The sequence below is a fragment of the Triticum urartu genome, chromosome 6A, assembly GCF_056163025.1.
Source record: "Triticum urartu cultivar PI428250 chromosome 6A, HENAU_Tu73, whole genome shotgun sequence".
Lineage (NCBI taxonomy): Eukaryota > Viridiplantae > Streptophyta > Magnoliopsida > Poales > Poaceae > Triticum > Triticum urartu.
The window spans coordinates 582,189,138-582,250,809 of NC_141878.1; the positions used below are offsets into that span (position 1 = coordinate 582,189,138).

The window sequence follows — 61,672 nt, forward strand, 5'->3', positions numbered from 1 at the left end:
AGAGTGACAGAAGCTTCAGCCTAGCATAGAAATTGATGCATACGGGATTGGAGGGGGGCCAATATACCTTAATGCTATGGTTGGGTTTTACCTTAATGAACATTAGTAGCTGCGGATGCTTGCTAATAGTTCCAATCATAAGCGCATAGAATTCCAAGTCAGGGATGACATGCTAGCAGAGGCCTCTCCCACATAATACTTGCTACCGGTCTAGTAAAGTAGTCAATTGCTTAGGGGCAATTTCGCAACTCCTACCACCACTTTTCCACACCCGCTATATTTACTTTATTGTTTCTTTATCTAACCAGCCCCTACTTTTTATTTACGTACTCTTTATTATCTTGCAAACCTATCCAACAAATCCCACAAAGTACTTCTAGTTTCATACTTGTTCTAGGTAAAGCGAACGTCAAGCGTGCGTAGAGTTGTATCGGTGGTCGATAGAACTTGAGGGAATATTTGTTTTACCTTTAGCTCCTCGTTGGATTCGACACTCTTACTTATCGAAAACTGTTGCGATCCCCTATACTTGTGGGTTATCAGCACAATGTGGTTGATGTAGTCATACGTCTTCACGATCCGACCGATCAAGTACCGAACACACGGCACCTCCGAGTTCAGCACATGTTCAGCCCGATGACGTTCCTCAAACTCCGATCCAGCCGAGTGTTGAGGGAGAGTTTCGTCAGCACGACGGCATGGTGACGATGATGATGTTCTACCGACGCAAGGCTTCGCCTAAGCACCGCTACAGTATTATCGAGGTGGACTATGGTGGAGGGGGGCACCACACACGGCTAAAAGATCAAACGATCAATTGTTGTCTCTAGGGTGCCCCGGCCCCTGTATATAAAGGAGCAAGGGGGGAGGTGCGGCCGGCCAGGAGGGGCGTGCTACGTCTTGAGCTTGCGTTGGTTTTCCCCGAAGAGGAAGGGATGATGCAGCAGAGTAGCGTAAGTATTTCCCTCAGTTTTTGAGAACCAAGGTATCAATCCAGTAGGAGGCCACGCTCAAGTCCCTCGTACCCGCACAAAATAATACCTACTCGCAACCAACGCGATTAGGGGTTGTCAATCCTTTACGGTCACTTACGAGAGTGAGATCTGATAGATATAATATTTTTGGTATAAAGATGCAAAGTAAAAAGTAAGAGCAAAGTAAAAAAGCAAAGCAAGATTAAAGTGATGGAGATTGATATGATGAGAATCGACCCGGGGGCCATAGGTTTCACTAGTGGCTTCTCTCAAGAGCATAAATATTCTACGGTGGGTGAACAAATTACTGTTGAGCAATTGACGGAATTGAGCATAGTTATGAGAATATCTAGGCATGATCATGTATATAGGCATCACGTCCGTGACAAGTAGATCGAAACGATTCTGCATCTACTACTATTACTCCACTCATCGACCGCTATCTAGCATGCATCTAGAGTATTAAGTTAAAAACAGAGTAACGCCTTAAGCAAGATGACATGATGTAGAGAGATAAATTCATGCAATATGAAATAAACCCCATCTTGTTATCCTCGATGGCAAGGATACAATACGTGCCTTGCTGCCCCTTCTGTCACTGGGTAAGGACACTGCAAGATCGAACCCAAAGCTAAGCACTTCTCCCATGGCAAGAACTACCAATCTAGTAGGCCAAACCAAACTGATAATTCGAAGAGACTTGCAAAGATAATTCTCTGGATTCTTTTATGTATGATTGGTTATCTTTGCAAGTCTCTTCGAATTATCAGTTTGGTTTGGCCTACTAGATTGGTTTTTCTTGCCATGGGAGAAGTGCTTAGCTTTGGGTTCGATGTTGCGGTGTCCTTTCCCAGTGACAGAAGGGGCAGCAAGGCACGTATTGTATTGTTGGCATCGAGGATAACAAGATGGGGTTTTTATCATATTGCATGAAACTATCCCTCTACATCATGTCATCTTGCTTAAGGCGTTACTCTGTTTTTAACTTAATACTCTAGATGCATGCTGGATAGCGGTCGATGAGTGGAGTAATAGTAGTTGATGCGGGCAGGAGTCGGTCTACTTGTCTCGGACGTGATGCCTATATACATGATCATACCTAGATATTCTCATAACTATGCTCAATTCCGTCAATTGCTCAACAGTAATTTGTTCACCCACCGTAGAATACTTATGCTCTTGAGAGAAGCCACTAGTGAAACCTATGGCCCCCGGGCCTCTTTCTCATCATATCAATCTCCATCACTTTATTATTGCTTTGCTTTTTTACTTTGTCTTTTACTTTTCACTTTGCATCTCTATACCAAAAATACCAAAAATATTATTTATCATCTCTATCAAATATTATTTATCATCTCTATCATCTCTACCAAAAATACCCCTAAGCGCGTTGTTTGCGTTGAGCTATTGTTTTTGTGTAGGTAAGAGGGACTCGCGCGTAGCCTCCTACTGGATTGATACCTTGGTTCTCAAAAACTGTGGGAAATACTTACGCTACTTTGCTGCATCATCCTCTCCTCTTCGGGGAAATCCAACGCAGTGCTCACGAGGTAGCAAGAAGAATTTCTGGCGCCGTTGCTGGGGAGTCTGCGCAAAAGTCAACATACCAAGTACCCATCACAATCCCTATCTCCCGCATTACATTATTTGCCATTTGCCTCTCGTTTTCCTCTCCCCCACTTCACCCTTGCCGTTTTATTCGCCCTCTCTGTCTCTCTATCCTCCCTCTCTTTCTCTATTTGCCTCTTTTTGCCCGTTTGCCTTTTGTTTGCTCGTGTGTTGGATTGCTTGTTTGTCGCGATGGCTCAAGATAATACTAAATTGTGTGACTTCACCAATACCAACAACAATGATTTCCTTAGCACTCCGATTGCTCCTCTTACCGATGCTGAATCTTGTGAAATTAATACTGCTTTGCTGAATCTTGTCATGAAAGATCCGTTCTCCGGCCTTCCTAGTGAAGATGCCGCTACCCATCTAAATAGCTTCGTTAATTTGTGTGACATGCAAAATAAGAAAGATGTGGATAATGATATTGTTAAATTGAAGCTATTTCCTTTTTCGCTTAGAGATCGTGCTAAAGCTTGGTTTTCGTCTTTGCCTAAAAATAGTATTGATTCATGGAACAAGTGCAAAGATGCTTTTATCTCTAAGTATTTTCCTCCTGCTAAGATCATCTCTCTTAGAAACGATATTATGAATTTTAAGCAACTTGATCATGAACATGTTGCACAAGCTTGGGAGAGACTGAAATTAATGATACGTACTTGCCCTACTCATGGTTTAAATTTGTGGATGATTATACAAAAAATTTATGCCAGATTGAATTTTTCTTCTAGAAATCTTTTAGATTCGGCCGCGGGAGGCACTTTTATGGAAATCACTTTAGGAAAAGCTACTAAACTCCTAGATAATATTATGGTTAATTATTCTCAATGGAATACTGAAAGATCTACTAAAAAGGTGCATGCGATAGAAGAAATTAATGTTTTGAATGGAAAGATGGATGAACTTATGAAATTATTTGCTAATAAGAGTGTTTCTTCTGATCCTAATGATGTGCCCTTGTCTACTTTGATTGAGAATAATAATGAACCTATGGATGTGAATTTTGTTGGTAGGAACAATTTTGGTAACAACTCGTATAGAGGAAATTTCAACCCTAGGCCTTATCCTAGTAATCCCTCTAATAATTATGGTAATTCCTACAAAAATTCTTTTGGAAATTATAATAAGATGCCCTCTGATTTTTAATTTAATATTAAAGAATTTATTACTTCGCAAAAGAATTTTAATGCTTTGATTGAAGAAACATTGCTTAAGATTGATGATTTGGCTAGGAACGTTGATAGAATTGCTCTTGATATTGATTCTTTGAAACTTAGATCTATTCCACCTAAGCATGATATCAATGAGTCTCTCAAAGCCATGATAATTTCCATTGACGAGTGCAAGGAAAGAACCGCTAGGACGCGTGCTATGAAAGATGCCTTTATTAAAGCGTGTTCTTCTAGTTCCTATGAAAATAAAGATGAAGATCTAAAAGTTATTGATGTGTCCCCTATTGAATATTTGTTTTGCAATATGAATCTTGATAATGATGGGACTGAATATGATCCACCTTCACCTAGAAGGCGTTCTAAAAATTCGGAGTATTTAGATCTTGATGGTGAAATTGATAAAAGTGGGATTAAAAGAAATAAAACCCTAGATGATGCTAGACCCACTATATTGGATTTCAAGGAATTTAATTATGAAAATTGCTCTTTTATTGTTTGTATTTCCTTGTTGCAATCCGTGCTAAATTCTCCTCATGCTTATAGTCAAAATAAAGCCTTTACCGAACATATTGTTGATGCCTTGATGCAATCTTATGAAAAAAAATTGAGTTGAAAGTTTCTATCCCTAGAAAACTTTATGATGAGTGGGAACCTACTATTAAAATTAAAATTAAAGATTATGAGTTTTATGCTTTGTGTGATTTGGGTGCTAGTGTCTCTACTATTCCCAAAACTTTGTGTGATTTGCTAGATTTCTGTAATTTTGATGATTGCTCTCTAAACTTGCATCTTGCGGATTGCACTATTAAGAAACATATGGGAAGAATTAATGATGTTCTTATTGTTGCAAATAGGAATTATGTGCCCGTAGATTTTATCGTTCTTGATATAGATTGCAATCCTTCTTTCCCTATTATTCTCGGTAGACCTTTCCTTAGAACGGTTGGTGCAATTATTGATGTGAAGGAAGGGAATATTAGATTCCAATTTCCATTAAAAAAGGGCATGGAACACTTCCCTAGAAAGAAAATAAAATTACCATACGAATCTATCATGAGAGCCACTTATGGATTGCCTACCAAAGATGGCAATACCTAGATCTATTCTTGCTTATTATGCCTAGCTAGGGGCGTTAAACGATATCGCTTGTTGGGAGGCAACCCAATTTTATTTTTATTCCTTGCTTTTTGCTCCTGTTTAGTAATTAATAAATTATTTAGCCTCTGTTTTGGTTGTGTTTTTTGTGCTTAATTAGTGTTTGTGCCAAGTAGAACCGTTGGGAAGACTTGGGGAAAATCTTGTTGAACTTGCTGTAAAAAACAGAAACTTTAGCGCTCACGAGAACTGCTGTCATTTTTATTTTGAGAGTGATATTTAGTTAATTCTTTTTGAAAATGATTAATAGATAAATTCCTCACGTCCAGCAATTTATTTTAGAATTTTTGGGGTTCCAGATCTTGCGCTAGCTACAGATTACTACAGACTGTTCTGTTTTTGACAGATTCTGTTTTTCGTGTGTTGTTTGCTTATTTTGATGAATCTATGGCTAATAAAATAGTTAATGAACCATATAGAAGTTGGAATACAGTAGGTATACCACCCATATAAATAAAGAATGAGTTCATTACAGTACCTTGAAGTGGTCTTTTGTTTTCTTTCGCTAACGGAGCTCATGAGATTTTCTACTTTAAGTTTTGTGTTGTGAAGTTTTAAAGTTTTGGGTAAAGATTTGATGGATTATGGAACAAGGAGTGGCAAGATCCCAAGATTTGGGATGCCCATGGAACCCCCAAGATAATCTAAGGACACCTAAAAGCCAAAGCTTGGTGATGCCCCGGAAGGCATCCCCTCTTTCGTCTACTTCTATTGGTAACTTTACTTGGAGCTATATTTTTATTCACCACATGATATGTGTTTTGCTTGGAGCGTCTTTTATGATTTGAGTCTTTGCTTTTTAGTCTACCACAATAATCCTTGCTGTACACACCTTTTGAGAGAGCCATACATAATTTGGAATTTGATAGAATACTCTATGTGCTTCACTTATATCTTTTGAGTTATATAATTTTGCTCTAGTGCTTCACTTATATCTTTTAGAGCATGGTGGTGGATTTGTTTTATAGAAACTATTGATCTCTCATGCTTCACTTAGATTATTTTGAGAGTCTTAATAGCATGGTAATTTGCTTAATAATAATATGCTTGGTATTCAAGATTTGTAAAACTTTCTTTTGAGTGCGTTGAATACTAAGAAAAAAATTGATGCTTGATAATTGTTTTGAGATATGAGGATGGTGATATTAGAGTCATGCTAGTTGAGTAGTTGTGAATTTGAAAAATGCTTGTGTTAAAGTTTGTGATTCCCGTAGCATGCACGTATGGTGAACCGTTATGTGATGAAGTCGGAGCATGATTTATTTATTGATTGTCTTCCTTATGAGTGGCGGTCGGGGACGAGCGATGGTCTTTTCCTACCAATATACCCCCCTAGGAGCATGCGTAATACTTTGCTTTGATAACTTCTAGATTTTTGCAATAAGTATATGAGTTCTTTATGACTAATGTTGAGTCCATGGATTATACACACTTTCCTTCCTTCCACCATTGCTAGCCTCTCTAATACCGCGCACTTTCGCCGGTATCATACACCCACCAAATACCTTCCTCAAAACAGCCACCATACCAGCCATTCTGATATATATTGCCATGCAACTTTCCACCGTCCCGTTCATTATGACACGCTCCATCATTGTCATATTGCTAGCATGATCATGTAGTTGACATCGTATTTGTGGCAAAGCCACCGTTCATAATTCTTTCATACATGTCACTCTTGATTCATTGCATATCCCGGTACACCACCGGAGGCATTCATATAGAGTCATATTTTGTTCTAAGTATTGAGTTGTAATTGTTGAGTTGTAAGAAAAATAAAAAGTGTGATGATCATCATTTTTAGAGCATTGTCCCAAGTGAGGAAAGGATGATGGAGACTATGATTCCTCCACAAGTCGGATGAGACTCCGGACGAAAAAAAGAAGAAAAAGAGGCCATAAAAAAAGAGAAGGCCCAAAAAATGAGAGAAAAAGAGAGAAGGGACATTGTTACTATCCTTTTACCACACTTGTGCTTCAAAGTAGCACCATGATCTTCATGATAGAGAGTCTCTCATTCTGTCACTTTCATATACTAGTGGGAATTTTTCATTATAGAACTTGGCTTGTATATTCCAATGATGGACTTCCTCAAAATGCCCTAGGTCTTCGTGAGCAAGCGAGTTGGATGCACACCCACTTAGTTTCTTTTGTTGAGCTTTCATATACTTATAGATCTAGTGCATCTGTTCCATGGCAATCCCTACTCACTCACATTGATATCTATTGATAGGAATCTCCATAGCTCGTTGATACGCCTAGTTGATGTGAGACTATCTTCCCCTCTTTTTGTCTTCTCCACAACCACCATTCTATTCCACATATAGTGATATATCCATGGCTCACGCTCATGTATTGCGTGAAGATCGAAAAAGTTTTGAAAATGTCAAACGTATGAAACAATTGCTTGGCTTGTCATCGGGGTTGTGCATGATTTAAATACTTTGTGTGGTGAAGATAGAGCATAGCCAAACTATATGATTTTGTAGGGATAGCTTTCTTTGGCCATGTTATTTTGAGAAGACATAATTGATTTGTTAGTATGCTTGAAGTATTATTATTTTTATGTCAACATGAACTTCTGTCTTGAATATTTTGAATCTGAATATTCATATCACAATTAAGAAGATTTACATTGAAACTATGCCAAGTAGCACTCCACATCAAAAATTCTGTTTTTATCATTTACCTACTCGAGGACGAGCATGAATTAAGCTTGGGGATGCTTGATATGTCTCCAACGTATCTATAATTTTTTATTGCTCCATGCTATATTATCTACTGTTTTGGACATTATTGGGCTTTATTATCCACTTTTATATTATTTTTGGACTAACCTATTAACCGGAGGCCCAGCCCAGAATTGCTGTTTTTTGCCTGTTTTAGGGTTTTGAAGAAAAGGAATATCAAACGGAGTCCAAACGGAATGAAACCTTCGGGAACGTGATTTTCTCACTGAATACAACTCAGGAGACTTGGACCCTACATCAAGCCAATTAACAGGAGGCCACGAGGTAGGGGGCGCGCCTGCCCCCCCCCAGGCGCGCCCTCCATCCTCGTGGGCCCCCTGTTGCTCCACCGACGTACTTCTTCCTCCTATATATATCCACGTACCCCCAAACATCAGATACGGAGCCAAAAACCTAATTCCACCGCCACAACTTTCTGTATCCACGAGATCACATCTTGGGGCCTGTTCCGGAGCTCTGCCGGAGGGGGCATCGATCACGGAGGGCTTCTACATCATCATCCAAGCCCCTCCGATGAAGTGTGAGTAGTTTACTTCAGACCTACGGGTCCATAGTTAGTAGCTAGATGGCTTCTTCTCTCTTTTTGGATCTCAATACAATGTTCTCCCCCTCTCTCATGGAGATCTATTTGATGTAATCTTGTTTTTGCGGTGTGTTTGTTGAGACCGATGAATTGTGGGTTTATGATCTAGTCTATCTATGAATAATATTTGAATCTTCTCTGAATTCTTTTATGTATGATTGGTTATCTTTGCAAGTCTCTTCGAATTATCAGTTTGGTTTGGACTACTAGATTGGTTTTTCTTGCTATGAGAGAAGTGCTTGGGTTCGATCTTGCGGTGTCCTTTCCCAGTGACAGAAGGGGCAGCAAGGCACGTATTGTATTGTTGCCATCGAGGATAACAAGATGGGGTTTTTATCATATTGCATGAAATTATCCCTCTACATCATGTCATCTTGCTTAAGGTGTTACTCTGTTTTTAACTTAATACTCTAGATGCATGCTGGATAGTGGTCGATGAGTGGAGTAATAGTAGTAGATGCAGGCAGGAGTCGGTCTACTTGTCTCGGACGTGATGCCTATATACATGATCATACCTAGATATTCTCATAACTATGCTCAACTCTGTCAATTGCTCAACAGTAATTTGTTCACCCACCGTAGAACTTATGCTCTTGAGAGAAGCCACTAGTGAAACCTATGGCCCCGGGGTCTCTTTCTCATCATATCAATCTCCATCACTTTATTATTGCTTTGCTTTTTTACTTTGGCTTTTACTTTTCACTTTGCATCTCTATACCAAAAATACCAAAAATATTATTTATCATCTCTATCAGATCTCACTTTCGTAAGTGACCGTGAAGGGATTGACAACCCCTAAGCACATTGGTTGCATTGAGCTATTGTTTTTGTGTAGGTATGAGGGACTCGCGCGTAGCCTCCTACTGAATTGATACCTTGGTTCTCAAAAACTGAGGGAAATACTTATGCTACTTTGTTGCATCATCGTCTCCTCTTCGGGGAAATCCAATATATCGATCTTTATGTCTCGACCATTTCGAGACTCCTCGTCATGTCCATGATCACATCCGGGACTCCGAACAACCTTCGGTACATCAAAATACATAAACTCATAATGAAACTGTCATCGTAACGTTAAGCGTGCGGACCCTACGGTTCGAGAACAATGTAGACATGACCGAGACACGTCTCCGGTCAATAACCAATAGCGGAACCTGGATGCTCATATTGGTTCCTACATATTCTATGAAGATCTTTATCGGTCAGACCGCATAACAACATACGTTGTTCCCTTTGTCATCGGTATGTTACTTGCCCGAGATTCGATCGTCGGTATTTCAATACCTAGTTCAATCTCATTACCGACAAGTCTCTTTACTCGTTCCGTAATACATCATCTCACAACTAACTCATTAGTTGCAATGCTTGCAAGGCTTATGTGATGTGCATTACCGAGAGGGCCCAGAGATACCTCTCCGACAATCGGAGTGACAAATCCTAATCTCGAAATACGCCAACCCAACATGTACCTTTGGAGACACCTGTAGAGCTCCTTTATAATCACCCAGTTACGTTGTGACGTTTGGTAGCACAAAAAGTGTTCCTCCGGTAAATGGGAGTTGCATAATCTCATAGTCATAGGAACATGTATAAGTCATTAAGAAAGCAATAGCAACATACTAAACGATCGAGTGCTAAGCTAACGGAATGGGTCAAGTCAATCACATCATTCTCCTAATGATGTGATCCCGTTAATCAAATGACAACTCATGTCAATGGCTAGGAAACATAACCATCTTTGATCAACGAGCTAGTCAAGTAGAGGCATACTAGTGACACTCTGTTTGTCTATGTATTCACACAAGTATTATGTTTCTGGTTAATACAATTCTAGCATGAATAATAAACATTTATCATGATATAAGGAAATAAATAATAACTTTATTGTTGCCTCTAGGGCATATTTCCTTCAAAAATATCAAATCCAAAATTTTGAAGCTAGTTTAAAAATATTATCATGTTTATATGCTAAAGTTATGGTCCAATAGGAATATGCTATCCTTAACAAGATTTGACTTTTTTGTTTAACTAGTTGTTGATCAAGAGTGGCACACCTGACACGTTGAGCATGGTCCAATTGTTGCATCATAAGAGTGGTGCATGAGATGCGTTTCGCAACAAGGCGGTCCTTGGTAGAGGCAGGGAGAGAAAACCAGCAAGATCTAAATTGTCGAGAGATAGTTTTTTCAACCATATCTCGTGCATGGATCCATCTCATGTGGTTGCTTTGAGATTGGTATTACTTTTCGGTTGTTGTCAAAATTAATCTTGTTTCATAATGTTTTGTTCGGGTTCCTCGCAAAAAAATTTGTTTTGTTCGGGTTTTTCTTTCCTGGTTTTAAAGTGTATCGTCATATTTCATTGTGTACCGGTGAAAAACAATGCATTTGTGTCAGATCGGAGTTGCTGATTCACAATGTAATATTATGTTACACTTTGAAACAAGTGGGGAGGGGGGAGGGGCGAATCTAATGTAACATTTAAAATCAAGACAAAATTTAACAAAAAGAAGTTGAATCGTAAAGCAACCACGAATGGTGGATTCATGCACGTATGATAAGACTATCATTTCTGTGTTAAAAAAGGGAAACGTTTCAGAACGGCGCGCCGGCCGAACGATTCGGCCGGTCGCTCGCCCACGCGGACGCCACGCAGCACAAGGGCCCGCACACAATCGTCTTTCCCCTATCCTCTCCTCCACACACATCTCATCCGCGCACGCTTTGTCTCTGGATTTCTCTTCCCCATCTCCATCTCCGCGGACTTCTCTGTCTTTCTCCTTGTCCTGCCTCCGGCGAGCGTCGTGGCTTCTCTGGCGAGAATAATACGGCACAGCGGGGACAAAGGAGGTAGCACGCTGGGGAGCTGAAATCGGTGGATGGAAAAGCTACATCCGGCTACGCGTGAGCTGCAATTTCTCTCCCCTGTCTCTATCTCCGCGGACCTCTCTGCCTCTCTCCTCGTCCTGCCTTCGGCGAGGGCCGCGGCTTCTCCGACGAGGACAACACGGGAGGACGGGGGCAAAGGAGGAAGCACGCCGGGAAGCTGAAAACGGTGGACAGAAAAGCTACAACCGTCCACCAATAAAGCTACAACCATCCACCAAAAAGCTACAACCGACCACACCAGATGCTGGAGCCGGCCAGGGTTGGAGCTACAACCAGCAACTTTTGTACAACCGACCACACCAGATGCTGGAACCGGACATCTTTTTTGCTACAATCGGTGTGAGCAACGATGGTGGCAGCTATTTTTGCTGGAACGGGCATCTAGATTTGCTGGAACCAGTGATCAATTTTGCTACATCCGTGATGGGTGGGGGCGCGAAGGCGAGCTGCGACCGGCGGCCACAGGAAAAAGCTACAGCAGTATTCTAGAGCTACAATGGCGATGCACGGGAGCTGCAACTGTGGTTTTGTTTTGCTACTACGGGCGACCAATTTGCTGCATCGGTGACAGCGAGACGACATGGCCGCCGGCATGGCGTGCCGCAACCAGGCAAGGGGAGCTGCAAACCATGGCCACAAAGCTGGAACCGCAGCCTAGCGGAGTTGCAACGGCGGTCCAGTGGAGCTGCAAGGCGACCCCCCTGCGGCTGGGATGTTGCAGCCGTTGTCCGGCGAGCTGGAACCGCGGTGCAGTGGAGCTGCAAAGGGAGGGGGCGACCTCTTGATTTTTGGGATGATGCACCCGTGGACCGGCGGAGCGAGATCGGTGCTGGAACCAGTCCGATGGAGCGCCGGCGACGCTACTTCCCAGAGTTGCGGTGGTCACCACCGGTAGTGCGGGAACTTTCCATCAAGGATGCTGGAAACGCCCGGCGAAAAAGCTGCAACCAGTCGAGGGTGACAGGAGCGCGGCGCCACGGGCGCAAGGGCAAGCGCGGAGTCATGGCTAGTCAGCAAGGGGAGGAAGCGGGAGACCTGGGGGAGCTGTCGAGAAGAAGAAGACGAGCGTACGAGAAGACGAGGGGAGGAATCATGCGGTGTAGATGCGCGCATCGTGCGGCTAGGGGCTGACCGGCCGAACGATTCGGCCGGCGCACCGGCGCGTGTGCCTATTGTTGCCCTGAAAAAAGACTATCATTTCTCAGATTGTCGATCCAATGGGCCTGGAAATTTTGAAACGCCACCAAATAGACGAACGTGAAACGGGCACTCCGAGAAGGAAAAATAAATAGAAATCCACTCAAAAAAAGAGAAAGAAATAGGAATGGAAATTTTTAAATGGTAATAACGCTATCACAGCACACGTTCCAAATTTGATCGCGCCAGAAATATGCGAAATTTAAACGCCGTAGCTGTAGCCAACCCTTGCCCGCGACGGATCCACCCTAAACTTGGACGTGTCTCCCTTAAATCTCGCGTCCTCCTCTCCGCAACCCACACCGACCAACCAGCCTCGCTCCGCTCGTTGCCATTGTTTCTCCCATGATAGTCTGGGCGTCCTGATATATCTCCTGCCCGATGTCGGCGATAGTGGGGCACGACGACGGCTCGCCGCCGTCCCCGCTCCACCTGCTGGAGGTCACGGTCATCTCCGCGCAGGACCTGCACCGGCGCCACCGGCTCAGCCACCGGGTGCGCGCGTACGCCGTGGCGTGGATCGACGGCACGCGGAAGCTGCGCACGGAGGTCGACCTCGCCGGCGGGGCCGACCCGACGTGGAACGACCGGTTCCTCTTCCGCGTGGACGCCGGGTTCCTCAAGTCGGAGACCGCCGCCGTCGTCGTCGAGGTGCGCGCGACCCGGAGGTTTGGCTCTGATGTTGTCCTTGGACGCACGGGGATCGTGGTGAGCACCTTCGTGCGCGTGCACTCGTCCAGGCTCACTGCTGCTCCTGCGGTGGCGGTGGCGCCCACCGGCCGGCAGGTGGCGGCGCTGCAGCTCAGGCGCCCGCGGTCGCTCCGGCCGCAGGGCGTGCTCAACGTGGCGGTGACGCTGCTGGGCGCCGCCCAGGCGCGCGCCGTGGCGCCCATCTACCACATGCCGGGGTCGCCGGACGCGTTCGCCATGAAGGACCTCGTGGCGATGAGGCCGGCGCCGTTCCTGTCCGAGATCACGGAGGAGGGCGCGGCCGAGGAGAGGGGTCTGGAGTACTACGCGCGCCGCCAGCGGCCGTTGGTTGAGCACTCCGGGCCGCTGGACCCGAGGGGCGCCGCCATCGAGCAGAGCAAGCTGGCCATGAAGCTGGAGAAGTGGAGGGTGGATCTGTCCCCGGACCACGGGGATCATGACGGTCGCGGCGGCGGCAAGTCAGGGAGGTGGCTGCGCCGGACCTCCTGCTTCGGCCGCCAGGAGAGCTGGGAAAGGTAACCGGTGATCAATCAATCAAAGCGGCCGGGTGGCATAGCTGGCAGGATGTGGGTAGTACAAGAGAGGTCGATTGCTTGCCAAATAAGTTCTTTTTTGCTCGCTATGAACAGTTTAATTTGTTGTTTTATTCTTATCACATCGTGTAGCACAAATAGCAAGAGGAAGAAATTTATTTTAGACCCTCGAATTACTTCAAATTAACTTTCGACCACAAAGAAAGTAAACCACCCACATCCCTTCTCCGAATCGGAATCGATTGATGCATGCCAACATAGTTCAGGGAAAGACATGATCGTTGTAGGTAGGCTCCAACTTATAGAAGCTAATATGTTTATTTAATTGATATTGGTTCTCTAATAATTAGAAAGGTACACTAGATTATAGTCCTTCCACCCGTTTCGGTCATCTCCCTTCAGCCTCCCACATAATATGTCCCTTTTCCTCTCTCCTTCGTTAGCCTTACATATTAGATGAGAATTTAGTAGGTTCTGGCGCCGAAACTTCACAATCCTGAAACAAGAACCGCAACAACTTCCTAGCCCTCTCAGAGCTCAGGCACATCCGGCCGTCCATTCCGGTAGCTTGTGCCCATTATGGTGGTGAGTTCTCTAACTCATAGGGGTGATTTGGTACCATCCATTGCCATCATCTCTACCCATTCCATCTTTTCCATTAAAAATTCATGACTTGTGTTCTTATGCTCCATTAACATTCATTTGAGGTTCTTGTTGAGAATGCCAATAACATGGTTCTTTTAGCTATGTTTGTTGGTGCCTCCTTTCTTTTATTTTTTGCAAATTTGTCCATTATAGGGCCTTACTCATGATGGACGAACTCCTTCACGTTTTAAATATGATGTGGATGTGATATGACTCTGCCCCACCATATCAATGCAAATCCCTAAGTTCTCCCACGATGAACCTGCCAACACCTATTTTCCTTAGACCTCTCCACTTGACATTACCAAGGATAGTTTGCTACCAAATGCATGGACCCTTTCTTGCTTAGGTGTATAGGAGTAAGCATGATAGAGGTGGCAAGTAGATGCACAATCAAGCGTCCAGAACTACCAGACTTGGCACAATGCTTCTCAAGCGCCAAGCACATTTGATACTATCGAACAAAGCCTCAAGAACAACAAGACCCACCCCCGAAACCATTGAGCCGGGCAGAGTGTGCTCTCGATGGCAAGCTACTTCTAGAACTTGAAAGAACCATATCCTTGACACTACCAAACACAAAACATGCCTCGGAGACTACATGCGTTGAGGACTATCGGGGTTAACCATTCGGTAGTACCAGACTTCGTTGCCTGCGTACGACCACCATGTGGCTCCACTGGATTGTAAGTTGCCTTTGGCATACTAAACGTAGGTTATGAGGATATAGACAATAAATACCCCTTCATCCCATCCTTAGGATTAGACCATGATTATCTCCTCCAAGTTTATGCGGTGCTCGCTGGGAGCAGTCTGAGGCCCTTTCCCACGAGTGGGTGACTACATCATGGGCCCATCTAAATGCTGGTTGAAACACTCTTGTGCGCACATTGCCTTATCCATCCGATCCTCTCCAATAGCTTCCTATAACCAACGACAGCGGCGGCTACACGAATAGCGAGGAGGATGGCGCACCCGTGCTTCGTTGCATCTGCCTGTTGCACGCCATCGGCCCACCACCCTCATCTAGCTAGCCCTTGATATGTCGCCGCCGCTCTGGACTTTATGTCATTCTGACTACTAGCTTCTCTCGAGGCCACCACACGCTTCTACACACTGGGCACGCATGATGTGCTTGACCTTGCTACCACTCATGGTTCTTGCTCCTTTGTTTTTCTATCGCAGAGCCCGCGTCATTGTCAACTGAATTCCCGCGGTCTATGAGTCGGCGCGTGCCCTCAATGCTTTGCTTCTACACCATGGCCCCCCTATTCTATCAATCATTGCTCGCTTTGCTCTTTGTTGTTGTCAGCAACCAGAAAGGGAAGGACTTGTGTTATATCCATCTCTTATCCCCTGCCATGGAGGATCTCCACACGATGAGGGCCTCCCAAGTGCAGCTTGTGGCACGTGAGGCCGGAGGAGGGCGATCAGTGGCTGAAGACGGAGGCAGCTTGGTCCTGCTCACTGACCATGGCGGCCCAACCCAGCCTTGCGTCACCACCAATTGCGACTTGGGTATTCAATTCAACCACATCCCTTTTCTCCCTCAATGTCAAACTCCTTCCTCTGCCGATAATCATTAACATGGGACCTTGGTACCTCACGAACTGTGGTGTCACATTCAGTGTGTTGTCCAGCTATTGTTCTCGTGATGGGTACCCCCTAGTAGATGCTTCTACGTGGACGGGAAGGGCCTCTAAACGCTCCATAGGATCAAGGGAACAACATCAACATCCACCAATTATTAGATGTTGACCTTGCACCTGTCTTTAGCCAACAATGTATTCATTTGTATGCCTGCCTCCATTCTTGGATGATTGCAGCGAGCTAGAAATTGAATATCCTTCATCTTAGTTTGGATTATTTGTTATCCGTCGAGGGAATCAGATAAAGACAAAGGTAATCGTGTGCATGTTTTATTGTCTTCTCCCTTTTGATATAATAAGGTTGTAATATGCTTGATCTTAGGAATGTGTGTCCTAGTCTCATTGTTTTAGAAATTGTGCATGCTGCTTTTGCACAAGATTTTGGTAAATTTACATTTTATAGTATTGCCTATCATCATTTTTGTGTGGTTCATTGTACATGTAGTTGACTGTAGAAGCTATTCAGGTGTGAGGTCACTGTTGATGGAATAGCACCAAACCAAACCATGTGTCTGTTATCATGTTGTGAATGCACCTGGTAATCAATTGCACATGGTGATACTTATATGTTTATTAACAATGCTTGTGCTAGTGAGACTACGTGCAGATATCTTCTTTGCTCTGTACATAGAGTGATGACTACGATAGAAGTTGAGCCTATGGTTCAAAAAATAGAGAGAAAACAAGCCCATCAGATTGGAGTTGGATGCTCAAGGCACTTAAGTGGGTACATTAGTGGGGAGTAACTTATACTAGTATGTTACTAGTCTATGTTACTACCTTTATAGTGGGTAGTAACATATATGTAGTGTCATGCACCACTTCATTTATTACTTTGTATTAGTATTTTACATTGGGAACCGCTATGTGATGGTAACATATTAGGCTGGCCATAGTGGGGGTAACATAAGTAGTATCATATACTTGGGACTCGTAACATGCTTACGTGGCAGGGGATTAAAGAAGAGAGAGAAGATCATAGTAACATAGATAGATACCATAACATAATAAATGTGATGTTACTATGTGTCTTGCATGGCAATAAATGAGACCATCTATGATACTACTTTATGATACTATGCACTATGGATATAGTATCATACACTAGTATCATATGCATGATACTAATATATGTTACTCCCCACTATGACCAGCCTTATGTTACTCTATTTGTCTCTCCATCCTCTTTAATTACTTGCAACATCACTTTTTTTGCTTATGTGGCATTCATGTTCCTGTATTACTTCCACCACTAGCCTTACGACTCCCGACCCCATCCACCCACTATAGTTCTTTTATGAAAATCCTTCATTCAGAATGTCATTTAAATTAAAAACGGGAGGATCTCCATCCCAAACATAAAAGGAACTAGAATCAAAAGCATTTCTAGCTAGTTTATACGCCACTTTATTGACTTCCCTTAGGCAATGATGAATAGAGATTGTGCCAAGGCTCTGAACCACCTCACTGTAGTTATATATAAAACATAACATTCGCAATAACCACATCAAGTATTACGTACACTACAATTGTTATGTCAACGACCTTTCACAGATGTGTGCATAGTGACGATGCCCCTTATCCTCTTACTTAAAAAGAATGAATCTTAATTTGCACATGTATATCTTTCATATCTAAATAGCTAGCCCCCACTAACATATTTCTCTCAACATACAACATGTCATCTCATCATTCAACATGCATAGAAAAAGGCTCACAAAACATGCAACTATGTATATTAAAAATCCACTTCAACATGCAAACATGCATGCATGTACAATTCCATTCTATTATGATATTTAAATCAAATTATTATATACTTTCAAAAACTATTATTTCAAATATTCATGTTCCATATAACCAAAACTTCATTGAAATATTGCAAAACATTCCTGCAACAACGTGCGGAGCACCATCTGGTTTTATAAAATATTGTACCTATATATCTGAGAAAAGTATACTTTTCGTCTCTTAATTCCCCGGTAAAATAAAATGATAGGACCATTTAGTTACGTACATCCCATGCCCAAGATCAGCGCCACGTGGGCTAGGCCACCTAAAGTCACATCCGGAGGTCGCAACCATTGGCTTGAAGTAAGTTCGATTGCATATTGAAAGAATGAAGTGAATTTGGTTTCTAACAGCGGCATTTTTCTTGTTACATATGAGCTTAGCTTTGGCGGCAATATCGATCAATCTGGCGGGTAGTAATCATCATAATCGTGCATTCTTAAAAAGTTGATCCCAATTCTTTTAACATGCAAAGTGTCCACCTCAACATCCCACTAAGCCATGCATTTAAGTCTTATGTCCCACTAAGCCAATTAAAATCAGCCACATAAGCGAGTCATGCATTTAACTTATAAATTACAATTATTTTTAATTGCATTAGTCTATGCATGTAAGCTGCCACATCTTACATTCATGTTATCATGTAACTCCGAAGTTTTTATTCTACTTTTAAACACTTTTTTTATTAATTTTTAAGCTCACTTCAACGTCCTACTAAGTCATGCATTTAAGTCTTCTCCCCCACTAAGTCATGCAAAATCAACCACATAAGCAAGTCATGCATTAACTTATAAATTACAATTGTTTTCAATTGCATTAGTCTATGCATGTAACACTGCCACGTCATACATTCATATTAGTCATTCTTCACATTTTTTTAATGACATTTTTAACTGTAATTCAAAAGTTTTTATTTTACTTTTAGACTCTTTCTTCTATTGATTTTCAAGCTTATACTTTCTTTTCATTAGATATAGTTATTTTTAGCAACTATTTACACATTTTTTAATAAAGTTACCGCAACAACGCGTGGGGCATTATCTAGTTAAAGCAATTTATGTATCGGAAATAGACAATGGGCCTCGGGTCCCATTACACCCAAAATGAAAGAAAATATTAGAAAGTTCAAAAAGAGTCAAAAATTCCTTAATCTTTTTGGAATCAAACATGATCAAGCATTACACTCGTGAAATTTTTTGTGAAGGACTAGCTTCGATCGACTCCACGGCCAAGAAAACAAATCTGAGATTACAAAAGGCATGAATAGTAACTTATGTATAGTGTCGAGTTTGTTTGTTTGTTCTCCCAGAATACCACAATAGTCATTCCTCTATGAAACTTTTCACACGGGTATTGCACTAGATCATGTTCATTGCAATAAAGTTCTAGAAATTCCTGACTCTTTTTGATTTTTCTATAACTGTTTTTCCATTTCGAGTGCATTGGTCCCATGTTCCAAAGATCCGCGTTGAGGTCTAAAAAGAAAAATATCCTCCTTAATTTGTGTACACTCTTTATATTTTCCGGAAAAAAACGATCTAGAGGAAAAGGGCATAGAAAACGCTGTCCACGTCATCAGCCGGACGTGAGCACGTCAGAGCAGAGGCATGAAACCAGCCATATTGGGCAGGGACGCGTGAAGCTTGCATGCATGCACAACTTTTCCACCTCCGTCGATGAGTGCTCTAACGGCAGCTACACTACATATACCCCGTACCGCTCGTTCCATAGCTCATCAAGCAACTCGATCGGCCACTCCACTAAGAACACATTAAAATGGACGCCCAGAACAAGGAGGTGGACGCCCTGGTCCAGAAGATCACCGGCCTCCACGCCGCCATCGCCAAGCTGCCCTCGCTCAGCCCGTGCCCCGCCGTCGACGCGCTCTTCACCGACCTCGTCACCGCGTGCGTCCCCCCGAGCCCCGTGGACGTGACCGAGCTCGGCCCGGAGGCGCAAGCGATGCGCGAGGGCCTCATCCGCCTCTGCTCCGAGGCCGAGGGGAAGCTGGAGGCGCACTACTCCGACATGCTCGCCGCCTTCGACAACCCGCTCGACCACCTCGGCGTCTTCCCCTACTACAGCAACTACATCAACCTCAGCAAGCTGGAGTACGAGCTCCTGTCGCGCTACGTGCCCGGCGGCATCGCCCCGGCCCGTGTCGCCTTCATCGGCTCCGGCCCGCTGCCGTTCAGCTCCTACGTCCTCGCCGCGCGCCACCTGCCCGACACGGTGTTCGACAACTACGACCTGTGCGGCGCGGCCAACGCCCGCGCGAGCAGGTTGTTCCGCGCGGACAGGGACGTGGGCGCCCGCATGTCGTTCCACACCGCCGACGTCGCGGACCTCACCGACGTGCTCGCTACGTATGATGTCGTCTTCCTGGCCGCGCTCGTGGGCATGGCGGCCGAGGACAAGGCCAAGGTGATCGCGCACCTTGGCGCGCACATGGCGGACGGGGCGGCCCTCGTCGTGCGCAGCGCGCACGGGGCGCGTGGGTTCCTGTACCCGATCGTCGATCCCCAGGACATCGGCCGAGGCGGGTTCGAGGTGCTCGCCGTGTGTCACCCAGACGACGACGTGGTGAACTCCGTCATCATCGCGCAAAAGACCAACGACGTGCATGAGTATGGACTTGGCAACGGGCGTGGTGGACGGTACGCGCGGGGCACGGTGCCGGTGGTCAGCCCGCCCTGCAGGTTCGGCGAGATGGTGGCGGACGTGACCCAGAAGAGAGAGGAGTTTGCCAACGCGGAACTGGCCTTCTGATCGCTGTGAGGTCATCGTCCGTACCCGGCTGCTAAATTGCTTGCAATCGTACAGTACGTGGTAATTTTCCTACTCCCGCTAGTGCTATCTATGTATGCATTTCAATTAATGTGTTGTTTGTACCCAATAATGTCGGTGTGGTGTTTACACGTGCATGTCTTGTACACTCAGTTTCCGAAAGGCAGGGTAGATCAGGATAGTGTGCAATGGAACATTATGTGTTGTTGTAGGTGTATGAGTTGGGAATAAGATGATTTTCGTTCACAAATACCCCCCCCCCCCCTCCCCGGTCCCATAATGTTAGCTCACAAAAACGCCTTACAGTGTGGGATGGAGGGAGTACGATGTAATCATTGTCTTATTCATATCCAAGTACATTTGTCCGGTTGTCAAGTTGCTCACTAAGTCTGATAGATAATGTGCGTTGCCTTTGACCTCTAAATCCATCCATGGCTCGACAAGCACTGTCAGGGGGGTCAGCTTCATGATTTCTGTTGGTGACTTTTGTCGGGGACTATGTAAATTGGAATCTTCGATGTTACAGGCGTGACCGTGATGAACCTTACCGGCATTGTTCATTTTATATACTAGTACAACACCCATATTGTGTTGTACAAATGACTATGACCCTACTTGAGATCACATCCCCTATCCTATGGGGCATACCACGTAGGATGGTCAACGCAAGTCAAGATGAGTTAACAAAAAGCAAGCCCAATCAATAATAATCCAAGAAAGCTTCCGTGGGTCCGAGCAAGCCACCCCAGTCGATGAAAGTCCAGTCAAGCCTTCATGGTCAACAAGTCCCAAAAAAGGAAGACCGCGTAAAAGAATAAGTGAAAGCAAAAAAAAAAGACCATATGAAAGAATAAGTGAAAGATCAACACAAAGGACCAAAGAAGCACAAAACCCAAGCAAGAAGGCCTTGTATGGTGGAGAGAATCTCTCCCTAAATGGGTCTCGCACAAAAGCCCTATCGATCCTACGTAGTAGCATCAATAGAGTTTATGCACATCCTCCTCTCAAGACCAAGCCCTTCCGCGAGGAGTTGATTCAAGACATCCTCAAAATAAGAATCTTCCTTGTTGAAACTTCCTCTTGTATCGTGAAAATCAACGAACCAGGTGTAGTGGATTTTGGTTTCAATCTAGAGTGTATTGATACTTGAGTTATATCTCCAAAGGCTATGTGTCACTGAATCTCATTTTTTAGTAGGCATCGTCAGTTATCTCTCCAATTCATGAATATCAGGACTGGGTGCGGTATCAGATTGTACAGTGCTATATTCTTGGTGTCTTGATGTTAGATTTCAATGGGATACGATCTAAGGTGATGCCACACATGATGGCCACAACAACAACTATGGCATCTCGTTTTAATGTTGTTCTCTTCAACTAAGTTTCATCATGCCCTTGGTGGTTTGCTGCCATGAGCCCTTGGTGGGGGGGGGGGAGGGGTCGATAAGCTATACTTATTTTCTCCTTGTGTAATTTAGGGTTTGAAAATTGGCCTTTTACGAGGCACTAGGCCCATCCGTAAACTCAGTTTTTTTTGCGGGGTATTCATAAACTTAGTTATTCCATAAGTTTGAAGTACGTGTCTGATCATCGATATGATTTACCGTATTTTATCATTTGCTCAGTGTACATATCAAACCAAATTCAGTTCAAGACATTGCCAAAAGTCTATGCAAGACACATGTTGGTGTTTTTTCATATAAACGGACACCCTGTTCTGAATCAAAACGAGTACTACCTCTATAAACTAATATATCTAAAATGTCGCATACTAGTTTACGGAGGGAATATTGCATAAGATCGATCTACAACCAAAACCAAACTCACAATAAATCTTTTGTTTTTTGCTCACCTTTTTGGAATATGCAAGTTGTAGTTTTGTTTTGAGAGAGAAAATGCAAGTTTTTTTTGAGACAAACTCGCGAAGCTTTTATTCAACTGTCACAATGTTTATAGGGACGAACAAAAGATCGCCGGGGTGGCCTAACCAAACATGGCGGCCGGTCCCCAACATTAATGCATGCTTCGCGAGGTTGTGGGCCTCAAAGTTCGAGGTCCGAAATTCATGACTAAAGGTACAAGAGAAGAAAAATGAGCTCTATCTGTTATTTCATGTACCACTGCTCCGTATGCTGCTGCCGTTCCTCCTCTGATCGCCTCCACCGCAGCCATGCAGTTCGAGGCGATGAAAACTTTATGCTCATATAGATCGTCGGCAAGGCCAGAGCTTCCCTGGTAGCTAGAACTTCAAGCATCTCCGGGTCCTCAATGTTGTTGAAGATAACTGCCGAGGCCCTCCAAAACACACCCGATGCATCGCGGCAAACGGCTCCCACAGCCCCCTTCCACCAGCACGTGGCACAGCCACATCAACATTAATTTTGACATGATCATCAGGTGGTGGCTGCCAAGTAGTAGGGCGGGCTCTTGGAGTTGTCGGTGACCTGTCAACAGGTTTCTGTATCTGCTTCAAATCAGCCAAGTAGCTGGTGACAAAACCATGAGTTGAGAATGGAGTTCTGTAAATTCCTTCATGGATTATTTTCCTCCTCGCCGCCCATATGGCCCAAAGTGTGACAATCATGGTAGTAAACTCCTCTTGAGAAAGCGATTCGCTCATCAGAAAGAGCCATCTCTTTGCTTGATCATCTCTCTGCATACACATATGTTGCACCATATCCTCATTTGATAGAGCCCACACACACCGGGCGTAGTTGCAATCAATAAGAAAATGGTGCCAGTTGTCCGCTGCTCCGCATAACGCACACACATGCGACGGTGACATGTTTCGACGATGCAGAACATCACTAGTAGGAAGTGAGTGACGAGCCAGCCTTCATGTGAAAATTTTCAGTTTTGAAGGAACTTGCAAGCCCCAAATTGATGACCATCCTTTTGATTCACCGCTGGACATCTCCTCGGCCTCATCTAGCCAATCTTCCCTTCCCGTCTTCATCTTGTGGATCAAATTGTAGGCTGATTTTACTGAGAAACGCCTCTTTGGATCGCCCGACCATGCCCAAACGTCATCCACATGTCTTGTACAGAGGGGGATCTTCAGGATTGCCTCCGCATCGGCTGAAACAAAAACTTGACGAACTACCTCCTCTCGCCAGCATACCATGGTTGGTTCGATGAGATCGCTCACCATCAGCGGAGGATCAGCCACCCTAGGCGGAAAAGGTTTCATGAGGCCACTTCTTGGGAGCCAGTTATGATGCCAAATTCTGGTCGTTGCGCCATCCCCAATGCGCCTGATGATCCCATGGTTCAAAACATTTCTTCCATCAATAATGGCTCGCCAGACCTACGATGGATGGGGGCCTAACTCCGCCTCCAATAAGGTCGTCGTTGGGTAGTAGACGGACTTAAGAATGCGAGCACTTAGGGAGTCCGGTTCTTGTAAAAGTCGCCAAGCCTGCCTTGACAGTAGGGCAACATTGAAGATCTCAAGATCATGAAAACCCAGCCCTCCTAGGTCCTTCGGCCTCGTCATGACATCCCACGAGACCCAACATGGATTCCTTCTTCCTTGTTTACTTCCCCATCAAAATTGCCGTATGATGGAGGTTACACTCTCACAAACTCGTCTAGGAAGCCGAAAGCAAGACATTGAAAAAACTGGGATCGCTTGTGCGACCGGTTTGATGAGGACTTCCTTTCCACCAACTGAAAGCATTTTTCGCATCCATCCTCTTACTTTCTCCCACACTCTGTCACGAAGGTACTTGAACGTGCCGTTCTTGGAGTGACCAACATCCGTTGGCAACCCTAAATATCTGTCACTCAAGGATTCATTGTGGACATTTAGACTTTGCATGACACCTTGTTTAAGAGAATCTGGACGACCTCTTTTTTTTAGGGTCAAGCATAGCTTGTATATTACTGGTGCCCGGGCAGATCACCCAAAGCACAAACAGCCACGTTGGATGGAACATCCGACTCCCACTCCACAGAGTGGTGTACATCACATAAGCGCCCAAGTTTGGCAAGCGCGTCAGCTACAGAGTTTACATGTCTCTTACAGAGTATTATTTCATGGTGTGAGAACCACAACTTAAGTTGAAGCTTAGTATCTTCAATGATTGCAGAGTATGCCGAGGAGTCTACTTTCCCCAAGTCCATGGCTTCCGCTAGCAATTGGCAGTCCGTTTCGAAGATCACCCGTAACATACCCATATCCGCAGCAAAAGAGACGGCTTCGGCCATAGCATGAACCTCAGCCGCAAAGGCATCAGCCACAAGTTCCTTCCTGCCAGCTCGTGCTCCCAGGATAGTACCCGCCGCATCTCTCGCCACCACACCACATCCAGCATGTGACTCGCCTGGCATGTGCGACTCCTCGATGTTGAGCTTAATCTTGTCATTCGGTGGGGGTATCCACGCAGATTTGACTGGAGCAGCCCCTGCTTGTGCATAGACCTGGTAATATTCCATAGCGCAGCTCCTCGTCCTCCACGCCACGTCCGCGGACGACTCCGGCATCTCTCCTTCCCTCACCTTATTCCGGTTGCTCCACCACAGCCACCAGAAGGTAAGGATTAGGATGCGCTTTTTCTCATCTAGCCCCCAAAGAAAGTCCAACATCACATGCACAGACGTGATACGTTCCAGCTCCATTCTTTCCTTCTCTAGCGACAGGTCCCTCCAGACTTCCTTGACTGCCTTGCATTTGACGAACAAGTGTGCCCCGTCCTCCTCCACTCTTCCACAGAATAGGCATGTTTTATCCTCAACTTGCACACCTCTTCTCACAAGGTTAGTCCGCAAGGCCAGAGACTCATGCTTTATGTGCCATGCAAACATCTGAATATTTCTCGGGCAGGGTAGCTTCCAGAGTCTCTTCCATGAATCATCATGACAGTTATCGAGATTCCCCGGTAGGCCCGTGCTACTGCCCGCATTGCCATCACGCTCGTTCTTCTCCAACTGAACATGCAATTTGTATGCACTCCTGACTGTGTGGTTTCCCTTTGCTTCGAATTGCCAGGCAATAAAATCAACAACTCCTTCGCGAAGAGGGATTTGCATAATAGAGGCTGCATCAACTGGCCAAAAGGTATCCCGGACGAGTTGTTCATCCCAACTCCCCGTTATGGGACTAATGAGGTCAGAAACAAACTCAAGCAGGCTGGGCCCCCTTGGAGTTAAAACCTTTCGTGACCAAGGCCTAGGAAGCCACGGATCAGACCATATCCGCACCTGTGTGCCCTCCCCAATACGCCAAACGTACCCCTCCTTAAACAGATCCAGCCCATGAAGGAGACTTCTCCATGAATAAGAGATTCCATCCTTAGCCACGGCATCTAGAACATGAGTGTTTGGAAAGTATCGGGCCTTTAGAATTTGAGCGCATAGGGACTCCTGGTTTTGGATCAAACGCCAGATCTGCCGAGAAAGCATAGCTAGGTTGAAGCTATGCATATCCCTGAACTCGAGTCCCCCTTGAGCTTTAGACCGTGTCAATTTTTCCCAACTGATCCAGTGAAGCGTGTTTTCCTTCTCTTGCTGGCTCCACCAATACTTCCCCATAGGCGAACTTAATTCTTGGCAGAATGACTTTGTCAGATAGAAGCACCACATAACGAAGGTTGGTATGGCCTGCGCAACTGCTTTCACTAGAGTCTCCTTCCCTACTTTCGCTATGAGCCGCTCTTGCCATCCATAAACCTTCCCCGCCATTGAACCTTTGACATAAGCGAAGGCTTTCTTCTTTGATTTACCCATATGGACCAGGAGGCCAAGATACTTTTCATTCCAATTCTCGCTCTAGATGTGTATGGTCTGTTTCACCTCTGCTAGAGAAAAATGCAAGTGGTAGTTCAAAAAGGTGGAAAGGAGAGCAGGAACCACGCCGAAGGGCCCACGTGTCAGCGGCCCGTACTAAACCACCTCCCCTTATCCCCTCTTCCACCGTCCCCTGCTGCTTGGCCCTGTGCCGCTCCACATCACCACCTCGAGCTTTTGCTTCGTACCTCCCCCTCGCAAGCGCTAAACTCGCGGCCGGGCGCCATGGCGCACTCCTGCCTCTCCGCGGCGCGCACGGCGGCGGCGCTGCGCCTCCCGTTCCAGGCCGACCACGCCGCGTCCGCGTTCCCCCGCCCGGCGCGCGCGTCGTCGTCCCGTCCGCACGCGCACCGGCTCATTGCCGCCGCGCCCGTCGTGCCGGTGCCGCGGGGGAGCAGGCGCGCGCTCGCCGTCGTCGCGTTGGCGTCGCAGGAGGAGGCCACGGCTGTCGAGGAGGCGCAGGAAGAAGAAGTAGTACAGGAAGCCCCGGGGCAGCTGGAAGAGGATGAGCCAGCAGGGGAGGTCGAGGAGCCGCAGCCGGAGGAGGCGGAGCAGGGTGCGGCCGCGGAGGCGAGCTCGGACGGCGGCGATGGAAGCACCGGCACCGGGAGCAGCGCCACCAAGCTCTACTTCGGGAACCTGCCGTACAACTGCGACAGCGCGCTGCTCGCCGGCATCGTGCAGGACCACGCCGTCCCGGAGATGGTCGAGGTACGCGCGCGCACGCACGCTGTTTGCTGAAATGGTTACCTTAATTCCACATACATGATCAGATCACTATTTTGACTAGAGCTCATCCGGCATCCTACTTAACCTGCATGATCGATCTTGATCTCAAACGCCTGCATTGCATTTTTCAGGTGCTGTACGACCGGACGACGGGGAGGAGCCGGGGCTTCGCCTTCGTGACGATGAGCACGCTCGAGGACTGCGAGCGGGTCATCAAGAACCTCGACGGCACCGTGAGCACTCTGCTCAATCTATCTACCATCACTCCGCACAGTGCTGCAATGGAATTCATGATCGATTTTACGTTTCGGTTGTTCTTTCAGCTGTACAGCGGGCGCACGATGAGGGTGAACATGGCCGACAGGCCGAAGCCGAAGGCGCCGCTGTACCCGGAGACGGAGCACAAGCTCTTCGTGGGCAACCTGTCGTGGACGGTCACCCCGGAGATGCTGACCGACGCGTTCCAGCGCTGCGGCAACGTGGTCGGCGCCCGGGTGCTCTACGACGGCGAGACCGGCCGCTCCCGCGGCTACGGCTTCGTCTGCTACTCCACCAAGGAGGAGATGGACCAGGCCATCGAGACGCTCAACGGAACGGTAAGAAACACTGCCTGACACCATCTCCCTTCATGTTTGGTACATGAGAAGCTGCAGATGTGCATGTCTTGGTACAAGCTACTGAATTGTTTCCTAATGTGGTGATGATCACTAACCTGACACTAGTACCTGCAAACCCATCAAATGCAGAATGTGGCAAGATGAACTCTGTTTTGTTAACTAACTTGGTTCTGCTTGGAAATTCATTTTTCACAGGTCCAATAAAAATAATCAGATTTCATGACATAACTGAAGTTAACTGAATAACAACGCGTCTTGCAGGAAATCGAAGGCAGGGAGATCCGGGTCAACTTGGCCCTGGGGAAGAGATACTAGAGAGCTGGATTGTTTCTTCACATTGGAGAAACTCGCATCGGGGTTTATGCAATGCTTCCTCGCAATGCAGATCACGGAGCAGCAAATAAGCCATCGATTGCTCGTGGGAGCGCATTCCAAGAGCAGTAACACATGGTTCTTGCATCGCCTGATCTGATATGCCAACATGGTGTATATTTGGTGGCTTCGTTCGTCGAGATGGAGCGGGGGAAAGCCTTACTTTTCTAAAAGAAAATTTGATATGTATTTTTTGCGAGGGAAGATTGATATGTACTTAATGATGTGAAATTGTGACTGAAAATTATTGGGGTTGCTGGTGAGCATATATTTCCATGGTTCCATGATCTTGGAACCGCATTCTTTTAGATCCGCTTGCAACTTGGTTTTATGTTTTTCTCACAAATTATTGGGCTGAGGATGATAGAGTACCTAATTAAGTGTACATATTTGTCCGAGATGGATCCGTTACCATTCTTTCTACTAGCAGTTATGCCAGATTCATGTGAACACTAAGCTGTTGTTTGGAGAATCAACTCAGACTTTTTTTTCCAATTCAACATTGTCAATGCATATTGCAACTGCAAATGTAATATACACTGCAATACTAATTTTCTGAGAGATGATATAATACATTAGAGGCAAGAGTACAAAGACACATACACAAACATCAGAGCACCATGAAGCTCGTAAGTTGTAAGTATTGTGACAGATCATTTATGACGGTGACAATTTTCTTCCACCTTTTCTTGGTTTGATGGCGACCACACCACGCGGATAGAGGCTAACAAAGTAGCAAAGTTTTCTTTTCATTGGCGTATTAAGGGGAATTTGGGGGAAAAGACAACTTCACAAAAAGGAAAGAAATAAAAGAACAAATGAAGTGAAATTAGCTCATAGCTGCTTTTATGTTTTGATTGTTTTTTGTCGTTGGTGTTGTACAATGCATGCACGACGGGGGTGAACATCAGCGACAAGTCAAAGACGATGCCGCCCCAACAGATGGGACACAAGCTCTTAGGCCTTCCACTATGTAGGCCAAAAGCGGTGCTAAATTTGTTTTTTGGGTATTTGGCACCGATGCCCTACATTGCCCAAGCGATGCCAAACAAAAATTTCTGGGCACCGGAGCACCTACTTGCTTTGATGCCAAATCCTTCCATGCAATAAAGTAAACCATGTCAGCCCATGCAACAGCCAGGAAGGGACGCTGGCAGTGGGGTGGCCAAGGCTGATTTATACTAATTTATATGAGTGGGCTTGAGTTCCAATCGATGCTAGATTCTTCGACATTGTGTGATCGGTGCTAAATTATTTTCATCTGACATCTATGTGTATGTGGCATACTTTTCAGAGTTTTGGCACCAGATACATAGTGGAAGGCCTTAGTAGCCAATCTGTCCAAGACGGTTTCCCTGGAGATGCTCACCATTGAGTTCCAATGGTGCCAAAAACATAATTGGTGTCCGAGTGCTCTGACGGTAAGACCGACCAGTCCCGTCGCTATGCCTTGTCAGCTTGTCAATGCATAATTTATGTTGTGCATACATGTATCCATAGTTGAGAAATGTAGTGCTGGAGGCCATCAAATGATCCGCCGACAGAACCCCTATGAATTAAGATGGTGTGCCATAGAATTTAAACGAATGATATCGACACGCTCAAATGAACGGTAAACCAGTCCTACATTCTTACCATATCTATTTCGTTTGCTACATGAGAAACTACATATGTGCAAGCTAGATGCAAAACTTCTAAATTTCTTTTATACTACTAACATTAACATAACAACCGTGCATATTCAAACCTTTTCTAATGCAAAAAAATGCAGCAATGGACAATTTTGGATCTATTTTCCAAGTTGAAATATACTTTCTGAACTAGTAATATCACATCTCACAGACAAAATAAGAACATAACTAAATAACACATGTTGTAGGAAATCATAGTTAGGGATATCCGGCACAACTTAGTCTTTGATAAAAAAAAGACATTAGAGATTAGTTGTTTCTTCACATAGAAAAACCTTTCAAAAGGTTTCTGCGATGCTTTTATACCATAAAAATCACAACTTAGGTGATACAATTATTCTTGTGAATTACAGACCATTAGACTAGACATTCATTTCTTGTTTGAGCACACTGCAAGAGCCACAACGGGGACGATATGTTTATTCAAAGTTATAACATGGTCAACGGATGTACCAATTGATATATGTCTAATGCTGCGGAATTAGATTCTATTGCCTCATTCTCTCTGTACGACATTGTTTTGATCTCCTTACAACTTATTTTGTTCTTGTTAAACGATGGGTTGGCTAAACATACACTATATTGAGTGGACATGATGAATCAAGACTTTACTCAATATACTCCAATCATTTCATAATTTTACAAAATTTAAACTATTATTTGTTAAATTACTAAACACAATAATGTTCACAGATTGCTTATGCCATTGTGATACTAAACTTTTAATATATCATATTACATCAAAAAGCAAATAAAACAATTCTTTTAACTACTCGCACATCATCATATGACATTTTAAAATTTTATTTATTATCCATGAGGGTCACGCCTACCGGTGTTTTGCTAGTCATATCTTTTATCAAAATGTTAAAATTTACATTTTTTTCATGGAAAACCTACAAAATTGGGTGTCAATTCCATGAGTTAGTGTGCGCACGCTTCATGGAGTAGATAGATGGCACGAACAATCAGGACATAAACATGACTAGCTTAGATCTTGATTGTGTGATATACATCATAACGAACGATCTTCCGTTCGGTGAAAACTAAAGAAAACATGTTTAACAAAACTTTATTTCCAATACGATGGTGAGTTGGTGACCATACTCACCAAGCCACGAGAGATGCACATAAGCTAAGGTCATCTTGGATGGCTAAATTTCAAAACATGAGAATATCCAAAACATGTGACTGGGCTTATGTGTGTGGATTAACGTATGGTTTAAAAATGTATGAATACTTCAAATGGTGTACTCGAATGGTACCCATGGGATAAATAAGGAACTTTAGAGGAACAAAAAGATCTGAATCGTGATAGAGCAAAATCTGTCACACTCACGAAGTGAAAATATTGTTTGAGCCCATGTATATTTGGCCATCTATATAAATTCAACCTGTGCCTTGTAATCCCAAGGGATATTATATAGTTTTTTTAATTCTAACCTTATAAAAAATCCTACAATCCAAAGGAGTCATCGAGAAGCTACAAAAGCTTTTTCTTTACTAAAAGTATTGGTAACAGAAATACAACAATAGAGATCAAAAAAAAGAAAAACAACTAAAAGATTACCAAATCAAGCCGGAGCCACTGGTGTGAGTGACATGTCTCCTCTTCGTTGGCGCGACGAGGAGCAACCAAAGCCACCATTGCCCACAACATCCAAAGTGGCACAAAGAAAGCGTGAGAATTTCCCACAAAAAGTGTTGGTAACATGAAAGAAAACAGAGATATTTTATTTTTGTCCATAAAAAAACAAAAATAAAAACAAATCAAGCGGGAGCCACTGGTGTGGTTTGAGCGTGACATGTCTCCTCGTTGGCGCGACGAGGGACAACCAAACCACCGGTGTCCACCAGACCACCACATCCTCCCAGCCCGACTACGAGAGGAGAGGCAGCCTCCTCCCTGCCACACACCACCACTCCTCACCGCACGCACGCACGCCTGAGCCGATCGAGCAGACGCGCGCGAGCCCCACACACCTCGCCGCCGGCCATGGCCATCTCCGCCACCTCCAGCCTCGCGCTCCACGCGGCCCCGTCCGCCGCCCGGCGCCGCATGCGCAGCGTCGTCGCCTCCGCAACGCGGTTCGACCGGCGCTCGGCCGTGCTCCTCCTGCTGTCGGCCGCGGGTGCCGGGTCGTCGTTGGCGGCGGTGGCGCCGTCCGCGAACGCTGCCGGCAGCATCGGGCTCTTCGGCATCCGGAAGAAGCTGGAGCGGGCGGAGGAGGCCGCGCGGGAGGTGGGCGAGGCCGCGGTGGAGGCCGTGGAGGCCGGCGGGGAGGCGGTGGCGGAGGCCGGGAAGGAGGTCGCCGGGGAGGGCATGCAGCTGGCCGCCGAGGCGGGGCTCGCCGGCGACGCGCTCGTGCAGGCCGGCGTGGTCGCCGGCGCAGAGGCGCTCGGGGTCCTCGTCGGCTTGTCCGTCGTCAACGGCATCCTCAAGCCCGAGGCCTAGAGGGTTGGTCGGCTCGGCCCGTAGTGTTTTTGCTGGCCCATCCGGTGTTTGGGTTTAGTGCTTACAGAAGGAACTGGCTATCATTATTTGTTCATGACTTTGTGGTGTGGTATATTTTAGTATGATTTTATAGAGTGATGGATGCTCATAGTTCAACAATGTTATGTAGTATGCAACAAGATCATACAATTTGCTTTGTAGGGAATTTGCGCTACATTAATGTATAAAACTTACATTGTTTCATGATGCTAAGTACCTGTTCGGCAACTGCCCAACGCCAGAAATCCTCAAATCCAGCTCCTCGATTCGCTTCCATCTTCCCGACGAAACTCGTGGTTCGAAAGAACCATTCGGCAACAGAACTCCCAGATCCACGATCGCTAGTCTTGGGCTGGTAGCTGCTTAACATGTTAAGCACTTAAGCTCGATTCTAGCATGGTAGGGAGGAAAGGTACTTGCTTCGTTCTTTTCTTCCCTGGTACGAATCGTTTTCTTTCACTTCGCGGTGGTAGCTCTCCATAAATAATGTGAATTCCTTGTTTTGCAACTCACGGGATCGCCAAAACACCAGCTCCTCATTTTTGCACTACAACCCATCTTAGATTTGTAAAGCTAACTTCACGGAGCTGACCTGTTTGGCCCAGCTTCGTCTGCTGACTTAGAGAAGCCAGGAGATGGGCAGTTGCCGAATAGGTCCTAAAAGTATGATTAGACACTCTGAAAACAGAACAACTTGTGATGGTTTGATAACAATTGTAATGAAAATGAACCAAGTGGAGCTTTTTTGAGGAAAATGTGGGATATATTAATCATATAGGTTTACAATTTACAGTGATAGTAGATGCTACATTTGCTGCATTGAGTAGGACACCATCGTTCCAAAATGACAATTAGCTAGCCCATCTTCCATCTCTTTGACAATGAGTAATCGCAACCCTTCTAGCTCAAATGCCGCCTTCTTAACATGTTGAAAAAAAGAAAACCATGACGCAATCCAGAAAGGTCTTACATATCAAGAGCTCGGTATGCCAACATATAGGTGATAATGGTAGAACAATAACATTTCTCACCCTTCGAAGGCTCTTTCAGGCGAGTGAGAAGTTCCACTTCTTCTGCATCACAACATGCATCATGAATAGTCGCAAAGATGAACATGCGTCCTATCCCACACCTCTAAAAGCAGTCCATCCGGAGATAGAAGGAACGACCTGTCCACATTTATCTTGGCGCACTCAGTTTGGGTAGTGTCCAACATACTAACTTGCCATGATTTTGTGTCCCCCACCATGTGTGATACAAGATTCACAAGGTGATAACTGGTTGATAGAACTTATTCCCGTTGGGTTCAAACGTCTAAGGCTACATTCAAAAACTTAGTTTTCCTGGAGTTTTAGGAGAATATTGTGTTTTTGAAAGCATGGTCTCAAATAATTTGATGTGTTAATGGTGCTGGCGCCCGAGGCGTGCATTCTAGTCACATCATCATGACTGACAGGATGTGGCCTTGATGGGGCTCATGACACACACATCATCTTGACCAGCAGTCAGCAGGCCCGAACTGATTTGGCTTAACCAGCTTGGACCGGAGCCTAACCCTCGTAAGTGTTTCGTGGAAAATCGACCCCCGAGAAACTAGCTTCGCTGGGAAACTTCTTCATGAGGATTGGCTATCTACACCAAAAACTCAAGATCGGATGCGGCTGTCGTTCAGATGGGCCAACTGAATTCAGGAAGCATAATAGCCGAATAAGATGGGCCGAGAAGCACTGCTTGTTTTAAAGAACTGAGCCACGCATAACAACTTTTAACAGAGCTTCATGAACTGGTTGCGACCTCAACAAGCTTACAAAATTGACGTCTACATGTTGGCCCCGTCCGAAATGCAACCAAGATCGAAGATCGGTTCAACGGCCGTTGACAGTGTTACGGTTTAGGGGTGCCTCATCTACCGAAAGACGGCCTGAGTAGGCTAGCCCAGGCTCCTTAGGTCGGTTTAGGCCCTGGGTTAACACCCCACCCCATGGGCCCCATGGAGAGAAGGATTCGAAAGGCTTGGAGTGTACGAAAAGGAAGCTGGCATCCAGGAGGACCTCCCGCAAGCCTAACCAACTAGGATCATGTAAATCCTGGAGCCCGGTATCCATATAAGATGGGGTAGGACTAGTTGATAGTGATAGAACCTTAGAGATTATTTTCAATCCCTCGATCATCATTGTACACACCTATAGACCAAAATTAATAAATACGAGCAGGAAGTAGGGTTTTATCTCCACCTTGACGGTCTGAATCGTGTAACACATCTCATGTTTCCCCTCTGGTCTAGTCGCCTAGCCGATATAACCTATCGAGGAATTTGCCAGAAAAAACTCCAACATACATGAACAAATATAATGGTTTTATAAACCGTAGTATCCCCACTACCTTTTTTGTAGTATTTGTAAAAGATGTATGGATCACTTCTTTCTAAACCTAGTAAAGAAATTATGGTTTCTTCAAGAAGTGTAGAAGCCTAACACACACAACATGGTCCTCATTTGGTAGCTACCAAAAAACCTCAACTCATCTCATAATCGAACACAGGGTGGGTAAATACTTTTTTTTTGCTTTTCTTTCAAATAGGGTGCATTGTACCTTCTTTGTATTTTAATTGTCGAGTGAGCTCCTAAAAGGAATATTGACCGTCACAATAACATTAGGTGTTCTAAAAGACCTTGTCCATCATCTATGTCTTGAATTCACAAAACTACTTTACTTGTTAAATACAGTCCGGTGTTTACCATGATAAAGACCATAACACAGTTTAATGTCACTTTGTTCAAAAATATATTTTTTAATATTTTAATATGGACTACAAACAAACTAAAATGTGTGAACCTACACATTAAAATGCACCTATATACATCTGAATCAGAAAAAAAAACAAAGTGAACCGAGGGAGTATATAGTTTTTCCGTCATTCTTCTCTCGAATATTCATGTTCAGTATACCACATATTCTCTCGTATATTTCTGACGTGGCAACTCAGAAAAACGAAAGCAGATTTGTGCCCAACTCTATTGGAAGAGAAGTGATAGCGTGGGCCCACAGCCTTGTCGGCAAAGACGTGCGTAAAACAAAACGAAAAAAAGAAGTGAGAAAAAACAATACTGTTTCAGAACCAATGGCCACCGCCGTGCTCCGCTGCCCGCTGCTCGCCTCGCCTCTCCCGGCCGGCGGCGGCGCCGCCGCCTCGTGCTCCGGCTCCTCCCGCCCCACGCGCTTCCTTCTCCGGCGGCGAAGGTGCCCGAGCCCCCTGCTCGCCGTCTCCTCCGACTCCTCCAAGCCCCTCGCCTCCTCCTCGACCGGCGGCGGCGGCGACCCCGACGAGGAGCCCGTCCTGCCCCTCCTCCAGGAACTCGCAGTAAGCCACTTATTCTCCTCTTGCTCTTTGTATCTACATTCAGTTTAAATTTTGGCGAAGCCTGTGGATTCAATGGGTTCTGAACTTCTGATTCCGTTGTTCTGGTGGTAGGATTGCTTGGTGCTCCCGCCCAAATTCCTGTCCCTGCTGCCTCGCGACCTTCGCCTCGATGTAAGCATTCACTACCCCCTTCTCAGCTCCGATCCAAGCTCCTCTGCACAGTTAATAAATGTACACTCACTGAGGATAATCCCAGTAAAGCGTCAGAATGTGGCTGGCAAAAAATTGCCTATCTTATGCTGAAGTTGAGGCTCACCATTTGTTCTTTGACTACTTTTGTTACTTAGTGGCTAAACAAATGTGGAACTTGGTTGGGTACATACCTAGCCAAGTTATTGAACAACACATACTGAAATTGCATCACTATGGCGAGTTTGAACCGCAGTTACAACTTCTAGTCTGGTTAATCCATCCAACAATTTCTGCTTGATTTTTCTTGAAGCTGAATGACGCGGCATTCGATCTCTCCAACGGGCCTGTTCTGAATGAGGTACGTACCTCAGAATTCAGTGATTCAATCTAATAAACATCAGAGCTCTATTTTGGTGCAACCGTGTCCAACTGTTGTTGTTTGTTTGCTGGGAGACAGTGCGGCCAAGAAGTCGGTGATCTGCTGCTGGACCTGGGAAAAGCATGGGAGATGGCTAACACAGAAGCATCAAATAACCTTGCCAAGCAGCTGCCGTCAATGGCGCCCTACTTGACTGCCAGCGCGAAATCAGGCACGGATCTCATCTGTATTTTGGTAGGATTTGTGTTCTACATGACATGGTTTCTTGACTGAAGGTTGTGTTGCTTGCTGTTTTCCTTACATAGCGTAGCATTTGGCAAGCGGCTGGCATCAGCTGGAAAGAAGTTTCAGACCATGGGGCAGTATGGCAATGGAGAGTTCAAGAAGGTTAGCAACTCACTGACCGTCTGTCCATCCTGTTCTTCTGAAATTGTTACACGTATATTTGTTTAGTGCTGGATTACGATTTGATTATGTGGCAAACATGAGTCCATGTCGTTACCATACAATTGGGGCCAGTAAGCGGGCTAATTCATATCCAACATTTGTGTAAGATTGGTTGCAGCAGGATAAAAACATCTGAATGTTAGTGTATTAGTGACAGGAATCCAACCTGTTGGGTAGAAGAAAACTCTTAAATTCATCATGTCACGATGCTTCAGCATGGCTTCATGCTCTATCTCATTGCTAAATTACCTTGCATCATGTTCTGGTTTGTTTTCGAAAAGGTTGAGTTCATCCACACGTATCTACAAATGTACGTAACATTCTTTTATCGTATTTCTGTAGATTTCTGAAACAATGATCAAGATCGGTAAGGTTCTATCGAAACGCCCAGTGATTCAAGCTGAAGTAGAGGCCACGAAAGAAAAACGAAAGCTAAAGGTAAATTTGCCTCTCTGCTGCACCTTGATCACCTATCCACCTTCAGGTGGACTGCGGACACGGTCTAATCTCATACCCTTATTTTTTCAGTTTGCAGGAGCTGAATTCGAATTGACAGCGCAAAATGCATACATCGGTGCTGCAGTTGGACTGGTTTTCGGGTAAATTCCAGACCCTTATGCCTGTACAGCATCTCTTTCAGTTAAGAAAACTTGTAAAGATAACTGGTTTTATTTTCTTGGTCAGCTGTTGTGCATGAATTATAGTGCTACATTTCCATAAGCAACATGCCGCATGTGCACTTTTGACCAACATCAATAATATAGTTACCAGCTTCCCAGAATATTTTACTGGATACTTCTCATGTTTGGGCTGCATGCATTTCATACTACTACATTTTTATATTGGATTTGATTTCATGTAAGTGATTCCTTATCTTATCCAATACTCCAATAGTATTATGTTAACAACAGACAAGCTGTTGGTCAACAGTATCATTCTACGGATATGATTCTAATGGCGTCCAGTTAATCAAGGATACATGCACATCATGCTTCACATATTAAACCGGTCGATACTCAAGCGTGTTCATTACATAATCTGGCCATGCACGCTCTTTCCCGGTGGCACGAATATTCAACTGAATGCTTATTTGAGATCCCATGTCTATGCCCCGCTGCAGGTTTTTCTCCTGGCAGCTGGCCCAAGGCGTGCAAAGCAGTCCAGACGACAGCCAGGTAACTGAAGGCTACATAGGTTCCATTTGAATCATGTATGCTTCACCATCCATCCTGCCACCTTCTCTGAAAGTTCTTCTTTTTCTTTCTGATGCAGCCGCTCAAGGTCCCGCTGCTGCTTCTCGGCTACACTTCGACGGCCCTGTCCGCGGCCGCGGCGGTGGGGCTCGTGGTGCTGGCCCTGCAGATGAACCCCGAGGACAAATCGGACTAACTGAACTGTCTTTTAGTTTCTCTTTTTCTTGAGCTGGAACTGCCTTTTTCAGTTCCTGAAAACCGCTGAGCTCGCGCGGCGTCTTAACCCCCCCTGGAAGACTGTAAAAACCTGCAATGCTACCTTGAGTTAACTATAAAATCTGTTTGCCCTCAGAGTGTAAAAGGCAAATGATTCGCTGCGTTCGTCGCCATATGGAGCATTTTGTACAAATGCTAAAGTGTCGTTTGTTCGTGTGAAACTGGTAGACTGGTAGTGTTGCCTTGTTGAAGTGAAGGGGGTGAAACACCCTGGGACTGTGCTGCTTGCAGCTTATGCCATCAATTGTTCTACTGCATTTTTTTGTGTGTGACTGTTATTATGGTCAGATTATGATGCATTACAAGGAAATTGGCGAGGGCGGCCGAAAACATGGCGCGTTCATAGGAGCCGAACCCTAGTCTTTTTTTTTCTTAGATAAATCAGCTGACCAGTGGGGGATTTCATCGCTCTGTAATTCCAGATTCCAATGCTCTTTGTTTGGAAAAAAGAAAGAAATGGACATGAGTTTTTCTCTGAAATTCCAAGGCTCCAGCCGGCTTTGTAATCCTGGCTCTGTTTTGTTTGGTACGAGACCTCTACTCCGTTTTTGCAGAGGATTTTCCGTTAGGATCTCAGACCGCCGATCCGCCAGCGGCCAGCCTGGCCTCGCAATAATTCTGGATATCCCAAACCCACAGCGAGCCCGCCCGGCCCGGCCCAGCCCATTTCACAAAGCTGAAAACCCCCACCACCGCTTGCCCTCCTGCTGCTCCTCTTCCAGTCCACCTCCCCCTATCCCCACCGCCTCCACAACCCCACCCCCCCTCCGCTGCCCCTCCCATCGCATTCGCATCCACCTCCGCCCCCCAAGCACAGCACAGGGGAAGAAGCGATCGGCAATGGCGTCCTCCACCCAGGGCCAGGTCATCACCTGCAAAGGTAACCCCGTCCACTCCCCTCCACTCCGCGCCGGCTGCTGTGCGTAGAGTGTGTCTTGAATTCTGGTATTGTTGTTTGGTCTGATCTGGGGTTTCGTGGTTTGCGCGCAGCGGCGGTGGCGTACGAGGCGAACAAGCCGCTGGTGGTGGAGGACGTGCAGGTGGCGCCGCCGCAGGCCGGCGAGGTCCGCATCAAGATCCTCTCCACCGCGCTCTGCCACACCGACTACTACACCTGGAGCGGCAAGGTCTCGTCCCCTCTTCCCCCCCCCCCCCCCCCCCCCCCTCCCTCGCTCTGCGCTTCCTCGAATCTAGGTTTCGCTGGCCGCAGTTTCCCGGTGACCCGTCGCCAGCGCTGGCACTGCTGGTAGTCACCGCCGCCCCCAACCCCAGCGACTTATCCAGTGCTGGTACTTGGATTTTTCCTCCCGTCAGTGTTAGTCCACTGGGTGCGCTTGTGTAGCGTCTTGACGAGTTAGACTGGGACAACTGAGGCTGTTGCTTTTTTTCCTTCTTCTAGATTATTATTATGAATTGTCGCAATGAGACCGAATAATTGGGGATTGATTGAATTATGTGTAGCATTGTACGGGTCATTCGTTCCTCAACGTGTGGGAATTGCTGTAGAGTGACATGACCTGGTGTACAGAAGAAAATGTTTGTACAAACCTGAAAGCCTACTGCATGCTGTAGAGATTTACTAGAATTTGTAGTCGTGTCATGAAAGGATTTTATTAATTTGCTATGCAGGATCCTGAGGGTCTCTTTCCTTGCATTCTCGGTCATGAGGCTGCTGGGTAAGCCTATAAATTTGTCAGATTTCATGTATCATCAAGCATAGCCAAGATAACTGTGCACTGATAAGTTTACTTCTGTCGCTGCTGATAGAATCGTTGAGAGCGTTGGCGAAGGGGTGACCGACGTGCAGCCTGGGGACCATGTCATCCCTTGCTACCAAGCGGAATGCAAGAACTGCAAGATGTGCAACAGCGGGAAGACCAACCTCTGCGGCAAAGTTCGTGGCGCCACAGGGGTAGGGGTCATGATGAGCGACCGCAAGAGCCGCTTCTCGGTGAATGGGAAGCCCATCTACCATTTCATGGGGACGTCGACGTTCAGTCAGTACACTGTTGTGCATGACGTCAGTGTTGCGAAGATCAACCCGCAGGCGCCCCTGGATAAGGTCTGCCTGCTCGGCTGTGGTGTTTCCACTGGTAGGTTCTAACCGCACTTTCCTTGTACAGATCTGATGTTTTATTCATCAGCAGTCTAGTTTAGCCGTCACACAAGATTTTTCTGTAATTTTACATGCTTTTAAACAAATTTCTGCTTTCAAACAAATTTTTAGCCGTCACACTCTTTTATTGGTAAACTTTTTTTCTGAGAGTTGATACATGATTCTTGATTCCATACTGTTGTTTACACCTATTATGTGCTGACAACAATATGTGTAGCACCTTTGACATTATCCTCTTGATAATTTCCAAAATTAGTTATTGTCTCAGTTTCTTTATATCTTACAAATTACAATCATGTAGGTCTTGGAGCAGTATGGAATACTGCAAAGGTTGAAGCAGGTTCAGTTGTTGCTGTTTTTGGGCTTGGCACAGTTGGACTTGCAGTAAGTAAAATATATCTGGATATACTTATATACCTGAGTGTGTAAACTAAGCTTTGACACCTGAACTTCCAATTTAGGTTGCTGAGGGGGCAAAATCAGCTGGTGCTTCTCGGATTATTGGCATTGACATTGATGCCAAGAAGTTTGATGTTGGTATGATTATAGTTTCTGTCCTTTCCTTCATTGTAAATTCCGCCCCCTGAAGGCTTAGAAACTACTAATAGTATCGTAATTTTCCTCTTAAGCTGCATGCTTTTTTGTTCAATTGCTGAAAGAGAGTAATTCACATTCGTGTCTCTGCTATAAGACCAAAGTTTCTTGTGCTGTGCATGCTGTTTGTGGAAGCCTTTTTAAAACTTCTGCTTGCTTTGAATAGAAACTGAAACTGTTCTTCTGCGACTAGTGTGGCGAACGGAAATCTTTAATATAGTTGTTGCTTGGGTTAAATCCCATATATAATATCTAGAATTCAGTTAATATAAACCAGAAGTTTCCTAGACTTTTTTATGCCGCACAGGGCTCCTTAACGAATAACACTGGCTTCTAGGCTCATTCAGATCTATATACCATGAGTCTACTTTTGTTCTCTCGTGGTAGTATGCTAGTATGTATTACAAATGTATCCTTGCAAACTTGATGTGCTGTACTTGTTAAATATTGATCACAATATTACTGGATCAGATTGCAAACTGGATGCTACTTGTTAATATTTAGCAATGAAGTTTCTATTTGTAATTCTATCTTCTTTACTTGCTGTTTGCAGCTAAGAACTTTGGAGTCACAGAGTTTGTGAACCCAAAAGACCATGACAAACCAATCCAGCAGGTCCTAGTTGACCTTACAGATGGTGGTGTGGATTACAGTTTTGAGTGCATCGGAAATGTTTCTATCATGAGGGCTGCACTCGAATGCTGCCACAAGGTAAGCTGGAGTTGCAGCTTATGTATATGGCATGTTCATGAACTTCGTGGACTCATCTCACATATTATTCACAACTCTTCGTAGGATACCTTACCTAGGCCAGTTTAGAGTCCTGACTTAAGCTATCATCAAATATCTGTTTCTAAATAAATGAAAGATGTTTGAGCCAAAAGGGAAAAGAGTTTAAATGTGTTGTAATATGTTATATACCTGTTTTTATATGGAAATATGTTTCTTACTGTTTCAAAATTCTCTCTTACAGATCCCTTTCATGATTTTCAGCACCCCAAAGTACAATATCTTGCCTTGACTGATTTTTGTTCTTAACTGTAGGGCTGGGGTACCTCCGTTGTCGTTGGTGTAGCTGCATCTGGCCAGGAGATTGCCACACGGCCATTCCAGCTTGTCACTGGCCGTGTCTGGAAGGGAACAGCTTTTGGTGGCTTCAAGAGTCGGAGCCAGGTTCCATGGCTCGTCGAGAAGTACATGAACAAGGTATCAATCATGCTCTCTCGGACAGAAATAATCCGCAAGCTAAGAGGAGTTTTTCCAACTGAAACAAAACCTGACCACATATCATTCACATCCACAGGAAATCAAGGTGGACGAGTACATCACCCACAACATGAACCTTACCGATATCAACAAGGCGTTCGACCTGCTGCACGAAGGCGGCTGCCTGCGGTGCGTGCTGGCCATGGAGCACTGAGGATCCTGCTATGTGTCTCGCCCTGCCTCGAAGCGGAGCGGTTTGTGTCGTGTGAAGTTGTAATGCAGATCTATCCTCCGCCCTGGGACTATAGAACTCGTTTGGCCTAGAAACTCTTGAACACGAACCGCTGCTATAATAATATGTTGTGTTGGATGGTTGCCTCTGGTTGGGGTCATTACTGCTAGTGTGTTTTACTTGTTGACTCCACAAATATGTGCTGCATGTCGGGGGTTTGGTGCGACATATGCCAAAGGATGGCTTATCATGGTGGGGGCAAGTAGAACGTCGTCGGTGCCTGGAAACAAGATGAGGTGAAGACATGCACGCCGGCGAATCTTACCCAGCTTCGAGGCTCTCCGAGAAGATAATACCCTTACTGCTGCTTTGCGGGGTCTTCGCATGATCACTATGGCCGAGTGTTTACACGTTTGCTTCTTGAGCTGTTTTTTGGAGGTAGGAGAGGGCAAGGCTAGCTCTCTCCCTTCTATATGATCTGGTCTAGAACTAATGGGTTTCAACCCTTTGCATGGGTGCCTTGGGGGTTTATATAGGCCTACCCCCAGGGGTACAATAGTAATTCGGCTGGTCACTGGCCCAGCCGTCAGTGCCTCTGGCCTTCGTCTTCTCTACCGACCGCTGGGGCCCGCCGACTGAAGGGCCCCGCCGGCTGGTCTGGTACGGAGCCGACAGGCCGCGTCCGCCGCGGACGGGTCTTGCCGGCTGCTGATTACTGTAGCCGTGCTTTTGATGACGCAGGCTTGATCATGAGGTCGTGGCAACAGCCCCGCCGCCTGGCGGGCGATCACTGTTGCCACTCCCCATCACATCTTGATTAATGGCGCGTGGGCCCCGAGGGAGGGCTCGGCCGACCTCCCTGGACCGACTCCCGACGGGTCCGACTGGTGGTTCTCCTGCCGTCCCCGAGGTCTCACTGACTGGTGGGGCCTGCTACCTCTAGGTCGTACAGACAAGCCGTCGTGGGTGCAGGATTCGGCCCTGTGATGCTGATGTCAGGGCCGGCATGGCAACAGTGCCACGCCGCACGGAGATCTTCCGGGGTACGGCGTGCTGTGGCCATGCCTGCCCTTGGTAAGGGGCGGGGGTGGGCTTCGCTGTAGCCACGCCCATGCCCCGTCCCCTTTGATAAAGTCATGGGGTTTGTTGGAGTCGCAGGCCGACTCCCCGAAGCCGGCTTCTCTGGAAGTCGGCTCTCCTTGAAGTCGTCCCTGGGACTCGGCCGTGAGTGGTCAGTCGGCCATCTTGCCGTTGACTTCTTGAAGGCGGTTCCTCGTCCTGGGATCTTGAGGGGCGCAGCCTGCCCCGATGTCTTGAAAGGTTCTGGGGCTCGGGTTGGCCTACCCGTGGCCCAGTACTCCGACAGTAGTCCCCGAAGCTGGTGAGGCGCCACAGACGATCGGCCGAGAAGCCTCAGCAGTTTCTTTTTCCGGGTGCTCAACACATGGTCTTTGATGGACTTCTGCCGGGCCGACTAGAAGGAGTCGGACTCGCTTGATTCGGACTCACTCAATTCCCACTCGCTCAGTATTTCAAACGCCGCGGCGGGATTTAAGTGGCGTGCTAGCTAAGCCTCTAGGCCGCCGCCCGTTCTAGGCCTGTCACGCGATGGCACGTGGCTGGGCCGTCCTGCCAGCCTACGCGCGCGACGGGACAGGCCCATAGGCGGGGCCCGCCACTACCGCGCCTCGGCGCCCGAGCGGATCCGCTACGGCCCCGGTGGACGGTTGGGATTCCCGTGGAGTTACTGCGCGCAGTAACTTTATCGTGGAACGTGGGGGCCGTGGGGCCGTGGGCGCAGTAAATCCCCACGTCCGCCCCTCGGCTTCGCAGCCCACGAGGCTATAAGTAGGGGGAAGAGGGGGGCATGCGCGCCCCTCCTTCCCACTACTCCTCGCTCTCTTCCTTCCTCTTCTCCTCGCTCTCCTCCTTCTTCTTCTTCTTCGCTCCGCCGCGCGCCCAAGCTCCGGCGAACGCCGCGGCGACAGCTCGTGATGAGCTCTTCCTCCGCCGCCGCGCCTCCCTCGGTGCACTCCGGCACCTGGGACGGCTCTGAAGTTCATGAAGACCACATCGAGTTCCTCCGCCGGACTCGTCGGCTCCCCGGCGAGGACCGCGTGCAGGTGCGTCTTGCGCCGAAGGGGGAGATTTCTCCCGCGTCGCAGGAGGGCGAGCGGGTTATCTTCCGCTCGCACTGCCTGCACGGGCTGGGGCTGCCGGCGAGCAGTTTCTTTCGATCCTTCCTGGAGTTCTATGGCCTCCAGCCGCACCACCTCACCCCCAACGCAGTGGTGCTGCTGTCCGCCTTCATGGCCACGTGCGAAGGCTTCCTCGGAGTCTTCCCCACCCTCGAGCTCTGGGGGGAGTTCTTTTTATCCAAGCTCGGCACCCAGGCTGCGGGCGTGCCGCCTCAGTGCGGCGCCTTCATCGTCGTGCGAAGGTCGGGGGCCGACAATCCCTTTCCCTCCATCTCGCTGATAAAGTTGGTGAAGATGTGGCAGAGATCCTACTTCTACGTCAGGAACGCCTCCGCGAGGGGGGACTGGGTCAACCTGCCGGTTTTCGAAGCCGTCCCGCCGGCTGGGCGACTGCCCAACTGGTCGTACCGGGCCAAGTCGCTGACGCCTGCGGGAGCCGGCGCCATCACGCGACTCCGAGTGCTGACGCAGTCGGAGGGTCTGACCGGTCCGGACCTGCTGGCCGTCTTCGTGGCGCGCCGAGTTCTCCCACTCCAAGGCCGCCCCCATATGATATGCCAGATGAGCGGGCACCGCGACCCGAGTCGGATGTGCACCAAGGACATGCCTCACGAAAAGGTGGCCTTCATGGTGAACTACCTCTCGGACAGTAAGCTTCTGGAGGATTGGCGGTTCGGCAAAGAGCCGTACTCCCGCGCCAACCCCCCGCCCGTGGTGAGTCGCCTTTCCTTTCTTTCTTTGGATTGTCTTCTTTCTTGTCGAGTTTTGTTTTGACAAGTTGGCTTTGGTTAGAATCCCCTCCTCCACCCGCCAGCCGGCACCTCGGGGCCGGCTCGCAAGTTCCTCGCCGACCGGGCGGAGAGCGACGTCGACGACCCCGATCTGGGGGCGGCGGGTCTGGAAGACGACGCCGAGGGAGGAGGAGGAACAGCAGGCGACTTCAGGCCTTCGGCCACTTTCGCCGACTGGCCTGACGACGATGCCGAGGGAGAAGTCGCCCCTCGCCATCGGCCAGGAGCCAGCCAGCCTGGCGCGGGCTCTTCTACCGCGCCGGACGCTCCAGGCGGCGGGAAGAAGCGCAGGGCCGTGCCGACCTTGTTCGGCAGTCGGCCGAAGAAGCCCAAGGGTTCGGCTGCGGCGACCCGGCGGGACGAGGCGGCCGCGAAGGCCATCCGCTTCCGTAAGGAAGTGAAGAAGCCGCCATTGGTCTCCGCGTAAGTATTCTGTCTTAACACTTTGTTCTTTCTTTGTGACTTTGTCTGAGTCTCTGCTTGCCCCTCTTGCTTCAGGCTCCCCTCTCTCTTGAGAGGGTCACCACCGCCTCCGTTATGGGGTCAGCGGAGACGTCCGCCACCACTCGGCGGATTGACCCCGCTGCTGACCTCCGGGAGGCGACAGAGCGGAATGCGCAGGAGAAGCGCAACGAAGAAGAGGCCCTCCGCCTGGAGAAGGCGGAGGCCTCCGCCAAGAAAAAACTGGCGGAGGCCGAAGCCGCCGCCGCGACGAAGCGGAAGGCTGAGGAAGCCGCGCGCCGCCAGTCGGCGGTGTTCGTCACCCCGCTGAACTCTGCGCCGCCGCCTCCGGAGTTCACGGGGCAGACTGGGGAGGCCGGCGGGGAGAACCCCGTCGTGGAGAAGGAAGGCGGCGACCCCTCCACGCCGGACGTGAACGTTCCGCCGCCACCTCCGCCGCTGTCTGAAGGTGCGCAAGGCAGGCAGCCAGCGGACCCTACGGTGCCGCCGACCGAAGACGAGGCCGTGGCGAGGCTACTCCTCCAAGTCGGCTCGCCAACGCGCCACCGTCTGGAGAAGGCGACTTCGACACCCCGCCCCCTGGAAGCCGGCACCGCCAGCTCGGCGATCCCAGACGCCAAAGCGACAAGCGCCGCGCCCATTGGGTGGGTGCGAGGAGGCGGCACAGGGCCGTTGAACCAGGCGCTTCTGGACGTCCAGGCGAAGCTTCGTGCCGAGGGCGACGCTCTCCAGAATTGCACCAAGGCGTACTTGCCGTCACGGGCAGTCGTCCGGGTATGTTTTTTCCTTTGGCCTTTGTTTTCTTGTTCCTCTCTGTGGGGGCGCGCCAGCGCACCCACTGGGTGTAGTCCCTGAGTTTCGGGCGGGCTGCTGAGCAGGCGGCCCGGAACTCCAATTGACGAACTCTCGGTATTGACTTTTTGTCTGAAATGCTTGTCACAGGATTATCGCAACCTCCGCGTCACTGACTTCAACCGTAACATTGAAGAGCTGGGCAAGCGGACCGCCGATTTGTCGGAGAGCTGGAGTAAGTCTTTTTCCTTCTTCGTGGAGGCGCGCTGGCGCACCCGCGGGGTGTAGTCCCCGAGATTCGGGTCTACTGCTGAGCAGTCGGGCTGGATCTCCCTGGCAACCTTCTTTACTGATGACTTGACGCCTTCTTTCGTTCTTCTTCTCAGGGGCCAACACTGCTCTTCAGCAGCAGCTGAGCGACGCCAACTCCACTTTGCGCGCCAAAGAGGAGGAGTGCAGCAAGCTCGCCATGGAGCGCGATCTGCTGGTCACTCAATTGGCATAGCAGAAGGAGCTGCTTCTGAAGACGCAGAGGGAGGCGGAGGACACGGAGACCACCCTCCTGGCCGAATTCGCGAGCGAGCGTTCCTCCTGGTCCGACAAGGAGGCGCTGCTGGCCTCCGGCTTCCACGAGATTGAAGACATCGTTGATGGTGAGTTTCTTTACTTTCTTTCTTCGGGTTGTTGATTTAAGTCGTGCCGACTCCCAGTTTTTGACTTGCTTCTTTGTTTCTTCCTGTCTTTGCAGACTTCTTTCCTGGGCAGTCGCAGGCCGCCATCTAAGCCATCGAGGCTGACCGTGAAGGTCGGAGGGCGGAGGGCGCAGAGATTGCCGCTGACGCCCCCCGAACTCTTGACGAGCACATCCTGAGCATCGAGGCTCGCCTTCGGCCGGCTTCAGCGTGTCGGTGCCCAGGCGATTGCTGCCCTGTGGCCGGATATGCAGGCTCCGCGCACCCCCAGCCTGACGGCCGACTGGCTGGAGGTCGCGGCTGGTCGTCTTGAGGCCTGGAAGGGCTCTTCGGCCCGAGCTGGAGCGCGCCGAGCCTTGGAGTTCGTCAAGGCATGGTATCCGGGGCTGGACCTAGACCGGCTGGCCATGCTTCGGTCAGGAGCCCAGCCGGAGCTGGCAGCCGCGGAAGACGCCCTCGTCAAGCGTGCTACGGCGATCGCTGAGTACACCGACACCAGCATCTTCGTCCCCGAGCGGTCTGAAGACGGCGAGGAGGTACCGCCGGAGTGGTTTGGGATGAACCCAGACTACGACGAGGACTCGGCGGAGGTGATTGGCTCCAGCGTCGAGGAAGAGGGCGAGGCGGAGGACGGAGGCGAGGCGGAGGCACCAGAAGACGGAGCAGACGGCCAGCCTCAGCTCGATCGTGCCTCCAGCAACGAGCCGCGTGCGACCGACCCGACTGCCGCCGGAGGCGATCAAACCGAGACTAGCCAGCTGGCTGCCCCGATGCCTGGCGCTGGCGCCTCCTCTGACCCTCCGAATCCGTCTGCTGCTTCCTAAGCTACCGTTGTATCTTTGTTTTGTCTGCTTCAGTAGTCTTTGAAGAACTTGTTAATTCACACAATTCCACCCGCGGGGTGTATTTTGAACCTCTGCTCGAAATTTCGGCCAAGGGCCTATGTTATGTAAATATATTTATCCGAGTTCTATCTTTTTCGTGCTCATTGCTCTTTTGGCTTTTTTCCTTTGCTGCTTTCTCTTAGTTGCCTGCCTTGTCAATCGGACAGCCGCTCTACGGACTGTCGCTGGATCAAGTGCTTGGCTACTTTGGGAAAGCAAGTACTTAGCCGTTTTCAAGAGTTTTTTGAGCAAGTTGGATAGAAGACGGCAATCCGACTATTCGAGAGTCGGTTTTGCGAAAAAGGCTAGAAGCTGTCTTGAGCTATGTTTTATGCTTTGAGTCCTTAGCCATTTTTCATGCGAATGCCCATTCTACCTTACTGCTGCCCACCGTACAGTCGCTCTGCGAGCTGCGGCTTCTGACAGGAGACGGTTTAGGCGTTTACACACTACTTGTCCGACTGCAGGAAGCATTTCATAGTGCAAGGCGGCAAGTCCCCGGGCCGACTTGTCGAGCCCGGTGCCAAACGGCATGACAAAGAGTAACATACTTGTAGGCATAATTTTTATCATACAGACAAAAAAGAGCAGTCCCCGAGCTCGTCTCGGGGGGCCCGAAGTCTTGGTACTTTAATACAAAAGGTAGCGTGGTACATACTGCATCAACTGTAAAATCTTCGGAGGAGATTTGCATTCCATGGCCGCTCTGTCTCCTTGCCGGAGTCGTCCCTCTTGCGTGCTCGGGGCTTCTGAGCGTCAATCAGGTAGTAGGAGTCGTTGCCCAGTACTTTGCTGATGATGAAAGGGCCTTCCCAAGGCGCCGACAGCTTGTGCTGGCCGGCTGTTCGCTGGATCAGCCGGAGCACAAGGTCTCCTTCTTGGAAAGATCTTGGCCTGACCTTCCTGTTGTGGTATCGGCGCAGGCTCTGCTGGTAGATGCTGGACCGGCTGAGTGCCAACAGCTGTCCCTCTTCCAGCAGATCGACGCCGTCTTGTCGTGCTTCTTCTGCTTCCTCCTCGGTGTACATGGTGACTCGTGGGGAGTCAAACTCTATGTCCGTTGGGATGACGGCTTCGGCACCGTAGATGAGGAAGAAGGGCGTGAAGCCAGTTGACTTGTTTGGAGTCATGCGCAGACTCCAGAGGACGGCTGGCAGCTCGTCGAGCCAGCAGCCAGCCGAGCGCTCCAGAGGCTCGATCAGCCGAGGCTTGATGCCGGACAGGATGAGGCCGTTTGCTCGCTCCACTTGGCCGTTTGACTACGGATGGGCGACGGACGGTAGGTCCAGTCGGATGCCCTGTGTTGCGCAGAAACGGGCCAAGGCGCCTTTGGCGAAATTTGTGCCGTTGTCGGTGATGATGCTGTGTGGTATGCCGTACCGAATTGTGATATCGGCGATGAAAGTCACGACAGTTGAACCGTTTAGCTTCTTGATTGGCTTTGCTTCTATCCACTTGGTGAACTTGTCCACTGCGACAAGTAAGTGAGTTAAACCACCTTGTGCTGTCTTGAATGGTCCCACCATGTCTAGACCCCAAACTGCGAAAGGCCAGGCAATGGGGATGGTCTTGAGTGCAGAAGCTGGCTGGTGCGGCTTGGAGCTGAACTTCTGGCAGCCTTTGCATTTTTGGACCAACTCCTTGGCCTCTTCCAAGGCAGTTGGCCAGAAGAAACTGTGTCGAAGGGCTTTGGCGACGAGTGCTCCTGAAGCCGCATGGTGGCTGCACTCGCCTTGATGGATGTCTTTGAGAATCGCTTGGCCTTGCTCTGGCTCTACGCAGCGCTGGTAGACACCAGTGACGCTGCGCCTGACCAGCTCTCTGTTGACCATGGTGTAGGCTGCCACCCGGCATTGTATTTGCCGAGCTGAGGTTTCATCAGTCGGCAGCTCTTTGTTCACCAGGAATTTGAGGATGGGCTGGGCCCATGAGGGTGCTGCTATTTCTTCGACTGCCAAAACTACGACTTGGACGAGGGCGGTTGGGCTGGGAGGCGCCGGGTTGGATTCAACAGCCGCTTGCTGGGTTGATGAAGTCCCCAGGCCGACTGGCGCGGTCCTTGGGCCAAGTTCTGGAGTCTTCAAGTCCGCCACCGCAGTCCCCGGGCCGGGTTCGACTGTGGCGGCTTTGGACTCATCTACCAAAATCCCCGTACCGACTGTCGGAGCTCTGGAGTCGGATCCGACATCTTCGGGAGGAGCCGGCACAAAAATGGAGTCTAATTCTGATGAAGGCTTGACAGAAAGATTGAGGAGGCGTTGAAGGGCGACGCCAGATGGTATTGCTTGGCGGGTAGAGCCGATTCGCGCCAAGGCATCTGCTTGGTCGTTGTCGTTTCTTGGCACATGGAGAAACTCGCACCCTTCGAAGTACCCGCTGAGTTGCTGCACGAGGAAACGGTAACTCGCCATGTTTGCATCTTTAGCGTCCCAGTTGCCAGATGATTGCTGGACCACTAAATCCGAGTCGCCATAACACAAGATCCGGCGGATGCCAAGTTCTTTGGCAAGCCGGAGCCCATGAATGAGCGGCTCGTACTCGGCGACATTGTTGGAGGCGGCAAAGTGGATTTGCAGCGTGTATTTGAGCTTATCCCCTTTGGGAGAGGTGAGGACGACGCCGGCTCCCAAGCCGGTGCGCATCTTGGGGCCATCGAAATGCATCCGCCAATGGGTGGAGTCAGGTGCTGGAGGAAGGTACTGGGTCTCGGCCCAGTCAACAAGGAAGTCAGCCAGTGCTTGTGACTTGATAGCGGTGTGGGGCTGGTAGTGGATGGTGTAAGGAGCCAGCTCTATGGCCCACTTGGCCACTCGACCAGAAGCATCTTGGCTACTGATGATCTCGGCAAGTGGGGCCGTGCAGACCACCGTGATTGGATGCTCTTGAAAGTAAGGCTTCAATTTCTTGGCAGCAAAGTGTACGCCATAGCACATCTTCTGGTAGTGGGGGTAGTTCTGCTTGGAGGTCTACAGTACCTTGCTCAGGTAATATACCGGTCTCTGGACAGGTAGCGCCTTGCCTTCCTCCTTGCGTTCCACTACAATGACCGTGCTGACTACTCGGATGGTGGCGGCGATGTACAGGAGTATAGGTTCCTTTGGAGTCAGAGCCGCCAGGACCGGTGGAGTAGTCAGCATCTTCTTCAACTGGAGAAAAGCTTCGTCCGCCTTATGGTTCCACTCGAAAAAAGTGGTCTTCTTCATGAGTTGGTATAAGGGGAGAGCTTTCTGAAGGAAATATGCCCTAGAGGCAATAATAAAGTTATTATTTATTTCCTTATATCATGATAAAAGTTTATTTATTCATGCTAGAATTGTATTAACCGGAAACATAATACATGTGTGAATACATAGACAAACAGAGTGTCACTAGTATGCCTCTACTTGATTAGCTCGTTAATCAAAGATGGTTATGTTTCCTAACCATGAACAAAGAGTTGTTATTTGATTAACGGGATCACATCATTAGTTGAATGATCTGATTGACATGACCCATTCCATTAGCTTAGCACCCGATCGTTTAGTATGTTGCTATTGCTTTCTTCATGACTTATACATGTTCCTATGACTATGAGATTATGCAACTCCCCTTTGCCAGAGGAACACTTTGTGTGCTACCAAACGTCACAACGTAACTGGGTGATTATAAAGGAGCTCTACAGGTGTCTCCAAAGGTACATGTTGGGTTGGCATATTTCGAGATTAGGATTTGTCACTCCGATTGTCGGAGAGGTGTCTCTGGGCCCTCTCGGTAATGCACATCACTTAAGCCTTGCAAGCATTGCAACTAATGAGTTAGTTGCGGGATGATGTATTACAGAACGAGTAAAGAGACTTGCCGGTAAAGAGATTGAACTAGGTATGGGATACCGACGATCGAATCTCGGGCAAGTAACATACCGATGACAAAGGGAACAACGTATGTTGTTATGCGGTCTGACCGATAAAAGATCTTCGTAGAATATTTAGGAGCCAATATGAGCATCCAGGTTCCGCTATTGGTTATTGACCGGAGACGTGTCTCGGTCATGTCTACATAGTTCTCGAACCCGTAGGGTCCACACGCTTAAGGTTACGATGACAATTATATTATGAGTTTATGCATTTTGATGTACCGAAGGTTGTTCGGAGTCCCGGATGTGATCACGGACATGACGAGGAGTCTCGAAATGGTCGAGACATAAATATTGATATATTGGAAGCCTATGTTTGGATATCGGAAGTGTTCCGGGTGAAATCAGGATTTTACCGGAGTACCGGGAGGTTACCGGAACCCCCCGGGAGGTATATGGGCCTTAGTGGGCCTTAGTGGAAGAGAGGAGAGGTGGCCAGAGATGGGCCGCGCGCCCCTTCCCCCCTTTGGTCCGAATTGGACAAGGAGAGGGGGCCGGCCCCCCTTCCTCTTCTCTCCCCCCCTCCACGAATCCTATTCCAACTAGGAAAGGGGGGAGTCCTACTCCCAAAGGGAGTAGGACTCCTCCTGGCACGCCTATCCTGGCCGGCCGGCCCCCCTCCCTTGAACCTTTATATACGGAGGCAGGGGCACCCCCTAGAGACACAAGTTGATCCACGTGATCATATTCTTAGCCGTGTGCGGTGCCCCCTTCCACCATAGTCCTCGATAATATTGTAGCGGTGCTTAGGCGAAGCCCTGCGATAGTAGTACATCAAGATCGTCACCACGCCGTCGTGCTGACGGAACTCTTCCCCGACACTTTGCTGGATCGGAGTCCGGGGATCGTCATCGAGCTGAACTTGTGCTAGAACTCGGAGGTGCCGTAGTTTCGGTGCTTGATCGGTCGGGCCGTGAAGACGTACGACTACATCAACCAAGTTAACGCTTCCGTTGTCGATCTACAAGGGTACGTAGATCACATTCTCCCCCTCTCGTTGCTATGCATCACCATGATCTTGCGTGTGCGTAGGAAAATTTTGAAATTACTACAAAACCCAACAGTGGCATCCGAGCGTAGGTTTTATATGTTGATGTTATATGCACGAGTAGAACACAAGTGAGTTGTGGGCGATATAAGTCATACTGCTTACCAGCATGTCATACTTTGGTTTGGCGGTATTGTTGGACGAAGCGGCCCGGACCGACATTACGCGTACGCTTACGCGAGACCGGTTCTCCCGACGTGCTTTGCACATAGGTGGCTTGCGGGTGACAGTTTCTCCAACTTTAGTTGAACCAAGTGTGGCTACGCCCGGTCCTTGTGAAGGTTAAAACAGCACCAACTTGACAAATTATCATTGTGGTTTTGATGCGTAGGTAAGATTGGTTCTTGCTTAAGCCCGTAGCAGCCACGTAAAACATGCAACAACAAAGTAGAGGACGTCTAACTTGTTTTTGCAGGGCATGTTGTGATGTGATATGGTCAAGACATGATGCTAAATTTTATTGTATGAGATGATCATGTTTTGTAACCGAGTTATCGGCAACTGGCAGGAGCCATATGGTTGTCACTTTATTGTATGCAATGCAATCGCGCTGTAATGCTTTACTTTATCACTAAGCGGTAGCGATAGTCGTGGAAGCATAAGATTGGCGAGACGACAACGATGCTACGATGGAGATCAAGGTGTCGCGCCGGCGACGATGGTGATCATGACGGTGCTTCGGAGATGGAGATCACAAGCACAAGATAATGATGGCCATATCATATCACTTATATTGATTGCATGTGATGTTTATCTTTTATGCATCTTATCTTGCTTTGATTGACGGTAGCATTATAAGATGATCTCTCACTAAATTATCAAGAAGTGTTCTCCCTGAGTATGCACCGTTGCAAAAGTTCTTCGTGCTGAGACACCACGTGATGATCGAGTGTGATAGGCTCTACGTTCAAATACAACGGGTGCAAAACAGTTGCACACGCGGAATACTCAGGTTACTTGACGAGCCAAGCATATACAGATATGGCCTCGGAACACGGAGACCGAAAGGTCGAGCGTGAATCATATAGTAGATATGATCAACATAGTGATGTTCACCAATGAAACTACTCTATCTCACGTGATGATCGGACATGGTTTAGTTGATTTGGATCACGTAATCACTTAGAGGATTAGAGGGATGTCTATCTAAGTGGGAGTTCCTTAAGTAATATGATTAATTAAACCTAAATTTATCATGAACTTAGTACCTGATAGTATCTTTCTTGTTTATGTATCATTGTAGATAAATGGCCCGTGCTGTTGTTCCGTTGAATTTTAATGCGTTCCTTGAGAAAGCAAAGTTGAAAGATGATGGTAGCAATTACACGGACTGGGTCCGTAACTTGAGGATTATCCTCATTGCTGCACAGAAGAATTACGTCCTGAAAGCACCGTTGGGTGCCAGGCCTGCTGCTGGAGCAACACCAGATGTTGTGAACGTCTGGCAGAGCAAAGCTGATGACTACTCGATAGTTCAATGTGCCATGCTTTACGGCTTAGAACCGGGACTTCAACGACGTTTTGAACGTCATGGAGCATATGAGATGTTCCAGGAGTTGAAGTTAATATTTCAAGCAAATGCCCGGATTGAGAGATATGAAGTCTCCAATAAGTTCTATAGCTGCAAGATGGAGGAGAACAGTTCTGTCAGTGAGCATATACTCAAAATGTCTGGGTATAATAATCACTTGATTCAAATGGGAGTTAATCTTCGAGATGATTGCGTCATTGACAGAATTCTCCAATCACTGCCACCAAGCTACAAGAGCTTCGTGATGAACTATAATATGCAAGGGATGAATAAGACTATTCCCGAGCTCTTCGCAATGCTGAAAGCTGTGGAGGTAGAAATCAAAAAGGAGCATCAAGTGTTGATGGTCAACAAGACCACTAATTTCAAGAAAAAGGGCAAAGGGAAGAAGAAAGGGAACTTCAAGAAGAACAGCAAGCAAGTTGCTGCTCAAGAGAAGAAACCCAAGTCTGGACCTAAGCCTGAAATTGAGTGCTTCTACTGCAAGCAGACTGGTCACTGGAAGCGGAACTGCCCCAAGTATTTGGCGGATAAGAAGGATGGCAAGGTGAACAAAGGTATATGTGATATACATGTTATTGATGTGTACCTTACTAATGCTCGCAGTAGCACCTGGGTATTTGATACTGGTTCTGTTGCTAATATTTGCAACTCAAAACAGGGACTACGGATTAAGCGAAGATTGGCTAAGGACGAGGTGACGATGCGCGTGGGAAACGGTTCCAAAGTCGATGTGATCGCAGTCGGCACGCTACCTCTACATCTACCTTCGGGATTAATATTAGACCTAAATAATTGTTATTTGGTGCCAGCGTTAAGCATGAACATTATATCTGGATCTTGTTTGATGCGAGACGGTTATTCATTTAAATCAGAGAATAATGGTTGTTCTATTTATATGAGTAATATCTTTTATGGTCATGCACCCTTGAAGAGTGGTCTATTCTTATTGAATCTCGACAGTAGTAACACACATATTCATAATGTTGAAGCCAAAAGATGCAGAGTTGATAATGATAGTGCAACCTATTTGTGGCACTGCCGTTTAGGTCATATCGGTGTAAAGCGCATGAAGAAACTCCATACTGATGGACTTTTGGAACCACTTGATTATGAATCACTTGGTACTTGCGAACCGTGCCTCATGGGCAAGATGACTAAAACGCCGTTCTCCGGTACTATGGAGAGAGCAACAGATTTGTTGGAAATCATACATACAGATGTATGTGGTCCGATGAATATTGAGGCTCGTGGCGGATATCGTTATTTTCTCACCTTCCCAGATGACTTAAGCAGATATGGGTATATCTACTTAATGAAACATAAGTCTGAAACGTTTGAGAAGTTCAAAGAATTTCAGAGTGAAGTTGAAAATCATCGTAACAAGAAAATAAAGTTTCTACGATCTGATCGTGGAGGAGAATATTTGAGTTACGAGTTTGGTGTACATTTGAAACAATGCGGAATAGTTTCGCAACTCACGCCACCCGGAACACCACAGCGTAATGGTGTGTCCGAACATCGTAATCGTACTTTACTAGATATGGTGCGATCTATGATGTCTCTTACTGATTTACGGTTATCGTTTTGGGGTTATGCTTTGGAGACGGCCGCATTCACGTTAAATAGAGCACCATCAAAATCCGTTGAGACGACGCCTTATGAACTATGGTTTGGCAAGAAACCAAAGTTGTCATTTCTGAAAGTTTGGGGCTGCGATGCTTATGTGAAAAAGCTTCAACCTGATAAGCTCGAACCCAAATCGGAGAAATGTGTCTTCATAGGATATCCAAAGGAGACTATTGGACACACCTTCTATCACAGATCCAAAGGCAAGACTTTTGTTGCTAAGTTCGGAAACTTTCTAGAGAAGGAGTTTCTCTCGAAAGAAGTGAGTGGGAGGAAAGTAGAACTTGACGGGGTAACTGTACCTGCTCCCTTATTGGAAAGTAGTGCATCACAGAAAACTGTTTCTGTGACACCTACACCAATTAGTGAGGAAGCTAATGATAATGATCATGAAACTTCAGAACAAGATACTACTAAACCTCGTAGATCAACCAGAGTGAGATCCGCACCAGAGTGGTACGGTAATCCTGTTCTGGAAGTCATGCTACTAGATCATGATGAACCTACAAACTATGAAGAAGCGATGGTGAGCCCAGATTCCGCAAAATGGCTTGAAGCCATGAAATCTGAGATGGGATCCATGTATGAGAACAAAGTATGGACTTTGGTTGACTTGCCCAATGATCGGCAAGCAATTGAGAATAAATGGATCTTCAAGAAGAAGACTGACGCCGACGGTAATATTACTGTCTACAAAGCTCGACTTGTCGCAAAAGGGTTTCGGCAAGTTCAAGGGATTGACTACGATGAGACCTTCTCACCCGTAGCGATGCTTAAGTCTGTCCGAATCATGTTAGCAATTGCCGCATTTTATGATTATGAAATTTGGCAGATGGATGTCAAAACTGCATTCCTGAATGGATTTCTGGAAGAAGAGTTGTATATGATGCAACCGGAAGGTTTTGTCGATCCAAAGGGAGCTAACAAAGTGTGCAAGCTCCAGCGATCCATTTATGGACTGGTGCAAGCCTCTCGGAGTTGGAATAAACGCTTTGATAGTGTGATCAAAGCATTTGGTTTTATACAGACTTTTGGAGAAGCCTGTATTTACAAGAAAGTGAGTGGGAGCTCTATAGCATTTCTGATATTATATGTGGATGACATATTACTGATTGGAAATGATATAGAATTTCTGGATAGCATAAAGGGATACTTGAATAAGAGTTTTTCAATGAAAGACCTCGGTGAAGCTGCTTACATATTAGGCATAAAGATCTATAGAGATAGATCAAGACGTTTAATTGGACTTTCACAAAGCACATACCTTGACAAGATTTTGAAGAAGTTCAAAATGGATAAAGCAAAGAAAGGGTTCTTGCCTGTGTTACAAGGTGTGAAGTTGAGTCAGACTCAATGCCCGACCACTGCAGAAGATAGAGATAAAATGAAAGATGTTCCCTATGCTTCAGCCATAGGCTCTATCATGTATGCAATGCTATGTACCAGACCTGATGTGTGCCTTGCTATAAGTCTAGCAGGGAGGTACCAAAGTAATCCAGGAGTGGATCACTGGACAGCGGTCAAGAACATCCTGAAGTACCTGAAAAGGACTAAGGATATGTTTCTCGTATATGGAGGTGACAAAGAGCTAATCGTAAACGGTTACGTTGATGCAAGCTTTGACACTGATCCGGACGATTCTAAATCGCAAACCGGATACGTGTTTACATTAAACGGTGGAGCTGTCAGTTGGTGCAGTTCTAAACAGAGCGTCGTGGCAGGATCTACGTGTGAAGCGGAATACAAAGCTGCTTCGGAAGCAGCGAATGAAGGAGTCTGGATGAAGGAGTTCATATCTGATCTAGGTGTCATACCTAGTGCATCGGGTCCAATGAAAATCTTTTGTGACAATACTGGTGCAATTGCCTTGGCGAAGGAATCCAGATTTCACAAGAGAACCAAGCACATCAAGAGACGCTTCAATTCCGTCCGGGATCTAGTCCAGGTGGGAGACATAGAGATTTGCAAGATACATACGGATCTGAATGTTGCAGACCCGTTGACTAAGCATCTTCCACGAGCAAAACATGATCAGCACCAAGGCTCCATGGGTGTTAGAATCATTACAGTGTAATCTAGATTATTGACTCTAGTGCAAGTGGGAGACTGAAGGAAATATGCCCTAGAGGCAATAATAAAGTTATTATTTATTTCCTTATATCATGATAAAAGTTTATTTATTCATGCTAGAATTGTATTAACCGAAAACATAATACATGTGTGAATACATAGACAAACATAGTGTCACTAGTATGCCTCTACTTGACTAGCTCGTTAATCAAAGATGGTTATGTTTCCTAACCATGGACAAAGAGTTGTTATTTGATTAACGGGATCACATCATTAGTTGAATGATCTGATTGACATGACCCATTCCATTAGCTTAGCACCCGATCGTTTAGTATGTTGCTATTGCTTTCTTCATGACTTATACATGTTCCTATGACTATGAGATTATGCAACTCCCGTTTGCCAGAGGAACACTTTGTGTGCTACCAAACGTCACAACGTAACTGGGTGATTATAAAGGAGCTCTACAGGTGTCTCCAAAGGTACATGTTGGGTTGGCGTATTTCGAGATTAAGATTTGTCACTCCGATTGTCGGAGAGGTATCTCTGGGCCCTCTCGGTAATGCACATCACTTAAGCCTTGCAAGCATTGCAACTAATGAGTTAGTTGCGGGATGATGTATTACAGAACGAGTAAAGAGACTTGCCGGTAACGAGATTGAACTAGGTATGGGATACCGACGATCGAATCTCGGGCAAGTAACATACCGATGACAAAGGGAACAACGTATGTTGTTATGCGGTCTGACCGATAAAAGATCTTCGTAGAATATGTAGGAGCCAATATGAGCATCCAGGTTCCGCTATTGGTTATTGGCCGGAGACGTGTCTCGGTCATGTCTACATTGTTCTTGAACCCGTAGGGTCCGCACGCTTAAGGTTACGATGACAGTTATATTATGAGTTTATGCATTTTGATGTACCGAAGGTTGTTCGAAGTCCCGGATGTGATCACGAACATGACGAGGAGTCTCGAAATGGTCGAGACATAAAGATTGATATATTGGAAGCCTATGTTTGGATATCGGAAGTGTTCCGAGTGAAATCGGGATTTTACCGGAGTACCGGGAGGTTACCGGAACCCCCCGGGAGGTATATGGGCCTTAGTGGGCCTTAGTGGAAGAGAGGATAGGTGGCCAGAGATGGGTCGCGCGCCCCTCCCCCCTTTGGTCCGAATTGGACAAGGAGAGGGGGCCGGCCCCCTTCCTCCTCTCTCTCCTTTCCCCCCCTCCACGAATCCTATTCCAACTAGGAAAGGGGGGGAGTAGGACTCCTCCTGGCGCGCCTCTCCTGGCCGGCCAGCCCCCCTCCCTTGAACCTTTATATACGGAGGCAGGGGCACCCCCTAGAGACACAAGTTGATCCACGTGATCATATTCTTAGCCGTGTGCGGTGCCCCCTTCCACCATAGTCCTCGATAATATTGTAGCGGTGCTTAGGCGAAGCCCTGCAACAGTAGTACATCAAGATCGTCACCACGCCGTCGTGCTGACGGAACTCTTCCCCGACACTTTGCTGGATCGGAGTCCGGGGATCATCATCGAGCTGAACGTGTGCTAGAACTCGGAGGTGCCGTAGTTTCGGTGCTTGATCGGTCGGGCCGTGAAGACATACGACTACATCAACTAAGTTAACGCTTCCGTTGTCGATCTACAAGGGTACGTAGATCACACTCTCCCCCTCTCGTTGCTATGCATCACCATGATCTTGCGTGTGCGTAGGAAAATTTTGAAATTACTACGAAACCCAACACTTTCTCACCCAGCTGACTGATGAATCGGCTGATGGACGCCAAGCAGCCGGTGAACTTCTGCACATCCAGCAGTCGGCTGGGTACCTCCATTCTCTCAATGGCCTTGATTTTTACTAGGTTGCATTCTATGCCGCGTTTAGAGACCAGGAAGCCTAGGAGCTGGCCGGCTGGTACTCCGAAGACACACTTCTCGGGGTTGAGCTTGATCTGGAATCGGCGCAGGTTCTCAAAGGTCTCCTTGAGGTCTTCCAGCAGTGTTCCACGCTTTTCCGTCTTCACCACCACGTCGTCTACGTAGACGTGGGCGTTCCTACCGAGCTTCTTGAGGAGGCACTTCTGCATGCAACGCTGAAAGGTGGCGCCGGCATTCCTTAAGCCGAACGTCATGGTGAGGTAGCAGAAGGCTCCAAACGGCGTGATGAAGGCGGTCTTCAGTCTGTCAGCCGGGTTCAGCTTGATCTGGTGATATCCTGAGTATGCATCCAAAAAACTCAACAGCTCGCATCCGGCTGTGGAGTCTATCACCTGATCGATTCTTGGTAGAGCAAATGGGTCCTTGGGGCAGGCCTTGTTGAGGCTTGTGTAGTCAATACACATTCGCCACTGCTTGTTCTTCTTCAGTACCAGGACCGGATTTGCTAGCCATTCTGGAAAGAACACTTCCATAATGAAGCCGGCTGCTAAGAGTCGGGCTATCTCTTCCCCGACAACTCTTCTCTTCTCTTCTGATAGGCGGCGCAGGGGCTGCCTGACCGGCTTTGCATCAGACCGGACATGTAACTTGTGCTCGGCAAATTCCATCGGTACACCTGGCATGTCTTTGGGGGACCATGCGAAGATGTCCCGATTCTCACGGAGGAAATCGACGAGCTCGCCTTCCTATTTGCCGTCGAGGTTTGCACCTACGACGGCGTACCTCTCTGGGTGGTCCGGATCCAAGGGTATCTTCTTTGTCTCTTTGGCCGGCTTGAACGAACCCTTAGCCTCCGACTCTTTTGGGTTGGGCGATACCTCAGGCTGTTTGCCGGCCATCGCCACAACTCGCTCGAGGAGCCGCTTCTCGGCCACGATTACCAGGGACTCGGCCAGCCGACTGCTCTCAGTCGCGCAAGCAGACGACTTCCGGTAGTCGCCAACCACAGTCAGAATTACCCTGGAACTGGGCATCTTCATCTTGAGGTAGGCGTAGTGGGGGACCGCCATCAACTTGGCCAAGGCGGGTCGGCCAAGCAGCGCATGGTATGGGCTCTCAAGGTCCACCACCTCAAACCAAACAGACTCTCTACGGAAGTGATCTTTGTCCCCAAAGAGGACGTCCATCAGGATCTTGCCGATCGGCGAGCAGGAAAGCCCAGGAACTATGCCATGGAACACAGTTCGGCTGTTCTGAAGCTGTCTTTGCTTGATTCCTAACTTCTCCATGGTGTCCTTGTACAGGATATTGATGTTGCTGCCCCCGTCTATCAGAACTCGCGAGAAACACGCGGCTCGTCTGTCTGTAGCAAAGGTGGCGTCCAGGACCAAGGCATAGGAGCCCGGACTCGGCATCACTTCTAGGTGGTCAGCCCTGCTCCAGCTGATGGGCTTCTCAGACCAGTGCATGAAACCTGGCGTCTCCGACGCTACTGCGTTCACCTCTTGTCGCTGCAGCCGCCTGCTGCGTCGATCATCAGCCACACTGGTAAACACCACGTAGGCTCCGTGCTCTTCAAGGTATTCGTCTTGTACTGCGCCGACTGGCCTGACAGCCGGCTACTGGGGCAGCGGCGGAGGCGGCTGCCCAGCAGGCGGGGGAGGCAGGAG

At 47.5% G+C, this 61,672-nt stretch overlaps 6 protein-coding genes across 7 annotated transcripts; all 6 read left to right on the forward strand.

The window, feature by feature from the left end:
* The first annotated feature begins 12,608 nt into the window (after positions 1-12,608).
* On the forward strand, positions 12,609-15,066 carry LOC125527470 (uncharacterized). Its single transcript, XM_048691977.2, has one exon. The coding sequence runs from the start codon at positions 12,708-12,710 to the stop codon at positions 13,554-13,556; it is 849 nt and encodes a 282-aa protein (XP_048547934.1). The 5' UTR covers positions 12,609-12,707; the 3' UTR covers positions 13,557-15,066.
* Positions 15,067-19,371: 4,305 nt separating this feature from the next.
* On the forward strand, positions 19,372-20,692 carry LOC125527469 (putative nicotianamine synthase 4). The gene has a single exon (XM_048691975.2). It carries the CDS (start codon positions 19,432-19,434, stop codon positions 20,422-20,424), a length of 993 nt encoding a protein of 330 aa, XP_048547932.1. The 5' UTR covers positions 19,372-19,431; the 3' UTR covers positions 20,425-20,692.
* Positions 20,693-26,360: 5,668 nt separating this feature from the next.
* Positions 26,361-28,254, forward strand: LOC125515410 (RNA-binding (RRM/RBD/RNP motifs) family protein). The gene is made up of 4 exons (XM_048680876.2): positions 26,361-26,939; positions 27,089-27,190; positions 27,281-27,553; positions 27,836-28,254. The coding sequence occupies exons 1-4, from the start codon at positions 26,454-26,456 to the stop codon at positions 27,887-27,889; spliced, it is 915 nt and encodes a 304-aa protein (XP_048536833.1). The 5' UTR covers positions 26,361-26,453; the 3' UTR covers positions 27,890-28,254.
* Positions 28,255-31,494: 3,240 nt separating this feature from the next.
* Positions 31,495-32,335, forward strand: YCF37 (homolog of Synechocystis YCF37). Its single transcript, XM_048680878.2, has one exon. The coding sequence runs from the start codon at positions 31,634-31,636 to the stop codon at positions 32,090-32,092; it is 459 nt and encodes a 152-aa protein (XP_048536835.1). The 5' UTR covers positions 31,495-31,633; the 3' UTR covers positions 32,093-32,335.
* A 2,876-nt stretch (positions 32,336-35,211) lies between these two features.
* Positions 35,212-38,054, forward strand: LOC125515384 (LOW protein: ammonium transporter 1-like protein). Of its 2 annotated transcripts, none has more exons than XM_048680848.1 (9): positions 35,212-35,492; positions 35,604-35,663; positions 35,995-36,042; positions 36,142-36,274; positions 36,374-36,450; positions 36,853-36,948; positions 37,039-37,109; positions 37,631-37,685; positions 37,759-38,054. In XM_048680848.1, the coding sequence occupies exons 1-9, from the start codon at positions 35,253-35,255 to the stop codon at positions 37,897-37,899; spliced, it is 921 nt and encodes a 306-aa protein (XP_048536805.1). In that variant the 5' UTR covers positions 35,212-35,252; the 3' UTR covers positions 37,900-38,054. The 2 variants fall into 2 exon arrangements, with proteins under 2 accessions (XP_048536805.1, XP_048536840.1); XM_048680883.2 differs by having other exon boundaries at positions 35,213-35,492; positions 37,783-38,054.
* Positions 38,055-38,698: 644 nt separating this feature from the next.
* HOT5 (GroES-like zinc-binding dehydrogenase family protein) lies at positions 38,699-42,290 on the forward strand. Its single transcript, XM_048680879.2, has 9 exons — positions 38,699-38,859; positions 38,970-39,106; positions 39,609-39,655; positions 39,747-40,072; positions 40,397-40,479; positions 40,557-40,632; positions 41,243-41,400; positions 41,734-41,895; positions 41,993-42,290. Exons 1-9 carry the CDS (start codon positions 38,820-38,822, stop codon positions 42,107-42,109), a joined length of 1,146 nt encoding a protein of 381 aa, XP_048536836.1. The 5' UTR covers positions 38,699-38,819; the 3' UTR covers positions 42,110-42,290.
* The last annotated feature ends 19,382 nt before the right edge of the window (positions 42,291-61,672 follow it).

Bases quoted from the DNA above. Each gene is read 5' to 3' on its own strand.
- LOC125527470 (XM_048691977.2), top strand. From the start codon at position 12,708: ATGTCGGCGATAGTGGGGCACGACGACGGCTCGCCGCCGTCCCCGCTC.
- YCF37 (XM_048680878.2), top strand. From the start codon at position 31,634: ATGGCCATCTCCGCCACCTCCAGCCTCGCGCTCCACGCGGCCCCGTCC.
- LOC125515410 (XM_048680876.2), top strand. From the start codon at position 26,454: ATGGCGCACTCCTGCCTCTCCGCGGCGCGCACGGCGGCGGCGCTGCGC. The intron at 27,191-27,280 runs GTGAGCACTCTG...TTGTTCTTTCAG, and splicing joins TCAAGAACCTCGACGGCACC to CTGTACAGCGGGCGCACGAT. The intron at 27,554-27,835 runs GTAAGAAACACT...CGCGTCTTGCAG, and splicing joins TCGAGACGCTCAACGGAACG to GAAATCGAAGGCAGGGAGAT.
- LOC125527469 (XM_048691975.2), top strand. From the start codon at position 19,432: ATGGACGCCCAGAACAAGGAGGTGGACGCCCTGGTCCAGAAGATCACC.
- LOC125515384 (XM_048680848.1), top strand. From the start codon at position 35,253: ATGGCCACCGCCGTGCTCCGCTGCCCGCTGCTCGCCTCGCCTCTCCCG. The intron at 35,493-35,603 runs GTAAGCCACTTA...TTCTGGTGGTAG, and splicing joins CCCTCCTCCAGGAACTCGCA to GATTGCTTGGTGCTCCCGCC. The intron at 36,275-36,373 runs GCACGGATCTCA...TACATAGCGTAG, and splicing joins GACTGCCAGCGCGAAATCAG to CATTTGGCAAGCGGCTGGCA.
- HOT5 (XM_048680879.2), top strand. From the start codon at position 38,820: ATGGCGTCCTCCACCCAGGGCCAGGTCATCACCTGCAAAG. The intron at 38,860-38,969 runs GTAACCCCGTCC...GTTTGCGCGCAG, and splicing joins CCAGGTCATCACCTGCAAAG to CGGCGGTGGCGTACGAGGCG. The intron at 39,107-39,608 runs GTCTCGTCCCCT...TTTGCTATGCAG, and splicing joins ACTACACCTGGAGCGGCAAG to GATCCTGAGGGTCTCTTTCC.